This window comes from Cajanus cajan, chromosome 10 (assembly GCF_000230855.2).
Source record: "Cajanus cajan strain Asha chromosome 10, NIPB_CcT2T_4, whole genome shotgun sequence".
Lineage (NCBI taxonomy): Eukaryota > Viridiplantae > Streptophyta > Magnoliopsida > Fabales > Fabaceae > Cajanus > Cajanus cajan.
In genome coordinates, this window is record NC_138526.1 from 13,341,015 (window position 1) to 13,404,357 (window position 63,343).

At 33.1% G+C, this 63,343-nt stretch overlaps 1 protein-coding gene across 2 annotated transcripts; it reads left to right on the forward strand.

Annotated features, from left to right (window-relative positions):
* The first annotated feature begins 16,584 nt into the window (after positions 1 to 16,584).
* LOC109788236 (protein ZINC INDUCED FACILITATOR-LIKE 1) lies at positions 16,585 to 34,098 on the forward strand. Of its 2 annotated transcripts, none has more exons than XM_020346915.3 (18): positions 16,585 to 16,739; positions 16,876 to 17,056; positions 17,342 to 17,382; positions 19,655 to 19,715; positions 19,806 to 19,908; positions 20,236 to 20,338; positions 20,427 to 20,480; positions 20,566 to 20,628; positions 21,646 to 21,695; positions 22,180 to 22,255; positions 28,148 to 28,330; positions 28,639 to 28,726; positions 31,632 to 31,717; positions 31,811 to 31,918; positions 32,081 to 32,125; positions 32,229 to 32,317; positions 33,333 to 33,376; positions 33,797 to 34,098. In XM_020346915.3, the coding sequence occupies exons 2-18, from the start codon at positions 16,906 to 16,908 to the stop codon at positions 33,904 to 33,906; spliced, it is 1,455 nt and encodes a 484-aa protein (XP_020202504.1). In that variant the 5' UTR covers positions 16,585 to 16,739; positions 16,876 to 16,905; the 3' UTR covers positions 33,907 to 34,098. The 2 variants fall into 2 exon arrangements, with proteins under 2 accessions (XP_020202504.1, XP_020202505.1); XM_020346916.3 differs by having other exon boundaries at positions 16,606 to 16,739; positions 16,879 to 17,056.
* The last annotated feature ends 29,245 nt before the right edge of the window (positions 34,099 to 63,343 follow it).

The window sequence follows — 63,343 nt, forward strand, 5'->3', positions numbered from 1 at the left end:
AAACAATACAACTAAAATAGGACAACGATCAAGCAAATCCACTTTAGTTTTAAAAGTCCCCACAATTTAAAACACTACTTCATCATAAATCCAAAAGATCATAGTAGCACAAAAAAAAAATGCTTTTCTCCATTACAGATCTTGACTAAAATTGACATAGTTCATAGAGACAATCTAGCAAACAAACCATTAAAAATTAATTGCAGAAAAAAAATCCCAAACCTAAAAAGTAAATGTAAATTAAAATTAAAATTGAATTAAAACAATAACAAGCACAACTTTAAGAAACACACGATTTCTATTTGAAAGATCTAATCAAGAATATATCAAATTCCCAAACAAAAAGTAAGATATAGAAAAAAAACTCAGGAGAGAAAATTGAGTGAAATGTAGATCGTTGGTGATAAAGCATAAACGAAACGTAGGACATAGACACACATCTTAAACTTGTGGCATTACAGTCTTTGAATGCTCGACTAATTTTAATTTTTATTTATGTTTCATTTTCTCTCCACAGGATCCACCATCATGCACCTACTATAAACCCTTTCACATACCCAAATGGAACCCATAACCCATAACTGCACTGAACCCATAACCCATATAACCCATACATCCATAGATCCATAATCGTACATGTACACATACACTTGTCAACCCCATAACCCACACACCCAATGCACAACATCACATAATCTACAACCTCACGCAATGAGAGAGATAACAATAACAGTGATCACGCACAAAGAGAAAAAGATAAGAAGGTGAGAATCATACCTGTGAGGTGCCCACTAATAGCAACAACAGTTGCGTGTGATGAAAAAGATGTAGAGAGGAATGATGAGGAATTCCTAGAGAATTATTGGGATGCAAGCAAAGTTCCACATCGTTCAAACCAGAGGATGGATGTGGGTTTATATACACACAATTGTCCTCATTGGTTAAAAGGCCTTTTGGGTGGTATCCAAAAGCAAAACCGTGAGGGCTAGACCCAAAGCGAACAATATTTTACCAATGTGGAGACATGTGTAAGTGTGTGGTAACTCTCGGTGCACAACTAGTAGTATCAAAGCCAATGGTCTGATTAGCATGACTGACTCGATGAGTATGTTGTTTGGCAAGTGGATCCAAGTTTGGGATCCCTTGTGTCGAAAGTCTTCCTAACGGTGGGTCCATATGGAAGAGATTCTTCTTGGTAACTTGGAGGGTTAATTAGGAGGCGTGTCTCGTTCACGATGGAGCAACGATGCAAATACTTAGAGCATGACTGAGCTCTATGGGCCACCATCGAATATACTCGTGAACTGATAGCTTTCGTTGGAAAAGGGATAGAACCATGATCCTTTGTTTGAGGGGAGAATTATTGGGATGCAAGCAAAGTTCCACATCATTCAAACTAGAGAGTGGACATGGGTTTATATACACACAATTATCTTCATTGGTTAATAGGCCTTTTGGGTGGTATCCAAAAGCAAAACCGTGAGGGTTGGACCATAAGCAGACAATATCTTAGTAATGTGGAGACATGTGTATATGTGTGGTAACCCCCGGTGCACAACAATAATGAATATCACAAGCGGACGTGATGAGAAAATTTTAGGGATTCTAATTTTTGTTTTAAGGAGATGAGAAGTCTTTTGTTTTAGTAATTTTGCGAATTAAAGATAGAGAGAAGTTTAAAAAAAATTTATTTAATATTTCCCGCGAATATAAAAGGGCAGGTATAATCATTAAGCCGCGTTTATAAGTGTTTCCGATTAACTTTAAAGAAATAAACTTCCCATTTTAATAATAACATGGTTAATAATAAATTTTGGGAACATTTTTTTATTGTGTTGCATGATATAAAATAAACAATAATTTATAAATTGTTGCCTAATATCAGTTTTAAGAACGATTTTTAAACAGTTGGGTAGAGAAGTGGCCATGATTAGAAATTTGTTACCTGTTTCATATTTTAGGAAGAGTTTTGTAAATGTTGAAAAGAGAATAGTGCACGCTTTGATCAAGTGTTTCCTATATGTGCTTTTAGGAACGATTTTATGATTATTGTCAAACAAAGTGTCAACAGTTTTAAAAAATGTTGCCTATTTCATATTTCGAGAACATTTTTTAGGCGTTGCCTAATATAAAAAATGTTGTAGTATATGACAAACAAACATCCTCTAGAGGAATGGTTCCTCCCAAATATCAAGGTAACTGACAACATCCATCAGCCTATAGTGGCTGCTAGGACTTTTGAGCTGAAGTTGACCCTCATATCCATGGTCTAGAGTAGTTGTCAATTTCAAGGGCAAACTACTGAAGACCCTCTATGACACCTCAAGAGATTCCTGAGGATTACTAAACCTATACTTATGAATACCTGTCCAACCCCGACCTTGACTCGATTTTGACAGGAAAAATCTATTTTGGTTGGCTACAAGTTTTTCCCGACTTGAAAATTCATATTTGGATATATAAGCCCTCGCTTCACCTCGTCCTTGTACCTATTCATCTATTTCTTTTTTTTGTTACAAAAAAGAAAAAAATATAACGATAATTAAGTAACAACCTTAGAATTATATATTTAATATTTATATTTTTTCTTATTTATTCTTTTTTTAATATTATTTATTCCTTATTATAACAATAAAAATGTTTATTTATAAATTTGTTCTTATTATATTTTTATATATTATTTACATATAATATAATTATTAAAAGTAATAAAATTATATTAAAAAAGTGATAGATTTTCCATAAGTTTACTCAAACCTGATAAAACTCGATGGGAATGGAATTGAGTTTTAAAAATATGAATATGCCTCTTTATAACACCTAAACCTACCACGCCTTTTACAACAACGAGGATGGGGAGAACAAAACTCATCCCGTTGCCATCCCTACTTTAATCTTTGTCTAGCATGATCACAAAATTTGCACTTGCACATAAATGAAATTCTAGGGTTCTAAAGTTCACCGAACCATTATTAACACTTTTAATCCAAATTTAATTAGTAGAAGTAGAACAATCCCAATTCAGTCTTAGTACACTTATTTATCATTAATTTATGCTTATAACACTAAAATCATACAAACCTCTAAATCATCTCATGATGCCTAATCTCCGATAGAGGCAAATACACCATAGCATACAAATCAACATCATTATCTATGAAATAACAACATTGCACAATATTGTAATCTATAATCAATCAATAACACTTATAATATCGTCAAATGCTATTTAACAAAAACATAAAGAGTCTTAAGGATTTTCTCACTACCCATAGTCCTTATATATGCCCACAAGGAGAGACAATCTCACTCCCCATTTTACCTCTAACAACGATCTTTATTGCACTTGATGTGATCTCCTGCCTCCGAACGTCGCTCCTCAAGGTTCTCCTCTATAGGTTCTATTTGAGTGTTAAAAACTCTAAAACCTCAAAACTAACTTGTGTGACCTAACTTTTCCTCCCCTCTAAATTAATAAGACAAACACTAAGTTGGGCTTTGTCGTAACCGGAATCACGACAGGATGACACAAACATATCTTTCAATGGAGCCGCCACCAATATTTTATTTTAAAGGAAAAACATTGTGATGGGGTTATGTTATGATATTTGTCTAAGGGGATATTTTATGAAGGTTATTTTTATCAGAGGAGCATAGTATAATTTTATTCATGAGTCTCTATTTATAGAGAAGATTTGTTATACAAAATCAAATATTGATATTATCCTATTCTAAAAGTAAGGAAACAAATCCTAAAATAATCAAAACAGATTAAATCTAAATACTTGAAATATAAATAAAATATTCTTATCAAAAATCTAATTTATTCTCCTAAAGATATTTAGGCATATTCCCAACATTCCTCCTTGAATGAATATCTTTATCACCTAATTTGAATTTCAAGATCTGCCTTTTCTCTTTTTGAACAGTTTCTTCTTTTTGTGATTTTTGTTGCAATCCTTCTTGAGTGGGACCACTTTAGCATTTGTCTTGAACTTCTCTTTTGAAGGTGGTTTTTCATCATCTTCATTCTCCTCTTGATCATCAAACTTCTTTTGAAGATATGCATCTTTGTGTTCTTCACTTGTATCTTCATTTATAATTGGCTCCTCCTTCACCAAATTTAAAGCAAAAATCTTGCCTTTCATATGAAAATTGAACACTTCTTTGTTGTGTATATCTTTAATCACACAATTTTTATCTTCAAATAACACTTTATAGCCTTTTCCCAACAACTGAGCAACACTCAACAAATTTTGATTAATATCAGGAACATATAAAACATTAGATATTAATTTCAAACCTGAATGACTTTTAATAACCACTTTTCCTTTGCCTTTTACTATAAGGTGTGCCCCATTCCCTGTTCGGACTTTAGAAATATTAGTTTTGTTGAGTTCTTTAAAGAGTTCTCGGTCATAAGTCATATGGTTTGTACAACTACTATCAATAATCCAAGCTTTCGAGGGTTTTTCAGTCATAAATCATGACATTGAAAGTAGTTGTTCTTCTTCCTCTTGTTGATCTTCAACAATGTTGGCTTCTTCTTGTTGCTCATGAGATTTGCACACATATTTTAGGTGTCCTAATTGTCCGCACTTATCACATTTTAAATCAGGTCTCCACCAACATCTCTGTTGTGGATGATTAGTCTTTTTGCAATAAGGACATGGTGGAAAAATTTGAGGGCTATTATTTTGACTATTCTCTTGGAACAATCCCTTCTTCTTATTTTTGCCACCATTGTTGCTCTTCCATTTGGCTAAATATACACCCTCCATAGATCCTTTTTCTCTCATGAGCCTCCTTTGTTCTAATACTTGTAATGCATGTAACACGTCTGCCAAAGTGATCTTACTCAGATCCTTTGTGTTCTCCAAGTCCGCTATTGAAGCTTCATATCTTTCAGGTATAGTTACTAGAATTTTTTCAACAATTCTAGAATCAAGAAATTGCGTTCCTAGTAATCGTACCTTATTAGCAATGCCAAGCAATTTGTCAGAGTATTGTTTGATTGTCTCAGTTTCCTTCGTTCTTTGTATTTCAAATTCTCTCATTAAATTTAATACTTTCATGCTTCAAATCCTTTCATCTCCAGCATATTTTTCCTTTAGATAATCCCAAATTGCTTTTGCCGATTTAAGAGTCATAATCCTGCTGAAAACATTTTGTGAAACACAGACAAAGAGACAACTTTTTGCCTTTACCTTCTTGATTTTCTTTTCCTTGTGAATTTTCATTTGGGCTATGGTAGGATTGTCTAGCAATGCAGAAACATCATAATCTTCTTCTACGGCTTCCCAGAGATCTAAAGCTTCTAAGTATGCTTCCATTCTCACCGCCTAAAGATCGTAACTTTCTCCATCAAAAATAGGTGGGGAAATTTGTGAAAAGTTTGTTTCTGCTTCCATCTCCAAGATCGTAACCTTAGCTCTAGATACCAATGATGGGGTTATGTTATGGTATTTGTCTGAGGGGATATTTTATGAAGGTTATTTTTATCAAAGGAGCATAGAATAATTTTATTCATGAGTCTCTATTTATAGAGAAAATTTGTTATACAAAATCAAATATTGATATTATCCTATTCTAAAAATAAGGAAACAAATCCTAAAATAATCAAAACAGATTAAATCTAAATATTTGAAATATAAATAAAATATTCTTATCAAAAAACTAATTTATTCTCCTAAATATATTTAGGCATATTCCCAACACATTGGAAAATCCTTTTTAAAAAAATAATCTTTAAAGTCAAAATTGGGTTCGAAGGTCAATTACATGTAAGGAAAGTATTAGCACCCTACGACGCCTGTATAAACACAATACCTTTAATTAATTGTGCAAAATTACGTAAATTTATAAATATTTAATTTACCCTAAAATATATATATACAAGAATAAACCTCTTTTATTTATTTCTTTTTTTTAAAAGGAACTTGTATAAGAATTTAAGTTAGAAAATGGCTAATCATTAAACCCTTAAAATCAAGTAACGTCGAAAATAAAAATGTTATTCAATCGAAGTTGTTATTTATTGTATATTAAATACTTTCTAAACAATGACTTTGAAGATAACAAATCATATTCACTATGTACATGCAATAATTTTCAACAAGTCAAAAAACAAATAGAGTCAAGAAAAGAATATGATACCAAATGAGAGGCTTGAACTTGTTATCGCGTTGAATCTTCAAAGATGAGGATCTATTAGGTGCTTTTTGGCTACCTTTCACACTACACAAATGTCTCACAGATCTCAAGAAATACAAAGAGAGAAGAAGAGAGGGAAATTTCGAGTTATAAGGAGTTCTCGATGAAATTTTTTTCCTCCCTGAAAATAGTGCCCGAGTCGGCTATTTATAAACGTCAGACCTGACCAGAACGGCTCGTTCCGGATTCGGAATGGCACATTCTGGATCATTCAGTTATGAGTTACATTTAAATCTGGAACATCCCGTTCTAAAGGTGGAATGCCTCGTTCTAAAGGAAGAATGGCCCGTTCGCCATTTGAACATTTCCCATAGCGAACTGCACTAAAACGGCCCATTCAAGATGGAGAATGGCCCGTTCTAAAGGCGGTACAGGCCGTTCCGAATTTGAACGTTTCTCATAGTGAACTGCACTAGAACGGCCCGTTCTTAATAAGGGTTTTAGGTGTTTTTAGTAACTTGGAACGGCTCGTTCCAATTTAAGAACGGCCCGTTCTAACTTGGGAAAGGCACGTTCCGATTTTGGAACAGCCCGTTCTGGACTACTAAAACCAACCTGTTTGGGCTTCAAGCCTCCGTGTTGTCATATGGTATTGCCTCCATACTTTGGGAGCTCCTCCGCTTCATAGTAGACGTCCATTTCATTATTTTGTTGGTCTGGATAAAATTGGTTATTCACAGACTTCTTATTAAAGTTCAAAAATCCAACAATTAGAATCAAGTAAAGAGACCTATACATATCGTTTGGGATAAACTAAGGGCAAGTAACATACCTAAACTCTTAGCTAACTTCTTGAGAACATTAGAGCATTGAAAAGGCCATACGAGAAAATTATGACCTTTTTGAATGGCTAGCCTTTGACATGCATGGTATTAACCCCATTTTAAATGTGATTGTCTAGAAATATGCCAATATACCAAATCAATAGAACAAACTAAGAGTAAGACAAGGGAAGAACGATGTTGAGTAATAGAGAAGGAGGTGGTAAAGTTGTTGAATTATTGATTTATACGTAGCTTCCCAATGAGGTAATGGTGAGAAAGCCAAATGGAAAGTGGAGGGAATGTATCAACTATACAGATCTAAATAGAGCATGCCATTAGGATGCTTATCCCTACCAAGCATTGATCGGTTGGTAGAATGCATCACCAGCCATGGCATCCTTAGCTTTTTGGGTGCCTACTATGAATTTATCCAGATTAGGATGTACTATTGAGATGAGGAAAATACGACATTAATCAACGAATCTATCAACTTTTATTACCAAGTTATGACATTTGTTGTAGAGAATGTCAAAGCCACATATCAGGGATTAATAAACAAAATATTTTGATGAAAATTGGCAAGAACATGGAGGTTTATATTGATGGCATGGTGGTTAAGTTTAGTGGATCAACCGAACATGTCCATGACCTTAGAGAGATATTTGTCAAACTAAGAAAACACAATAAGAGACTTAATCCTAAAAATTGTGTATTTAAAGTAAGAAGGGGAAAGCTCCTCAGTTTCATGTTAGGGATCTCAAACGCACTCACACGCACAATGTTGTAAGGGATTCGCAAATGCGCTCACATGCACAATTACAGGAGAGAAAGTAAATTCACAACACACAGAGATTTACATGGTTTAGCCAGAATAACCTAAGTCCATGGCCTCACTAGATGGTATTTTCTATTTCTTTGATTAGGTTTACAATTACATGAGTATTTATAAAAGAAAAAAGCAAGCAAATGGGCCAATTCGAATAAACCCTTCAGACTCGACATACTCAACAATCTCCCACTTGGAGGCTGATCACATCAACTGCACTCCAAAGTAAATCTAGTAAACCTCAAAACCGTAACACCTCCAAGCTAGTGAGTTGCCGTCTCAACAATTAATCATGAAGGCCAGTTGAAGCTATGCAAAGTTTCAACTTCTCAGTAGTAACCAACTTGGTCAACATATCTGCATGATTCTCTGACCTAGGGGTCTTCTTCAAGAACAAAGTACTATCATTGCTTAGTCCTCTAATGAAGTGGTATTTCAACTAAATGTGCTTTGTTTTCGCATGGAACATAGGATTCTTTGCAAGATGAATGACACTCTGATTATCGCTATAAAGAGCACTGTCACACTACTTCTTGCCCAACTCTTCAAGAAAATTCTTTAACCAAATCATTTCCTTACCGACTTCTCAAATAGCCATGTACTTTACTTTTGTGGTTGAAAGTGCAACGCTTTTCTGAAGTCGAGACATCCAACTAACTATTGTGCCACATATTGTGAAAACAAATCATGTTGTACTATTCCTTGTCTCTGAATAGCCTCCCAAATTTGCATAAGAATATCCTTCCAAAACAACATCATTCTTACTGAAACATAATGCAATCTTAGAAGTACCTTTCAAGTAGCGTAGCAATCACTTAACAGCTTCTCAATGCTTCCTTCCTAGATTAGACATGAATCTGCTAACAACTCCCACTACATGAGTAATGTCTGGTCTAGTGCATACCATTGCATACATTAAGCTATGAACTACAGATGCATAAGGAACCTTAGCCATTGTTGCCTTGTCTTCATTCATCTTAGGTGAATGTTCCTTTGTGAGATTAAAGTGAACCCCCCAAAGGTGTACTTATGATCTTGGCATCCTACATGCTAAATTTCTCTAACAATTTCCCAATATACTTCTCTTAAGATAATATTAAGGAACCTTTAGATTTGTTCCTACTGATGTTCATGCCCAAAGTCTACTTTGCAACACCCAAATCCTTTATTTCAAACTCTTTAGGCAATTGTGCCTTCAATTTACTGATTTCATCCATATTAGAACTTGCAACTAACATGTCATCAACATATAAGAGTAATATGATATAAGATGGACCAAAATTTTTCAAATAATAACACTAATCCATGGCACATTTCTTGTACCCTTTCCCACTCATAAAATTGTCAAACTTCAAGTACCACTACCTTGGTGCTTACTTTAGCCTATACAAACTCTTGGTCAACTTACAGATCAAGTTCTCCTTCCCTATTATTTGGAAACCCTCTAGTTGCACCATGTAGATGTTCTCATCAAGGTCACCATGTAAGAATGTTGTCTTAACACCTAGCTGTTCTAGATATAGATCTTCTATAGATATAATGGTCAACACGAGTCTAATGGTAGTTATTTTACCTACAAGAGAAATTTTTTTATTATAGTCAATACCTATTTTCTGCTAAAAGCCTTCTCAAGTGAGTTTATCTCCTCCCGCATGGCTAATCCCTGCTAGGCTACATCATCCATCTACAATGCCTCATGATAACATAGAGGTTATCCATTGTCAATTAATAAAAAGTAATTTGCTAAAGGAGAGAATCTATGAGGAGACCTAATAACTCTACTAAATCTCCTCACTTTAGTTATTGGAGTGACTAGAGTGGTTTCCTCAACTGTCTTGTTTCCTAAGCTCTCACCTTTTCCTACAAATCATCGTCTATAATGTCATCTAACATTGCCTTTTGCTTCTTTGTTGGTTTCTTTTCAACTTCAGCATTTGTCTCAAGTCTATCCTTGTACACTGCATTTTCATTGAAAGTAACATCTCTGCTTCTAATGACCTTTTTGTTTTGATCATCCAAAAGCAATATCCCATATCATTCGTTCCATAGCCAATAAAAATGCACTTTCATACTTTTGGATCAAGCTTGTCCCTATCAACATCTCTAACATGAACATAAGAAACACAACCAAATAATTTCAAATGAGAAACACTTACATCTTTGCTTTTCCATTCCTACTCAAGAATCTTGAACCTTGTGGGAACTAAGGGTCCTCAATTAATGAGGTATGTTGTTGTGCTCACTGCATCTTCCCAGAATGTCTTTCGTAACCATGCATGAATTCTCATACTTTTTGCCCTCTTATTTAAGGTTCTATTCATTCTTTTAGCAATACCATTCTGTTAAGGTATCTTAGGAATAGTTTTAAGCATTCTAATTCCATTCTCAGCACAGTAATTAACAAATTTAGTACTACTATATTCACCACCATTATCAGACTTTAAACATTTAATTTTTTATCCTGTCTCATTCTCAACAGGAGCTTTCCATTTCTTAAAGGTATTAAATACGTCTAATTTTTTTTTCAAAAAATAAATTCATACCTTTTTGGTGGAATCATTAATGAAGGTGACATATTATCATGATCCTCCCAATGATGAGACTGATGTTATTCCATACACATCTATATGAACAAGCTCTAACTTCTCAATCTTGGGCATCCTCCCTGACTTGGCAAAAGTAACTCTATTGTACTTTCCAAACACACATGGTTCACATAAACCAACTTCTACCCCTTTTAGTTCTGGATTTTCCCCTTTAAGACTAGTATCTTCATACCCTTCTTACTCATATGACCAGGTCTTTGTTGCCACAGAGTCAAAGAGTGACCAATATCATCACTAATTGAATTTACTTCTTCTGTAGGTAATTCTACCATGTAAAGGGTTCATTTCTTCCAATCGCGAGCAAAAACTAGATTACCCTTCACCACCTTCCACTGACCATCTTTGAATATAACTCAATATCCCTGGACATCTTGCATAACCACAGAAATTAACATTCTCTTGAGTCTTGGAATATATCTAACGTCCTTCAGTATCCATATTGTACCAGTAGAAGTTCTAAGATTTATATCTCCCATGCCTACGATGTCTAAAGCTTCATCATCTACTAGACGAACTTTGCCAATATTCCCAGTTTTGAAATTTTTCATTAAGTTCTTGCAAGGAAAAACATGGAACGATGCACCAGAATCCATTATCTAGGATTCAAACTTACTATCAATGCAACATATCAATGCATCATGAATGTCTTCTTGTGCTACATTCATTGTGTTGTCATGCCTCTTTTCTTTAAGAGCAACAGGAGCAGTACAATGGTTTCTGAAGTGGCCATTCTGTTGACAATTCCAACAGGTAATATCCTTACGAAGTTTAGGTTGTCCTCGCTTCTTGGACTTTGATCTATCATGCATAGAATCTTGCCCCCTTTTAGGCCTTCTGCCTCAACCTTTTGTGCTCAATAAGAAACCTGTTGATTCTCCAACATTTCTCCTATGAACATCCTCACCAAAGATTAAATCCCTAATTCCTTTGAATGTCAATTTTGTAGTCCCAAATATATTGGCGACTATTGTGACAGTTCCTAACCAACTATTAGGCAACGAAGATAACAACAATAAGGCTTGTACTTCACCATCAAATTTAATATCCACTGATACTAATCTTGATAGTAATGAATTAAATTCGTTCACATGATCTGTAACACTAGCACCTTCTCGTATCTTTGTATTAACTAGTTGGCGAATCAAAAATACCTTGTTTGATGTTAATGGCTTCTTGTACATGTTGGATAACGACTTTATCAAACCATATGTTGTCTTCTCGTTCACGATGTTGTAAACGACGTTCTTTACCAACGACAATCTGATGACACCCAGATCCTGTCGTCTAGCAACTCCCAATCTGCTTGAGACATCATTTCTAGTTTATTCTTGGACAGAGGTTGGTACAACTTCTTCTAATACAAATAATCTTCAATCTACATCTTATGAAATTCGAAATCACTCCCAACAAACTTTTCAATCTTCACTTTCCCATTTTTTGTCATTGCTCTCATTCGTGTGAAACCCTAGGCTCTTGATACCAGTTGTTGGGAATCACAAATGAACTCACACGCACAATGTTGTAAGGGGGTCGCAAACACGCTCACATGTATAATTACAAGAGAAAAAGTAAATTCACGAGGCACAGAGATTTACGTGATTTAGTTTAAATAACCTACGCCCACGATCTTACTAGATGTTATTTTCTATTTCTTTGATTAAGTTTACAATTACATGAGTATTTACAAAAGAAAAGCAAGCAAATGGGCCAAGACGTACTAATAAACCCTTCAGACTCCACACACTCAACATTTCATGCTATCCACTAGGGAAATATAAGCCAATCTTGAGAAATGTCAAGCTATCTTGAAAATGAAAAGCTCCAAAAGCTTAAAATAAGTTTATAAATCAGTAGGATTAATGGCCTCCTACCCCAAATTGAGATCATAGGTAATATTTAAATAATTGCAAAGATATTAACTTTTAATTTCAGTTTGTCTAGGAACTAAAAAAAACTCAATATTGGCCTAGAATCATGCAATTAGAATTGAGTAAATTATATTTTCTCTCCAAAGAGATACAAATATTACAACGTCCTCCCTTCTTATGTTAAAAAATTACGCTCATTTTCCTCAATATAGAACAATATATGAAGAGTTATCTATTTTTAATATTTTTCAAAGTTTCACTAATTTCTATTAAAAAATTATTTATCAAAACATCATTTTCAATAACATTTCTTCAAAGATGTGAAAATTTCACCACCCAATTTCTTATTTTATAATAAACATTTTCATCCCTTAACAAACAAGTTATCTCTTAATTTATATATTTAATTATTTTTTTTAAATTATTATGAATTTTACTAAAGTTTTTTATATATTCAAGAGAAATATTTTTAATTATATTGTTGTTTTTACAATTTTTTTAGAGCTATCAAAATAAAAATAATATATATATATATATATATATATAATTATAATAAAGTCAAACACAAGTATTAAGATAGTATTTAATTGATTTATTATATTTTTATAAATATTAAAAAAAAGGTAATTTTATTATATAATATTAATTATATGTGTATATCTATATATGTATTAGGCTAATATTTAATTGATGTTATAAATAAAATAATTTATTAATATCTAAAAATTTGATGATTGATGATAAAGTATTATTTATTATATTTAATAAATATAATTTTTTATTTATTAAAATTACAATAACGATATTATAATTTAAACATAAAAATCTTCTATATACTATTTTAATTCTCTTAATAAATATAAACATAAAACTAAAACATGTATAATATTAGGTATATAATTTTAAAGGAATATATTTATATTAAAATATATTATTAGATAAAATATGATTATACTAAAATTTAACAATCATATATATATATATATATATATATATATATATATATATATTCATATATATTATAATTTATAATTTTTTATTTTATTTATTTTTTTAATAGATAATTTTTAATCTAATTATATCTTTATTAGTTTTTATCAAGTGAATGAATATCAATCAATTAAATTTATATTTTAATTGAAAATATATTTAATTTTATGATGAATATTCTTTATGATGTTAAGTTAAATATTTTAAATTATATATTTTAATAAAAACGTGTGGCATGAAAGAATATATATATATATAAAAGAGAAAAAGTGAGTGTAATATTCATATCTTTAAGCAATAAAATTGTAAATTATTTTATATTTTAACATATCAAGAAAGAATAATATAATACTTGTATTTAACAAAAGATGGAAGTGTGATTTTTATTAAGATTTAAATATATTTTTAATCTCTTAAAATTAAAACTGATTTTTTTAATCTCTATAATTTCAAGAAAATTTATTATAATTATTATACTCAAATTTTTTTAAAGAATCTATCAAATAATATTATATAAAATCTACTTACTATGTTCATGTTATATAAAACATCACATTAAACTTATTCGATGTTACATAATATTGTCTTAATATGTGACTTTAGATATATTAGTGACTTGAGAGACTAAATTTTAAAAAATACATAAACTAAAAATAATAATTATAAATTTGAGGAACTAAAAATAAATAATTTTAATAATTTTAAAACATATTTAACTCTTTACAATAATAACAATAACTTAATTAAATAATTTAAATTATAGCTTTTTTTCTACATAAAAGATATTAATGTTGTTGTATCTCAAGAGACAGTAACAAAATATACTTATCACTATTTGGACAAAATTGTATATTTGATTGCAGTGTTTTAAAACCTGGACCGACCCGGCCGGTCGGACCAGTTGGACCGGGAACCGGTGGTCCAGTTGATTCAAATCTGAAGTTGGATCGGTTATGCAGTCGACCCGTTTCAAACCGGATTGAATCGGTCAATTTTCCGGTTCAACCGGTGAACCGGTGGGTCAAACCGGTTCAACCACTTTTTTTTCTTATTTTTTTTTTAATTTTTTTAAGGGACTATAAATCACAAAAATAATAATGAAAATTGAATCTCTTAATGAAAAAGCAAGGAGTCTTATTAAATATAACAATGACTACTTGTTCTAATATATTTGTTTGCAATATATACAACTTAAATAACTTTTATAGTATATTATTAATTTTAAATTATATATTTAATAATGCAATATTTATATAAATATTACATATATTATTTTATGATATTAATTGCAAGCATATTATATATGTACGTATTATTTATATTTTTAATTTGTATTAATATACCGTTTAACATGTAATTTTTTTATGTATTTTTTTACAAAATAAAAATAAAAATAATTTTAAATAAGATAGAAAAATTGAAATTTAAAATAAGATATGAATTTATTAAAATTTATAAGTATAAAATTTAATATAAATATTTTTTAATAAAAATCGAGTTATATGGTTCAACTAGTGACCCACCGATTCAACCTTTGACCCACTGACCCAGTATCTTAACCGGTTCGATGACCGATCCGATTTTTAAAACTATTTGATTGTGTTAAGACTAAAAAATGTATTCAATTCTATAAATCATTTATTATTTACTGGTTTAACAATTAAAAGCGATGTATTGCATACATGTCATTCTTAATGAGTACAGTTAGAACGGTCGTGATTAAGATCCGCAATTTATTTATCTCACATGACATGATGACACGGATACTACTCGCAGGGCATATAACACGTTTATTGCGATATTTTATAATTTATTTGATCAGAAAAATATTATATTACAATAAGTTGATGTGAAGTTAAGACTTTTAGAATACATTATTGCTGACAATCTGAATCAGCATTCAAATTTCGTCGACCTAATTAATCTTTGTGTTAGATTTGAACATTGAATCAACTGGTCGGCAAAATATTTGGTGCATGCAACTGATGGCTAATTCAATATATATTTTTTTTAATATTCTTTATAAAAATTAAAAAAAAATACAAAATTAATAGCAATAGAATTAAACTGGGACTCATCCTCTAACTATCTTAACTCTTTCTTGCTAACTATTAAATAAACTTTAATGCTGTTGATCATATTTAAATATAAATATTGGATCTATTTGTTAAAATAATCATTTTTTATGTGTTTCTCTAAACTTTTTAAAAATGAAAAATTTTATATTTTTTAAGAAACAACTCTTATCTACTTAAAAAAAATATTTTTTTAAGAAAAACACTTATTTTAAAAACATTTCTTCTTAAATTTAAAGCTACAAAATAATTTTGCTATTATTGAATATTTTAATGGATGACTGTACCTATAATAAATTTGTACAGCTGTTCCTAATGGTGATAATGTAGTATGTTTTTTTCCTAAACTTTTTAGACAGCTGTGCCGTCATTATGGGGTATTTCCCTCGTGGTCAGTAAAATATGATTGTCATTTGATTTTGACGTGTTGTGATCCAGAAAAGTTAGGGATGTAAGGATAATTCGTGAATCCGAATCCATTCAAATTAATTTAATGAATTTAATTTTTTTTTTTAATATTTAGATCAAATTCAATTTAACTTGATGAAAACTCAATATTATATAATATGAGTAATGAATTTTATATTTTCAAGTCATTATTCGATCTAACCTAATCATATATATTATTATTATTATTATTATTATTATATATTATAATAATAATAATAATATTTGAATAATTATTTATTTAAAATAATATTTACAGTCAATTTTACTTAATAATAAATTTTATATTTTAGATTGATATAACATTATAATAATATAGTATATTTATTTAAAATTTTATTTATATTATTATTTATTTTATAGGTTGATAATATAGAATTTATACTAATATATCAAATGATTTATATTTATTTTAAAATATTTAAATTTTTATAAAAATAAATAAATAAATATAATTATATTAAACTAATTAATCTAATTTTTAGGTTAAATTAAATTTTTTTAAAAATTGCATAAATTTAACCTAACTTATTCTATTAAATTTTAATTGGATCAAGTAACTAGTTTATTCATTAGATCTATCATTACAATTGGAAATTGATATTTTTATTAAAATTTCTTACCCGGGTGAGAGATATATGTAATAAACACATAAGTTTATAGTCTATCATCGATCTCTGCGTGATATATATATATAATTAATCTTAATTAAATCTTTGACTTTATAGTTGAGGAAGAGTAGTGATCTAAATCATACAATAATTTATTCTAGACATGATATTTGATAGTATATATATATATCACGTTTACGTATTGGTTTCAAAGATATACTTTCCAAAGACGGAAACTTCTTTGTTCACACATACCATATGCACTGATTAATTATTCTATAAATATTCTCATGTTCCTTCACATGGAGAGGAGAGCTGCAATTAGTGGGATCCAGAACTGTATGCTTCTGTGCTCCAACTTCGATTTATTTTTCTCACATTTCTTGCAACTATCAAAAGCATAGTATATGACATAACTTTCTCATTAGGCTTTATTTTTTGTTTTGTTTTTCTGTTGAATGTGGCACATATTAAGAAGGATTTTGAGAGGATATTGTGTGGAAACATGGAGGAGGACAATAACCTTGGACAGCCATTGTTGAAGAAAGTGTACCATGAGAACTGCCCAGGTTGTAAGGTGGATCAAGCCAAAGCCCTCAAAAAGGATGTTACCTTTAGAAATATCTTCAATATATGGATTGTGGTGTTATGCAGTGGTAAGTATTCAACTCTTATTATTTTCTTTTTTGTACAAATCCAACTTTTTTCTTTCACATTAATATTAAGACATCGCTTTAAACTAATTTGATCTAATGAATGGTAAATAAAATCTGATTAAATTTTTTTATTAAAATTTAAATTTTAATATTATATAAATTCGACCTTGAACTATATTAATTATTTTTGTCTTATTCTAAGATTTCAAAATCTTTTTCTTTGAATTCTCTTTTGTCAATATCTGATGAGAATGAGACTAATACTTTGTTTTTTGTTTTGTGCAGGTCTGCCAATATCATCTCTCTATCCTTTTCTTTATCTAATGGTGAGTTTCGTACATTACACATTTACATGATAACGCATATATACTCTGATATTTTTGTTTTATATTTGTGATTGCTTTGTATAAGTAAAATTATTTGTTTCAACTTTTAGGTTTTATTTTTTATTTATAATAATTGAAAATGCAGGCAAGAGTTTCATACCCCATTTGTTTGTGTTGTGTATCATTAATAGATTTTTAGCTATAATGAGATCCCATAAAATTGTAGGCCTGCAATATTATATGGGTGTTTGGTAAAATTAATTATCTTACAAGTTTAACGATTTAAGAGCCAAAAAAACAAAATTGGAAGCTTATAATTAGAAGTATTCAATAAAAATTTTAATATAAAATGACATAAAATAATTTTTATAATAAAATAATGAGAAGATAGACAAAAATATAAGTTTATTTTCATGGTAACGCGAATGATTGCCTTATTCGCACCGTGAATTGTGCATGCACTGTAGCATTATGTTTACTATATATAATTATATTATATATATATATATATATATATATATATATATATATAAATAAATAAAGGGATTCACTTTATATATATTTACTTTACTCAATAATTCATATTCTATATTAAATTTTAACAATTCAACCATTAAATTAGAAATTTTTAATACATAGTTCAAATTTAAAAATTTTAAAAGATTTGAAAATAATTTGATATTTCTTTTTATTAATTCAAATTAATTGACGGATATAATAAAAATATTTATATATTTATTTGAATTTATATAATAAAATATTATTTATTTTAAAAATTTTAAAAAATTTGTAAATTGATTTGATCTATATATTAAGAACTTTTAATTTAATGGTTAGATTATTGAAATTTAACAAATATCATGAATTATTAAGAAAAAGTAACTTTATCAAGAATTACTCTCATAGGAATTTGATCTCTCTTATTGTATAATTCCAAAATTCATATACTCTATTTTAGTAGATAATTGAAGAAGTTGATACCAACTTTTAATTGTTTTACTTGTCATGAAATATTAATCACTAAATTAAATAAAATGTGTTTATAGATATATTAGAAAAATGTTGCTAAAATATGATTAAATAATATTTGTAATATACTTTTGTGATATTTTATCAAATATAAGATAAGACTTATTTTACTTAAAAAAAATTAGCAACATTTTACATATTAATAACAACATTCTTAAAGATATTATTAAAGTGATATTTTGTAACATTTTAATAATGGGCTAAGTTTTGTAAACTTTATAAAATAATAAGTAATACTAATAAAAAAATATACTATCACTTATACATTAATTATGACTTTTTGTCCACAATTCTATTAAGGTTGAAGACTTTTTAAAATAAAAGGTGAGTCATGCAAAAACATCACTTAGGTATAAACAATGGTGATATCCCAAAGACTATTAATCATTTGTAGTATGCACAATAAAATTTAATCAGAAAATAAAAAAGGACAAAAGTAGGGGACTAGACTAAGACCCATAAGAGAAATTAGCAAAAATGAAAGAAAGGTGAATTACAACGATTCTTTAAAAAAAAAAAAAAAAAAAAACACCCCTTGAACAAATAGGAAGAATACCCAGACAAAATAAACTCTAAAAGAAAAGGCTAAGGGCATCCAGCTGATTAGCACATTGATTACCTTCCCTATAAATGTGTAAAAAAAAAAAAAACATATGGATGTCAACAACTAAAGACATTTATGCTATCTTTCTCTTAGAGGCCAAGGAATAATTTTTGCATTAGACAAAATCATATATATATATATGACAGTTTTTTTTTTTTACAATAAAATATCCTAAATAAGTCATTATTAAATATATATCACATATTAAAGTTTATTTATCTTAAATTTCATTCTATGGTTATATATACTTTTTATATGTTATTATTTTATTCGATGTGAGAATTTAATTTTAAAAAATAATTAGATATTAGAAAATATGTTCTTCATATATCATTTTTTTACTTGATATGAAATTTAATTTTTTTAAAAATAATTATAAAGAATAATATTTAAATAAAAAAAATTACTCTAAGTGATATTTATGAGAAAAAAAATCATAATAACTTATTAACTTAATTTATCTATAATAATATTTTAATAAATGTATGTATATATAAATGTGATTAAAAATATTAAACATAGTAGTGTAAAGAAATATTGGCTCATGATTTCCCTCTATTTCTGTTCCACCGAATATGCATCAAATACTCATGATGCAAAATTTAAGGTCAACATATATAATGAATAATCACTTTTCAGGTGAAGGATTTTAATATTGCAGAAAGTGAGGAAGATATCAGTTCCTATGCTGGTTATGTGGGTAAGATTATTTTGCGTATTTCTACTCTTTAGTGTGTTTTATCATCACCATTACTCCATATATATATTAATGACTGCAAAAATGTTGCAGGATCTGCATTCATGCTTGGTAGATGTGTGACATCTATATTCTGGGGAATAGTAGCTGATCGTTATGGTAGGAAACCAGTTGTGATTATAGGGACTTTCTCTGTGTAAGTATTATGTCAATGAGATAGATGCTTTCTTTTATGCTATATATTTCTTCCCACTAATTCACCAGACCTTTAACATTGAAAAAATAGTATAAAATAATTTATATTTTCACTTTTTAAATGTTATATTAATTATATTTTTATTTATTTTTTTTATAAATTATTCAAACACAACAATTAAAAATGATGTATTTATTAAAAGAATAAAATTGTATGAAAAAAATAATATATTTATTACTATTTTTAATCTGTATACAATCATTATTAGAAGGAAAAAGTATTCTACTGTATTTCCTAATAACAACAATGATGCTTATTTGATTTCAGCATCATTTTCAACGCACTGTTTGGCCTTAGCACTAATTTTTGGATGGCTGTTATTACAAGATTTCTTCTTGGAATTTTTAATGGTATACTGGGACCAATAAAGGTAGGTACCAATAAAAGATGCAAGTTCCAATTGGTGAACTTTAGGTAAGGGTATGCCATGATTTTCTTTATTAATTAATATTTAACAGGCCTATGCTTCTGAAATATTTCGAGAAGAATATCAAGCTCTAGGACTCTCAACCGTAAGTTTAACTTCATCACTATCATCTCTTGAAAGGACACACCTATATTCATCAAAATAATTTGTAGACTTATATATGATTTCAGGTTTGTGCTGCATGGGGAGTAGGATTAGTCTTTGGCCCAGCACTGGGAGGTTATTTGGCTCAGGTACTTTTGTTTTCTATTTGTTCCTTCCCAAGGTGAAATATATTAAAAAAAAAACAAGAATTTTTACAAAGGACAAAATGATTTATTAGTTACCATGCATATGTCCCCGAAAATATATAGTTTGAGATACAAAATTAGAAAAAGAAAAGGATAAATTTTAGAAACATTTATCCTATACTACTAGATTTTAATCCTTTAACAACATTTTCTTATTTATATTTGTTAAAATATTACTATATATTATATAAATGTTATTTTGTAATACTTTTTAAAAAAATGTCATTATAGATAGAGTAACATTTTTTATTTCAATATTATTCTTTCCAATTGTTTTCAAAATCAAAGTCCCATATCGAGTAAAAAAAATTTACATAAGTTATTTTGCAACATTTTTTTTAAAAATGTTACTATAATTGCTTCTAAAATTAAAGTCTCACACCGAGTCAAAAAAAAATATTTCTCTTATATCTAATTATAACCCATAATTAAAGTTTCACATCAAATAGATTAATGACTCATAAAGAGTATATATACTCGTATAGTTATATTTAAGATAAATGAAATTTGATATTCTATATATAATTAGTGGTGACTAGCTAAAAATTTCTTTCCCTAAAAACTTAAGAAATTCTTAGAAGTTTAAGAGACATATTAATATAATAATTGATAGTAATATTTAAATTAAAATTAATTATTATTTTATAAGATTAACAAAATCTTGACAACATCATTAAAATGTTACAAAAAATTATTAAAATATTATAAAAATACTACTTTGATAACATTTAAAAAATGTTACTTAATTATGCAAAAAATGTTACTAAAAGTCTTTAATAATATTGACTATATACAACATTTGATAATATGTTTTTAAAACAAATTAGCAGTATTTATACATAATTAAATAACATTGTTTAAATGTTGCTAAATATCATTAGTGTTGTAGTGCTACTATGTATATATATTCAACATATCATCTAACTTGTTTCTCTAATATTTTATGAATTTCTTTTTCAGCCAGTAGAAAAATACCCATATTTATTTTCAAAGGGCTCCTTTTGGGAAAGGTAAGTATATATTTTTGTGATATTATCTATCTGTAGGTATCAAACTTTTACAATTATAGATCTTAGTAATTTCTTTTTTACAAATGTCGAAACTAATCAATTGAAATACTGAATAATTTGATATTATTTTTATGATGATATATAGCAAAATTTACATTTGTTAGTTGATTATCTAGTAATATATATATATATATATATATATATATATATATATATATATATATATATATATATATATATATATATATATATATATCAAAATAGATGAAGTATCAATTAATAATGTTGTATTTGCATGAAATTTAATAAAGTTCGTATACTTTATAAAAACTTACAATTCAACTATTGATATTTTTAGAAAATTATTAAGTTATATAACTGTGAATTCTTGTAACAAATCTTTTGAATTATAGTAACAAATCTTTAATGTTCATCTTTGTTCATAATTAATTTCATTTGTCAACATATATAAATATCCTTGTAGGTTTCCCTATTTCTTGCCCTGTTTCGCAATATCAGCTGTTGCAATTTTAGTAGCCATCGCCTGCATTTGGCTTCCGGTATGTATGTTCAGCTAAACTATCTATTCAGTTTATAAAAATTTTCTTTCAAATTATTTATTTATTGAGACTTCTGTTAATTTCATAATTATGGTGGCATGACATAGTACCATTTTTTTTTTATGAGAAATAATAGAATATATTTTGGTTTGCTACTTGTTTCATCCATGATAATTAATTGTACAAACTTTATTTTTTCAAGTCTTTAAGTTCTTTTTAGTACTATTACTGTTAAAAAATTAGCATTGTTCCAGATGATGTTAGCATACTGCTGACATAACACTGACATATGTTACGGTTTATGTTTTGATCTCTAAATTTTAATATTTTTATATTGTAGACCTATATTAATTTAACTTTTATCTTTCGGCCCCTATTTAAAAACTACTCATTTTAATTTCTATATGAGCAATTTTTTTTAGGTTTTCCATATTTCTATCAATTCCTTCTCCTTTTTCTTCCTCCTCCTTCTTATCTCTCTTTTGTTTCCTTATTTTCTTAATTTATCCAACACTTTTTACCTCTTTTATTTTGTGAGGTTTAGGATTTAAAGTTTTGATATGCTTTTTTAGTCAAGATGAGATAACCTCCAAGTAACAATTTATGTTGAAAATCCTTGCAATGCAAGGACTTCTAAATCATGTTAATCTTATTATATATTATATCTAAAAATGTGAAAGCTTTCATTTAATTTGCTTTCTATATCATATAATGTATCTGCCACACATTGGAACCAAAGATCTCATCAAGTAGTAATGTGTAGCAAAACCATTTTTGTTTTCAAATTTCTAGTGCTTTAATAGTTAAAAATATTATTTATTTATTTATTAGTAGTTTTACCTTGTTCATATTAGTTTAGTGTAACACCCCACAAATATAATGTTTTAGTGACTACACTCTATGACACTTTACACAACTTCTGATTAATCAAAACCTTTTGTCAATCGAAACTCTCCATGTGTGGCCCTTTCTAAGATGTCCAACTATCTTTAGGATCAATAATTATTCCTACAAATTAACATAAGATTTTTCAATGTACTTTGTCCTTACTCACACACTTTTTGAAATTTCTCAAAAGGTCACGCATTTCTAAATTACTCCGAGTCAAGCATGTTTATCTATGAAATTCTTAAGTGATGAACTACCGAAAAGTAGATGCATCTTGTTAGTATATGTAGTACTAATTAATTCAAGTCATCATCAACAGCATAGTCTCACTACTATAAATATCTTGGACCCTTCTTGTTCTGGTGTGCCCGGGCTACAAGCCCACCACCTTTTGCTTAGTTCATTCACGAACCACATTGTATTAGGAGAGAGGATTTGCTCCAATCCCATTTGTAACACTCGTGAAGTCTCAACAAATGGATTCCACGATACTTCATATGACGATATTTCGCACAATTCCTTGTTAAATATTAGAATCCTTCATCATTCATAACCATTCATGAGTAGTTTTTTCTAAGATGTCCAACTGCTTATAAAACCAACAACTGCTCACAAACCAATACAAGACTTTTCAACGTGTTTGGTCTCCATCCAAACGTTTTCTTGAAAACTTTCCAAAATGTCACATATCCCTAAATTCCTTCATGTCAAACACACTTAATTATGGTGTTCTTAATTATGGTTTTTTGAGTTGATAATAATAATGTAACAAATTAATAAATTTATTTTAAAATTTAATTTGCATCATTGTTTGCTTTATAAGTTGATAACATAGAATTTGCAATAATGTATCAAATGATTTACATCTATTTTAAAATATTTAAATTTTTACAAAAATAAATAAATATAATTATGCTAACCTGATTAATCCAATCCAACCCAACCCGTTCGTCATTGGGTTGGGTTGAATTGGGTTTTAAAAAAAATTGCATAAATCCAACCCAACTCAACTCATTAAATTTTGATCGGGTCGGGTAATGAGTTTATCCAAACAAAATCCAACCCAACTCACTTACACCCCTAAGTGCATCTACACCCTATATTATCTTAAGGTCAAATTGAATTAGCTAATGTAATAAAAGGAGAACCCACAAAATAAAATGAAAATATGTTAATATGGACTAAACATAAAAATAAAAAGGGTTTGTCTATCTTGTGCTGCTTTTCACATGCTAAGAAGCATTAAATACTTATTTTTACCAACTTTTCAATTAAAAGACCTTGAAAAATACCAAAATTCTCTCTAATATTTAATCTCTCCTCCCATAAAAATTTGTTTTTCCTTAATATAAAACTATTTAATATCTCTTCCCACTATAAACTTTCTCCTTTTCTAAACTACTTCCTTATGTGATACCTTTCTACTCAAAAACATTTATTAGAAACATCATTAAGAAAATATGTTTAATTAGAAAAGATTATGCAAAAAAACTTTGTTATTACATAAAGAAAAATGGTAAATATGTTTTAATTAAAATCCTCCAAACAAAAAAGGAAATAAAAACAAATAAAAGCTCATAAACAAAGGCACAAATCGACCTTTTACAAAACATCAAAATAACAAAGAACATCATGAAATTATTCTAAGTCTAACCCATAAATAAAGAAAATGCTATAATGTCCCCTAACCTTGATGTCACACTATTATTAGAGTAAGACCCATGAATCGAACAAAAGCATCAAGCTTCATCTCCCGTATGTTCAACCTCATATACATGATCTACTCTTGCATGACATTTATCCCAAACAAGAAAAGCAACAAAACAAACACAAGAGGAGTGAGAATATATCTCACTCACATGTACAACACACATAACGTATAAAGGAAACATTTAACACATCATACTATCAGAATTTATATCTATACAAGTCATCTAGTCTTCAACATTCATCCCATTTCATTCAATGAATTAAGCTCAAAAATCATACACATCGTTATTTAAAGACTCATGCAACTCATGCTCCTAACTTTATATGAATGTGATACCAATCTCCAACATCTTCAAAATCCATTCCAATAAAATGTAGCGCCAAGAGCACATGGATTGGATCACCACATATTAGGTGACCCTTTCAATCTGCTCTCAACTAGGGCAGATCTATTAGGATCCAATTGAAGCATTACAACTAATCATGGTTACCCTTATACTTGTTAGGAGCTCCCTACCATAACACCCTCATGGTATAAGTAAAGGGCTAAAAATATTAATACATGAACTCTCACACAACATTATCAACACAACAACAATTCAATTATAGTGCCACACAATCAACTTGCCAGACCTCTCTGTCTGGATTTCTAGCGTTTGCCAGAATTTCAACCACCTCTACCTGGACTTAGTCATCTCATCATGATCATCATCCACCTCTACCTGGACTTAGTCATCTCATCATGATCATCATGATCATCATCATCATCATCATCATCATCATCATCATCATCATCATCATCATCATCTCTTATTCTTTTGTAAAAAGTATGACTTCTTTCATCATACTCTCTTCCTTTCCATCATTTTCCCTTATTATCACTCCATTTCTTTTATTCCTTTTAATTAATTACTCGTGGTTATTTTCTTTCTTTGTCATTTATTTCAATTTCTAATAATATCACTATCTCACAAGCTCTTTATATAATTGTTACTCTTATTTCTCATTAATAACGTGGCACCCAACAAGGATGGCTTGCACCTAACTCGGAGAGTTTAGGGCCTCTTTGTTGCGTTCACGCCCAAGGTGGCTATTTCCATGCCCAATGCTAAGTGATCAAGAAACTCTCTATCTTTTTCATGTCCAACATGGCTACTCCTATGCCCAACGATAAGGGAATAAGGACCCCTTTGATGTTCTTATAGTAAGTGTGATCCTAGTCACGCTTGAAACCATCCCTTTAAAAGTCTATGTTAAATCACGCTAGGTGAGCTCCCAATATAAAGAGGTTAGGAATAACTTCCTTATCTCTCTCATGTTCAATGTGACCCTCTCTATGCCTAGTGTGAAGAATTGTACTCACCATTCCCAACACTTTGAACGTGTGAACGACACCGTCGCAAATCTTGAACTTTGCAAAATATTGAACCTTGGGATTTAAGGTCTCCAAACCCATTTGAATTTGTCTTAAACATACAAAATGTGTCATTAAATCTCATTTAAAATCAACACTCAAATTGTGTGGGTATATGTCAAATAAATTTATACCACATATATTATATCTATAGTGACACTTTTTGTATGTCATTTTATGTAACATTTTTTGTAGTACTCCCAATATATGTAACATAGTAATCAACACTATGATTCATGAATTTCATGGCATCTATACTCATACATCAACAATCAACTCCAAGCAATATCAATCACATCAAAACGAATACAATTATTAATCTTACGAAGGTTTAGGGGTCGCCTCAATGCTCATGCCTCTTGTACATGCCCATAAGTGAGACATTTTCACTCCTCTTCTTACTATAGGTTACAACCTTTAAGGCACGGGCACACTCCCCTATCAATTTCTTAACTACTTTAGGCACTCTTTGGAGTTTTCCTTTATGTTTTCCTTTGTAGTATTTTATGGTTCACAACGGACGTGCAAACTAACTTTACCTCCTTTTTTTCGCTTATTTTTAATAAGCCTCTAAGTTGGACTCAAGAGTCCAACCCAAGGACTCCTCTAACCCACCACCTATTCTCTTATACTTTATTAAAAAAACTCTTTTATTTATATTATAAATTCAACTAAATAAGTTGATTAAGTTAAAAATATTATTTTCATTTAAACAACTTTATCAATGTTACACCTTATGCTTTTGTCATGGATTTTCTTTTAACTACTTTATTTGTTTTTAATTTTTAATTTATGTTCAGAACAAATACATGTGGTATCATAATATTTTATTTATACAACAATACATCTAAATTTTATGTATGATAATTGATTACATTCTTGTCTCACACAAGTTCATGAAATATTTGTTATCTGCTACAATTTTACCCAATATTATTATTGTTTAGGAGGAAAAATATAAATGATGACACTAAAATCTACACTAGCATATAAAAATTTAAGTTACGACTCTAAAATAAAAACAGGAAGAATCAAATGTCAGGTACGTTAACTTAATAGATAAAAGTAAGATTAAACTAAAAAATAACTAAACTTTAACACATAAAAAAATGATTTAAAAAAATATAGTTAAAGAAAAAAAAAAGAAAAGAAAAAACAGAAGAGAATGTGATAGGGGCGTGAGGAAGTGCAAAAAGAACAAAAATTTTCAAAAATAGAGAATGAACGATTAAGAAAAGGGGATGAGTTTTATATTAAGGAAAAATAACATTTTAGTAGGAAGAGAGATTAAATATATGAGTGAAAAATTGTGTTTTTGAATGCCCCTTAATTAAAAAGGTGGTAAAAGTGAGTATTAATTTAATGTTTGTTAACTTGTATAAAGTTGCAAAAGATAGAAAAACTCAAATAAAAAAATAAAATTACTCGTATAAGGACTGCAATGAGTAGTTTTTGAGTGTATAGACTTTAAGGTAAAATTGTGGGAGTATAGAGGTCAAAATATAAAATAATAAAAGTATAAGGACTTAAATTTAAAGTGCAACACATGTAAATGTACATCATCCACCATTAGTTAACTTTCTTTTAACAACAAATTAGTAGTTAAACTATATACTTTCTACCACATATATTTTATCTAACATTATATTGAATATACCGTAAATTTCATGTGATACAAACTAAATAAGTCGTGCTTCTTATTTAGTAAATTTTAATAATTATTTGCATCAATTTCAACTAAATAATAAGAAATATTAATAAAGAATGAGTTTTTAACAATTGTAGATCAACTTAGGTTTCTATCTCGTTACTTTATTTATTTTATTGTCTCTCTTGTCAACGAAATTAATTGTCTTTTAATATATGCAACAACATTGCAGGAGACACTGCATAACCACGATGTGGTAATTGACAACAACATTGAAGTTTTAGAAAATGGAAGTAGTTGGACTGACAAGGACAAGACGATCCAAAAAAATGAAAGTGTCTTTCTCAATTGGCCGTTAATGTCCTCGATCATTATTTATTGTATTTTTGCACTTCATGACATTGCTTATTCAGAGGTATTATTTCTATTTAAAGATGCTACTACTTTGACTTTCTCACATTTTTCTATATCTATTCGTCCAAATGTGCATCCATTTATCTTATCTTGCAAGGATTAATAATGTTTTATACTTCTTTTATTGCATTTGAGTGACACTTAGGTTGGGGACTTAAACTAACATGATATGTAATCGAAATTAGGGAGAGAGAACTGTGCGAATGAACATCGAAAAATATTGTGAAAAATCATGACTTATTTTAAAGCTTGATATCCATCCATTTGCCTATATATATAAAGCAAACACCATTGTACAATTTTTGTTAGGTTTTCTCATTATGGGCTGTGAGTCCTCAACGATTAGGAGGTTTAAACTTTACAACTAATCAAGTTGGTAATGTTCTCGCGATTTCAGGTATGTTTTTGATATTTGTGAAACTCTAGCACATAATTATGCATTAACGTGAGACTAGATGATAACTTTTACTAGACGTACCTTTCCTCTAAATTGGTCTTTGTTGAAACATGAAGTATATATAAAGTGCATACAGGAATATAAATAATAAAACTAGAATACATTCTATTAAAAAATATTGAGGAAAGTTCTAACTATCAACAAAATTAGCACAATATATATTTTTATTCAAATAAAAGGCCGTGATATAATAACAAAATAATAAGAGACCAAATTAAAAAAATGAATTTAAAACTAGATAAAATTTAATAGAGTTCAAGCAATGGAAGACAATCTACATTGATTCATTTCTTTCATAGACCATTTCACTTGATCTCGGATGTTTCTAGTTAATTTTATCGATCATTTAGTATGTTTGTCAAAATTTTAAGATAATAGAAGATTTGGTTATATCTTTTTATCCCTATAAAACACCTATTTTCATTTTGATTTTCATATAAAATATCAATTTATTTTTTAATCATTCATTTTTTTAATTAAATGCTACTTTTTCTTCATATCATTACTCTTATGATTAATATGAAGTGTTTTTTTTTTTACAACAACGACAAACTACTCAAATTCTTAATCACTAAGTTGAGTTAGTGGTGTAATATGAAATTATTATGATGTATAGATATAGAATAAAAAAATTACTATAACATTTATTTAATTTTTATATGTGATACTTGTTTTAGATTTGACTTTTACAATTACAAAAAATTATAATTAAATTATAATAATACAATAAAATATTTCTTTTAAGCTAGGATAAACAATTTATGATTACAAGTAATCCTTTGATGTCTATTTCATTTTAGGGATCATGCTTGTATAATGTACATAGTTTCTAAAATAAGGACATAAGGCTATGCCTTGATGTAATCCTATGACTTTAGTGAATTACTTAATCTCTTGTCTTGAAGTTTTCACACTAATAGTTATCCTACCAAAACCTTTCTTGTATGACCTAAATAATTCATGCAAACACCTTTATTTTTCAAAGTTTTCTACAACACTTCTCTTGACATTTGGTCATAAGAATTTTTTAAGTCAATAAAAATCATATATAAGTCTATTTGTTTTCTTAAGTACCTTTACATCGGCCCATGTAAAAGATAAAAGGCTTTTGTAGTATACCTTCCTAGCACTAAACCAATTTGATTGTTCACAATCTTCATTTATTTTTTTAATCTATGTTTAATCTCATTTTGTCATAATTTCACAATGTTACTAACTAGTTGTGTATCTATGTAGTTTGTGTAACTCTGAATACCTCCATTGTTTACAAGATACCTTGTTTTTCTACACACTTTCAAACTTCAATATGAATACCATCTAGACCGACATCTTTACCATCTTTGTCCATTAAATGATTTATTTACATCTTAAATTTGAATTCTATAGTGGATTGAGCAAAATTAACAACACTAAACTGAATTGGTAGTTAACTAAACTAAATTAAATTGAAAAACACTGAACTATTTTCGATTGAAAACTAAACTGAACCATCTTATAGTTCAGTTTTAACAAACCAAACTTATAAAATTACAGTTCAATGCATAGAACTAATTGTAATTATTTTTTCAATTTTGCTTGTGGAGGCTCTTAAAAAACTAAACTGAACCATCTATAGTTCAGTTTTAACAAACCAAACTTATAAAATTACAGTTCAATGCATAGAACTAATTGTAATTATTTTTACAACAACGACAAACTACTCGAAATGAGATTGAAACCCCAACAAGTGACAATGAACATGAGAATGAACAAATAAAATTGTTCAGCACAATTAGGATAGTGCAGTTTAATTAAAGGAATGAAAAAAGTTCAATTCAAAGCAACAAAACAATTTAGCTAGTTAACATTACAATTTAGTTCAAACTTTTATAGTAAAATTTAGTTAATTCACATTACAATTTAGTTTAAACTTTTCTAGTGCAATACAGTTTAGTTCAATCAAATAAAAAATAATTCAATATGCTTAAATTGATTTTCAATTTACTTCAACTTTCCTAAACACTTTTTCAATTTAATTTTTATAAGTTCCCTTCAATACAGTCTGCTTTGTACACCCTTAATTCTATAGTAGTATGCCAAAATTTAGATTGTGTTTCACTCATAGATTTCCTTATCTGATTTCCTACATTCATATACTTTTCAACATTATTACTCCCTATGTAAGACTTTAAAGTACTTTTGTGTGTGTTTTTTCCTTGTCTTAAACTCTTTCATTCCACTGCCAATTTGTGTTACTTATTTATTAGCACAAATCATTTTGATTTACTTAAGACTACTTTAGGAACCTTCATAATCTTCTTAGACATCTCATTTTAAAAGAGGTTAACCTTGTTGTATTAGCTTTGTCCCATAATTATTCTTAAAAGTCAAACATTTATCTCCTTTAAACTGCCACCACTTGATTCTTGGATTCATAACTTTTCATTTTAAATTTAAAATATATCTATGGTTCATGAAAATATAATAGTTTTTAAATTACATATTTAAATTTTATTCATATATAGTTCTTAAAATATTATAAATTCATGTACTATTAATATCTTGTACGGGTTATTAGTAGTCTTGAGCAAAAGACTAAACACGCATTATTTTGGTTAAACAAATGGACTAAAAAATGAATGAATTTTTAATAGGGGTTAAAACTAAAACATGACATAAATTTAAGACCACAAGAATATTTCAACAATGATTTTGATTATTTTAGGGCATTAGTTATTGATAAAATATGATTACACTTTAGCTGTATAAAATTTATTCTCATGATTTGCATCACAATGAAGACATACAATTTTTGTGACTTAATTAATATATATGGTACTTAATTATTATCTTTTCAACTTATTAGGTTTTGCTATTATAATCTTTCAACTTGGACTATACCAATCGATACAAAAAGTTTGTAGTCCTGTTAACCTTACTCGCATCACAGCGGTTAGTTCTCACTTTTTCTAACAATAATTTCAATTAATCCAATATTTTATTATTTATTTTCAAATATGTATTAATTTGACATCATATAAATAGGTGTTATCCATACCCGTCTTGCAAAGCTACCCCTTCATGACAATGTTGTCAGGCTTCTCACTGTACATAGCAATATGTATTGCTTCCATTTTAAACAACGTGATGATTGTAAGTAAATCTCTTTCTGTCTCTTCACACATAATCAATCATATTAAGAGCATAACATAATTAAGTTTGCTTCATTAAATCTCGATTGATCGATTTAATTCACTAAATAAAATGTTATCTTCGTTAAAATTTTCTGATCATATTTTTTTGCTTGACATATAGGAGATAGTTTCAACTGGTTTGTTGCTTTTACAAAATAGAGCGGTGGTAAGGTTTTGGGTTCTATTTTTAATTTTAAATTTCCCCATATTCTTTTAATTTTATAATTTGATTGTAACATTTATGGTATAATTATATGGAAATTAAATAGGAGCAACATCAAAGGGGAATAGCCAATGGCATTTCTATGACTGCTATGTCAGCATTCAAAGTAATTGGTCCAACTGCAGGTGGTGCAATGTGAGTATCTCTTCAATATTATTTGACCTTTAATTTGACTTATAAGTTAGGTTCTAAATAAGATTATGAATCTTCATAGCAAATCGATATTAAAATGAGACTTTCTAAAATTTTGTATTATACACTTTGATTTCTTTTATATTTCTAGGAATAATTAGTACATAATATTGGTAGTTAACACTTTACTTAAGTCTTTAAGGTTTTATTACTAGCAAATTATTCACAAACCATGTATATCAGTTTGAAAATAATCTCTATGAATTAATAAAATTAATTTGTAGTGATTATTCTTCAAACACATCTTCCCTCGATCTCAAATAACATGGTGGCTAAAGTAATAAGATGTAGGAGAATAGGACTTAATTTTAGAAAAATTTCAATGCAAAAACACCACATATCAATATATCATTGATTCTTTTACGAATCTTCAAACAACTTAGTTGTCCATTAAGTTGAACGACAAAAACTACCTATTATGGAATCAACAAGTTGAAGTAGCAAAAGTAGCAATTATTAAGCATAAATTGCACCAAGACCTTCCAAACTTTCTAGGGTGGGGAATAATGTTCACTCACACAACACTTTTCTACTCTTAGTTTTGTTAATAGACTCATGCTTCAATACATCTCATTAGATCGACTCTATCAAAGGTAAATAAATAAATAAATAAATAAATATATATATATATATATATTTATTTATTTATATCTATATATATTCCATGTGTCTATGCCTTACTAGTTTGGGGACTATTCTTTACGATTATATGCTTGCCAAACCCCATTAACTATTGCTATATTATTAACTATTTCTGGTAAGTTCATTGGCTCATTTAAAAATTTAGTATTGTAAGAATAAGATATGTCAATTAAAGGAAATTATGTTCTATAATTTCTATTCAACTTACTAAAATATTTTGTTCAAAGGAAAATACATTAATTACAAATGCTTTACAAATATAATGATGTGTTATAAATTATAGTCAATTTTCTTATTTTGCTCATGGCCAATGCAGATTAACATTGTCACAAAAACGGTTAAATGCTTCTTTCCTCCCAGGTACAATTAATGTTCAACTAATTTATGCATATTCATTTTTATTTTGTAATTTGAAGTTTGACATTTTAAGTCAATGTTAGTTACACTTAAATTTTGAGCAATTGTATCCTTTCAAGAAAAAATTTCTTAAGAAAATGATTATTAACTTTTTCAAAACAAGTTGATCAGTCTAGTATATATTTAATATAATTGGTAATGTTTTGACTCAAGTCTTGTCTTTTAATGGCATAAATATTTGTTGCCCTGAATTGAGTAAACGAATTAAGATAATAAAACTTTTGCATGACATGCAAACTCGCTTGTTCAACACATTTTATAGTTATGCTTTTATTTTGGTGGAGAGGATGATTATGTTTTTCAAACATGTTTTTTAATTATTAGTTGTAATTAAACTGATCACTATTATGCATTCATATGCAGGCACCCATTTGGTCTTCTCTTTTCTTAATGTTGTTGAAGGACTTGGAGTGTTGTTGATGTTCAAACCATTCCTAAGTATAAAGAAATCACCCTTAGAACTATTAAAATGATATTAATAAATTTTGCATGAAGGGTGAGACATCTCAAGTTCAATTCAATGCATATAGATGTTGAGATTACAATAATGATGGTTGTTTTCAATGAAAATTAGGGAAGTAAACAATGTACCGAAGTTGGTAAACTTACTAGGTAAGCCAACTATCAATACTTACATCTTTATCAAGTGGAGTATATTTGGCCAATCCTTTTTACAATTATGAACGAATGCTTGGCATGCTTGTTGGTTATTTATTACATTCGTGCTTAACCTTAAATATTATATACAAAAAAAAACATATACCAAAAAAATTCATGAATAATAATAATAATAATAATAATAATAATAATAATTATTATTATTATTATTATTATTATTATTATTATTATTATTTTACCAATATAAGGCCTAATGCCAAAATAGACGACAACTAACACCTAAAAGCAGTCATGAGATCATTCATTTATCAACAAGGGAAGACTAATGAAGTTGGTAGGATCAGGAGTCATCAAAATAATCAGTTATAAAAAGAGATTATAATTATAATTAATCGGTTTTAAAATAATTAGTTATTTAAAAATTGTTTATAAAAATTAATTATATATTAAGTGGTTATTACCTATAACTATTTTTTTATAACTGATTTTTGTACTCGATTTGGTCCCTACATTATACGGCATAGTTACTAGTAGTGAAAAATACCTCACTTAAGAATATAGACATACAAATACTAGACCATGTATTATACTACGTGCATATAAAGGAAATCAACTAAATAAATAAGTGTAATATAAAATACATTAATTCAGTAAATGTAAAATATACATTTTAAGTTGTCGGTTAAGCAACTACAATGGTCTATACAAATCTATCACTATCGAGTAGTCAACAAAATATCCTCCAAGTCATACACCTCTAAGTGGCCTCCACAACAACATTCCAATTTTATCCTTGCCATGCTCTCATACCACACGTATGATCATCGCATTCCACACTATATGGAAACACATAAGGGTAAGTTAGAGTAAAAGGGAAACAACATATATGCAACATAACAACATCACATCATCATTTCATCTTCAGCAACACAACAACAGTGCATCACAATATACAACATAGATCAAAACAACAACTTTATATTCAACATAGCAACACATTTCATCACAATTAAACATAACATATGAACAACATAATCGACTCAGCACATCATATGTTCAACACAACAACTATATGCGTCATCATACATTTTAACTAGGAGATCTCCTATAACACAAGGTAAGTAATTTAAGTGGTTTGGCCCTATCGAACAGACAATACAAGGTAATCTTTTTATGTTTGTTAAATCAATAGCAAATTGGATAAAAATCTACAACACAACAACTCCATTTCTCGGATGTCACCACTTAAACAAGGAAGTATAGTACTACTGTCAGGATAGAACAGTTAGGTACAGACTTAGTACAACATTAGCTAACGTAACTAAGCCTCCTATGGGATTAGCTCACCGACTATTCTCCAAATACTAGAGTCTTTTGATACTCGATTAGAAACTAAGTTCATGACATCGTATTTTACTCGGTTGGTCACTTATAATTAGTGTAGCTCGATCTGCCGCTATAGTCGCTTCATACATGTGTGCCTCAACCTTACACACACATGACACCAATACAAAGTCCTTTCTAGGATTTATCTATTAAGCTCAGGCACACTAGGAATGCACAACCTATGCTTAAATCTCAACACTCCATCCACTCCAACTCTAAACACACTTTGCACACCTTGATTCAACCTCTCTACTTGACTCGATTAGAAAGGACTTTGTATCCATCCAAGAGCCACTAAGATGTACCAAGACCTTAAGAAGATGTTTTGGTGGCCTAAGATGAAGAGGGAAGTAGAGAAATTTGTGTATGCTTGCCTAGTATGTCAGAAAGCTAAGGTAGAACACCAAAGAGCTTCCGGTTTGTTACAACCTTTAGACGTGCCTGTGTGGAAATGGGATAACATCTCTATAGATTTTGTAGTTGGGTTACTTAGGACAGTGAAGAACTTGGATGCCGTATGGGTCATTGTGGATAACTTGACTAAATCTGCCCATTTTATTCCCATTAATATTAGCTACCCTTTAAAGAGATTAACTAAGTTGTACATAGAGGAGATTGTGAGATTGCATGGTGTCCTTACTAGTATAGTGTCTGATAGAGATTATAGGTTCACCTCTAGATTTTAGGAGAGCTTGCATGCGGCTTTAGGCACTAATTAAGCTTAGATTGACCTCAGCCTACCATCCCCAAACAGATGGCTAAACTGAAAGAACCATACAATCTTTGGAAGACTTGTTGAGGGCTTGCATCTTAGAGCATGGGGGTAGTTGGGATAGTTTCCTACCTTTGATAGAGTTTACCTACAATAATAGCTACCATTCTAGTTTTGGGATGGCACCCTATGAGGCTTTGTATGGTAGAAGATGTAGGACCCCCATATGTTGGGTAGAGCCTAGAGAGAATGTCATATTAGGACCTGAGATCGTTCAACAGACCACTAAACAGGTCAGGATGATCCAAGAAAGGATGAGAGCAACCCAGAGTAGACAAAAGAGCTATAGTGAAAAGAGAAGGAAAGACCTTGAGTTTAAAGAAGGTGGTCATGTATTCCTTAAAGTCACTCCTTGAACTGGAGTAGGTAGAGTACTGAAATCTCATAAGCTTACTTCACGTTTCATCGGTCTTTACCAAATTCTTAAGAAAATTGGTAATGTAGCCTATCAGATTGCTTTACCTCCATCTCTTTCAAACCTCTATAGTGTCTTCTATGTTTCCCAACTCAGAAAGTATGTTCATGATCCTTCCCACATCATTCAGTCTAACAACATTCAGTTGAAGGATAATCTCACCTATGAAACGGTCCCTCTGAGGATTGATGACAAGAGGGTAAAACAGTTGAGAAGAAAGGAAATCCCTTTAGTTAAGGTCTTTTGGGGAGGAAATATTGAAGAAAGTGCTACATGGGAATTAGAAAGCAAGATGTGAGGAGTCTACCCTTTTCTATTTTCAGGTAAATTTCGGGGACGAAATTTCAAAAAGGGGGGAGAGTTGTAACACCCTGATTTTTCATAAATTATATGAAAGTATTTTAGAAATTATTTTGACATTTAGTAGCCCAGAACGGGCCGTTCCTAAACTGGAATGGGCCGTTCTAAACTACTAAAATGGCCTATAACCCTAGTTGGGAACAGACCATTCTGGTTTAAGAATAGGTCGTTCCAAACATAGCCATTATGTGTTAAAACTCAACCCTAGAATGGGTCATTCTGGTTTAAGAACGGCCGTTCTAGATGTGAATTTTACACATGACGAATGAGTCCAGAACAGGCTTTTCTGGCCACTCCTGAGGTCTATAAATAGCACACTCTAGCACTACCAAATGCACATTTTTCACTTTTGACTTCTTTTTCTTCTACACTCTCTAAAGACCAAGGGAAACCCAGAGGAGGAGACTAGCAAGATCCTGCTTTAGCTTTATCTTCTACTTATCTGGGTAAGGGGGGAGTGAGAAACCTCGCTCAGAGGATGGGAATAATTGTTGGGTAGTAGGATTGGCCCCCAATCCCTTACCTAATGCATGCTTCTAGCAATAGGAAAAATATGAATGTTTTTTGTTTTACTTTCTGAATGTCTCGTTGTGTTTCTTGTGTGATGTTGAGTGTAAAGATGTGTTTAATTTCAAAAATAGATAAGTTTTGATATGAATTAGAGTTCTATATGAGTTCTTGAGAGAATCCTATGAGAAATAGTAAAAATATGAATGTTTTCTATTTTGCTTTCTGAATGTCTCATTGTGTCCCTTGTGTGATGTTGAGTGTAAAGATGTGTTTAATTTCAAAAAATAGATAAGTTTTGATATGAATTAGAGTGCTCTGTGGGTTCGTGATAGAACCCTGTGAGAAACAGAAAAAATGTGAATGTTTTCTGTTTTGCTTTCTGATTCTTTTGTTGTGTTCCTTGTTGAGAGATGTATGAATATGTGATTAATTTTGAAAATAGACAAGTTTTGATATGAATTAGAGTGCTATGTGGGTTCTTGTGGGAAACCCTGTGAAGTAAAATTAGGAATATGATCTTTGGATGATTTTGAGGCAATATATGTAAAATTGATGATGGCTTCATGTTTTGGATAATTACTTGGTATGATTTATGTACTATTTTGACGTATATAACTACGAGAAGTTTCTTGTATGAGTCTATGTGAATATGATGTGAGAATGTAAAAGGTGAACATATGATCTGTATGATATTGTTAAATAATGCAACATGAAATATGATGAGACGTGACAAGTGAAGTGTTGAGTCAATGAAATCGTGAATGTGTGACAAGCATCATGTGCATATATGAGCTAACAAGGTGTACCTTGGGTCACCAAGTGATGTAACAAGCTAACAAGGTGTACCTTATGTCACCAATGATGTAACAAGCTAACAAGGTGTACCTTGGGTCACCAGTGATGTAACAAGCTAACAAGATGTACATTGGGTCACCAAGTGATGTAACAACCTAACAAGGTGTACCTTGGGTCACCAGTGATGTATCAAGCTAACAAGGTGTACCTTGGGTCACCAAGTGATGTAACAAGCTAACAAGGTGTACCTTGAGTCACCAGTGATGAAATATGAGAAATGTAATTATGAGACATGTGACTGGCACCACATGCATTTATGAGTCGAGTCCATGACACCATTGCATGATGAATAATTGTGCATGTGTTACTATTGTATGTACAATTTGAATTTGTACCTGAATAATGTGTAGCTATGGCTGTGATTGTTATGATTTGTGTGTCTGTTGCCTAACTATTATTTTTACACCTGAAAATCGAGTGAGATGTTTCTCACTCCCTTGTTGTTCTTTGTATTTGTTTAAATTGTATTGCAGGTGATCATCATCATGAGGATGTTAGTGATGAGGCTTAAGCTTCAGTTGGGCACACTATGATAGGATATGTGACATCGGGGTGTAGTTAGGACTAGTTTAGGATCTTGTTTCCATTGAACTATTTGAAAACTCAATTTTATTCCTTTGTAATTTCAGTGACATGTTATTTGGATTAAGTTTATGAATGTGAACTCTTTACCCTTATGTGGTTAGAGATTTGGTTTTTAATGATGAAGAATTTTATTTTTATAATTATTGTATATGTATGTTGGGGTAGAGGGTGTCACACACGCAACTTTGCATCTCACAACTCAATCATCATAACTCATATTCAACTCTATAACCAACAAACATCACAACAACATATTTTATATTCGACTCAACTACACAACAAACATACAACTTAGTTAACACAAATTTCATAACTCATCTACTTCTCAACTATCAACTCACAATAAGATCATCACATACTATTTCATCAATACAACTTATTCAACATATATTCATGCAACAACTTAAACATCAAGCATCCGACACTTCATCAATCTCAACATCATCTTCAACAACTAACGCCCGACACTACACAACCAATGGCTGGTGTTATCCAGGTAGGGAGCTCACTGCCTCACCTACGCTCAATGCTACATAATCTGTGATTAATGTGGCTAAGGAAGAAGCTCCTAAGACCTTACGCCTGACGTGGTAAAACACCATGCCCAACCCCATCTTAGGCGGAGAGTCTCTACTTGACTCTCGCCAAATGTCATCACCTCAACACCTGAAGAAATCTAGACAAAGAGCTTTGGCATGAGCTCATTGGGCGCCACTCAACTTTAGGTCTAGCATCACCAAGTCAAAGAGCTCTTAGGACTCCCGTGCCTAATGCCATTCAACCATGCCTAACGCCTTTCTAACTTGACATGAGTGTTTGGTGTAGAAAGCCTCAAGTTAGAACAACATCCAACACTCTGAAGGTGTTCTTGGCACAACATCATAATTCTCTCTCAAATTAACTCATCTCGCTTGCTTAGATTCTCTCGTGGCGCACCCCACCACCACCGTTCAAGTCGACGTTGTTCACATCGGCATGCCCCACCATCGTTGCATTTTCGCCTCCAAGGCCAGCAAGAACAAACCACGCAATCTCAACAAGAACGAACCTCTTGCGACGTGCCCCACCACCATCTTTGAGACTGACATTGTTCAAGTCGGCACGCTCCACCACCGTTTAGTTCTAGCATCTAAAGTTGGCACACCCCACCACCATTAACATTAACTCTATTCACTCTACGAAAGGTACTTAATTTTTTTCCTCTCTTGCTCTCATGGTACCACAAACAATTTGATTTTTTAATTTTTTTGTGTTCTTCAAATGTTTATTTTTTATTAGGTTTTTCAACAAATAATTTGAGATTTTCTGTTCATTATTGATTTTCGTGGTTGATTAAAATCCTTTTATGTTTATTTTTACTTATTATTTGGATTGGATGTTGAGTTTGATGAGTGTTTTAGTTGGTTTATGAAGTTAATTTGGTTTTTGAACCACTTATTTGAATTGGAGGCTTGTTGTGAAATAAGGTAAACTTTGATATGAACTATGCAGAGTTAGACTTTTAAGATCGGTTGTAGCATAATTGATCTTAAAAGTTATAAGATCGATTATTCCATAACCGATCTTAAAAGTCTCACTTTAAAGATCGTCTCTTTTAAGAAATCGATTTAAAAGTTAAAAATAATCGATTTTAAAAAAAATTCCATTAGCAATCACAGATTTAAAAAATTCTTTAAATTTTTTATAATCAATAGTATTAAAAAATTAAAATTTACATATAACATATAATTGATTAAGTCCGTTCACTCTTAATAGTTAGAAACAAGATAGAGTTCAATTTTTATTGTATATTCTTTATTCTTTCTTGCGAATTCACACCATAAATGAGATAAGCGATTATAAATCTAAACTTTTTGTAAAATAAAAAAATTAAATACCTCTAATTTCACTCTTCTTGTAACTATTTATGGTAACTTAATTTTAAAATTTTATTCACTTTATTTCCCACAATTTTTTATTTTGTTATCATCAGGACGATGTAGAGTATGATTGTAGCTTACTATTTTAAATATATATATTTTGCTGTCTCCATAGCTCGGGAAATTGATCAACTATCCATGCTTACTGATATATACGATTCTACATTATTTTGTAGGTTGGGGTCGTCATAACACGTTAGGTTTGTACAATTATTACACGATGATAAACTTGACAGAAGAGAGTGACTACGACTGATGAGAGACACGTGTTCAAATGACTGAACTTCATTCCAGTTTTTATATAGACTGCAATTGCAAGTAATTACCCATAAAATAAAATATAATAAAAATGTTTCCTTCTATATTAAAATAAATTTCACAAATATATCACCACCAACGGATGAAAAGCAGCTTTGTCATGCAAATTTTTAACACTCTAGAGCAAATCCACATAAATTTGAATCTAGTAACAGCTTATTTATTTTCTTTTATTTTTCATCTTTAATAACCAATTTTAAAATATTACGTGTAATATTCTTTAAATTTAACGTTTCAATAATTTTATTTCACAATATTTAACATTATGATAATTTATACAACTTTTTATGATCAAAATCTTTCATGAATTAAAACTATTTTTGAACAATATCCTTCTACAACCGACTTCTCTGAAAACTTCCCACCCATGCCTAAATTGTTATAAGTGAAGCATATTTAATTATAGAAATTTTTATCTAATGAATTATCAAAAAAAAATTGTTAAAATAAATGATATAAATTAATTTATTTAAATTACTCTTAATTATACAGTTTCACACTATTTGAATCTCTCATTCTAGTATATTCGTGTTGTTACAATGTAACTAAATTTATAAATTAAAAAACATATATCACTTCAAGTATTACATTATTTTAAGAGTATAATATGATCGACATGTATCTTTTTTACCTTAATAAATTAAAAACTGTTAAGATTTACTTTTTATAAGTTTTTTTTTTAAGTACACGAATTTGTAGTTAATTTTATAATAAGAGAAATGAAAAATTAAATAATTGTTAAAACCCTATATATATATATATATAATTATTTAAATAAATAAATAAATAAATAAAAACTCCTTAATTTCCTAAGGATAAAAGATAAAGCAGTCCCTCTTGGATCGGTTACAGCCTGAGCCTCCCCCAGATATATCCACTCGAATTAAATGCATGGTCTCTGTCTCCACATAACCTTTTCTGTTCCTCACATATGCATGTTCATTCCCCCTTCCACGTCAACCTTCTACCTGCATGTAACATCTCATCTTAATTACCACCCTACCATATTCCTTTTTTTTATTTTATATATCTATGAGGCATCAATAATATATATATTTCTACAATTTTTGTCCATTGATTTATGTGTTTAATTAATATTTCACCTCTTCAATTTGTGTATATTCATCCCACACCTTTTTCTATTTATCTATTTACAATATTTTTTAATACAAGTGTCACCTTTTGGATCATACTTTTCATTTTCCAACTAAAAAAATCTCAAAGGATGTCAATATATATCTTAAAAGTGTAAAATATGAAATACTTAACATGCTTAGCATTTGGCTAAGACAGAATAAAACTAAAATTAAAGTTCTTGATATATGTTGATGATAAGAGCTGATCCGATAAATCCAATAAGTGTTTGGAACGGATGACATATAGAATAGAAATACTAATTAAGTTCCACAAGTCAAATATAAGTTTTCATAATATATGAGTTATGCAATATTTCTTCAATACTCTAATTATTAGGAACTTTCGTAATATATTTTATAAAATGAGTTAATCCAGTGTAAAAAAATTTTATACTGGCAACCAATCAAATTTTTTAATAGTGTCTTTTTTATTTTAATTTGATTAAATAAGCAAATGATATGATACTATTAAAAGATCTGATTGATTGTCAGTATAAAAAAACTTTACACTGGTAATATATATATAGGTAATTAACTCTTATAAAATATGCAAACTTCATTTTCTATATCACGTACTTCTTTTTAATTTTGAATTTATATCCCAAGGATAAATGTTTTAGTATTGAAAAAAAAATTCTTATGCTTTTATACGAAATATTAATCAAAATAAATAATCATTATAACAAATGGACTTTTAGTGATATTTAATATATTTTTTAGTGAATAAAAATTGTTACAAGATCTTTTACCAACATTTCTACATTAGTCATTGTATGCGGTGTCGTTAAAATATTTATTAATAATTATTCTGCATGCTAATAAAGACCCTTATAATGGTCGAAAAAAGTGTATATATTTTTGTGGCATTCTTTTACTAGCATTTAATATTTTTTGCTATTGTCACTAAAAGTTTAAGAAATGATTCATAATACTCTTTAATTACCTTATTTCTAGTCGTTGTGGTACTTGTAAGATGAGTACAAATATTCTTTAATTATCTTTAATTTCCTAATTTTTTTAATTGTCTTATCTCCTAATTAATTATTTTATCTATAGTCAAGTTTGGTAATAGTGAATAATTTGATATTAACCTAGAATAGTAAGTTCTAAATATCTAACTCAACCTTACAAAACAAACTTGTAAAGTGAGAGATGTCATCCACTTATATACTCTTTAATTATCTTATCTTTAATTGATGTGGGACTTAAGTTTTTTCAATAAATAATTATCACTAATAGTAAATTTTGGTATGATGTAAATATATTTTTAGTGGTTATTATATATTAATCATTAATATTTTTATTAGATAATAAAATAGAGATAATTAATTTATTATCATTCAATAATTATCGATAATAATAAATTTTATTGTAGTGAACACGACTTATTTTCATAATAACATTAATTTAGTTTATAAACAAATAGATAGTCATAAATTACTTGTAAATTTATTATTTTATTTATATTATCTTAATACATGTGTAAAACAAATTTGACCACGCGATATCATGCGCAGGGATAGTAACGGAACGAGACAGATACAGATTCTTCTATATTTGTCTCCATTCTCGGATCCTATACAGACATTTATGTTTCCATACTTGACGAGTATGAAATTTGCGTTCTTATTCATATATCTATTGGGTATCGAGTACATCCATACCTACTCCATACTAATCTAAAAATTAAGTAAATATTATTTTTTACAAAAAAAATATAAAAATAAGAATTTTAACAAAATAATAATTATAAATTACATTAATTAAACTTTATTTGACAAATTAAAATAGAGTAAAAAATTACATAAATTTTAAGTAAATTTTAAAAAATTAAATATTTATAAATTTTAAATAAAAATAGATATGAGTACGGATAAGAGTATAAGATATATATTGTTGGGTATCAGAAAGAATGAGCGGAATGCGGAAGCACCGGATCAAGTTAATTAGAGATAGAGAGAAGTAAGTAGAGAGACAAGAAAAATAAATACACACCAAGTTTACGTGGAAACTCCAAAGACGGAGAAAAAACCACGGGCGATCAAGAGCAAGATAATTCCACTATGTAGAAATAGGAGAGTACAAGAAGTTCTCTAATATCATGAGAACAAAGATAATCTCTCAAATATAGACTAAGAATACTCTCTTGAATCTTTCCTCTCTATGTATGATTTTTCTCAAGTGTGTAGATTGCTGAATCAATTGCAATTTGCTCCAAATGCTTGATGCCTTATATAGGCATTGAGAAGAAGCGTATGCACCCAGAATAAGGAAACCTGGAACAAAACAAGGAGCAAAAAAGAGGAAACCATGCATAGAATCATGGCCTAAAATCAAGGAAACGTGTTTTCCTTAAAACAGGAAATATGGAAGAAATTTGTGCCATAACTTTACAATCTCCACCTTGGCTCAAATTTAATAAGTTGCTCATCGCCAGATAAAGCCCCAGAGGGGCAATCATTTGTTGTAGAGACCAACCAAGCCCAAACAATGCTGAAACTTGGCATTCGGAAGTGGCTTAGTAAGCATATCTGCTGGATTCTCAGATGTATGTACCTTTTGTAGTAGAACTTCACCAATAGTAACAATATCTCGGATAAAGTGATGTTTAACATCTATGTGTTTGGTCTTGTCGTGGTAACGACTATTCTTAGTCAAATGAATGGCACTCTGACTATCACAAAATACAGTAAGAACATCTTGTGTGAGACCAAGTTCTTTGACCAAACCTCGGATCCAGAGAGCCTCTTTCACACCCTCTGTTGCTGAAACATATTCTGCTTCTGTTGTAGATAATGCTGCAATAGATTGAAGTGAAGCTTTCCAACTGATAGCAGAATTACAGAGAGTAAAAATGTAGCCAGAAAGAGATCTTCTTCTATCAAGATCACCACCATAATCCGAATCAACAAAACCTGCAACATTATTAGTTGTAGCTTTGTTTCTGTCAAACACCAAGCCAATATTACTAGTACCTTTAAGATACCGAAAAATCCATTTTACAGCACTCCAGTGATCCTTTCCAGGATTATGCATGTATCGGCTCACCATGCTAACAGCATATGCTAAATCAGGTCTAGTGCACACCATAGCATACATTAAACTGCCAACTGCACTAGCATATGGAACGTGTGACATACGCTCCATCTCTTCTTTTGTTTGTGGGCAAAGGTCTGAAGATAACTTGAAATGTGCAGCAAGTGGAGTAGAAACAAGTTTACAATTATTCATATTAAATCTGTCAAGTAATCTCTCAATATATTTTTGTTGAGATAAGAATAATTTACCAACTTGTCGATCTCTATGAATCTCCATGCCAAGAATTTTCTTAGCTGCACCTAATTCCTTCATCTCAAACTCATTATTGAGTTGAGCTTTCAATTTGCTGATCAAAGACTTGTCACGTGATGCAATCAACATATCATCAACATAAAGTAACAAGTATATGAAAGTTCCATCAGGAAATTGTTGAAAATAAATACAATCATCATATTTACTCCTGGAATAACCTTGCCCAATCATAAAGGAATCAAATTTTTTATACCATTGTCTGGGTGCTTGCTTGAGGCCATATAAAGATTTCTTTAATTGACAAACAAGATGCTCCTTACTAGGAACAACAAATCCCTCAGGCTGATCCATATAAATTTCTTCTTCCAGCTCTCCATGTAGAAAAGCTGTCTTTACATCAAGTTGCTCTAATTCTAAATCAAACAGAGCAACAAAAGCAAGCAAAATACGAATGGAAGTATGACGAACAACAGGTGAGAAAATCTCATTAAAGTCAATACCTTCCTTTTGATAAAAGCCTTTAACGACTAATCGCGCCTTGCATCTAGGATCTTCAACCCCTGGAATGCCATCTTTCTTCTTATAGATCCATTTACACCTTAGAGGTCGTTTGCCTTTGGGGAGCTTTGTCAAATTCCAAGTGTTGTTCTTGTGAAGACTTTCAATTTCTTCATTCATAGCCACTAGCCACTTAGCAGAATCAACACAAGAAACAGCTTCACTATAGCTGGCAGGTTCAACATCATCATTTACCTCTTGTGCAATTGACAATGCATAAGCAGTCAAATTGTCATCAGTGTATCTAGCTGGCAATTTTATCTGTCTTCTTGTCCTATCTCGTGCAATATTATATTCTTCCTGTTGCTGAATAGGATGATCATCACCATGATCATCAATGCTAGACTCAGTGGTAGAGGAAGATGGAACATCAACATTAGGAGCTACAGATTTTAACTCTAACTCCACCTTCTCGCTAGTACCTTGCAGATTATTAGTACTGGAAGAAGACACAGATGATTGTTTTCCAGAAGATAATAATGCATCCTCATTAAAAGTCACATCTCTACTAAGAATTAATTTTCGTGACTTAAACTCAGAACACCATAAACGATAACCTTTAGATTCAGATGCATAACCAAGAAATATGCACTTAATAGCTCTAGGAGCTAATTTTCCATCATTAACATGTGCATATTGATGGACTCCTTCCACCAAGGGGTTGATCATGGACGTCCAAGGTGGGAAGAATCTCCTTGCTAAGGCCAAAATGATGACCTTAAGGGTGGATGTTCCTTCAAGGGTGAGGCAAAAGGAAGGTGGGCGTAAATGGGTTGATTTAGGCGAATATGAGAGATGATGGGAGGATGGTGTTTTGGGTGCTTCTAGGTTGGCTCTCTTCACTAAGTGGAGGTGAAGGCCACTCAAGGAACCCTAAACTCACTCAAGGGAGGAGATAGGAGGGGTAGGCCGTGTAGACCTAGTGACTAAGGAGAGGATTTGAGGCACAAAAGGCTCACTCAAATTCATATATTCCAAAGTATTTACAAGGTGTGGGGTGTTGGGTATTTATAGGAGGGGAGGCATCTAGGGTTGCATTTGGAGTAGGCAAATGCATTCCAAATGAAATGCAAATGAACCCTAGATGCAACTTGGTGGCCAAGGATGGAATCTTTGGGTTTAGATTGGCTATATCTAGGTGCATGATAAGACCATGCAACCTTTGCCCTCCACTTGGGCCTAAGCCTTTCTAACACCAAAAATAGACCCAATAAGCACCAAAAATGCGTCACCCTCTAATTAACACCCTAGCCCAAAATTAAAAACCCTAATCATCTAGAGCACCCCATAATACAAGGGTAAAATGGGAAATACAAAAGAAAATAAATTCTAAGTCCTAAACACCCCAAAATACAAGGGTAAAATTGGAAATACAAGTAAAATAAATTCTATGACTAAAATACCCCAAAGTACAAGGGTAAATTTGGAATCAAAGATAAGGGCAAAATAGGAATAAAAATAAATGCTATAAAAACTTAGGAGCTAAGGCCCAAAAGTAGGCCTCACTCCTCCTATGGTTTTTCAACACTAACCCATTCCTTTTGCTTCCTTCAATACATCACCTCTTGGACTTCTTGGCCTTAGTGTTATTCCATCATTCCCTCCCTCTTGAAAAGGATTTGACCTCAAATCAAGAGGTTCCTCATGGTGGGAATCATGACCAACAAAAACATAAAAATAAGCATTAGAGGTAATAGTATATGATAGAAATGGAAAGTGTATCCTAAGAGGAGTTCTACTTAAAATGCTAAGAAGATTGTCTAAATTAAAAAGACTAGACTCTCTAATGTTAAGGATAGGATCCTCCCCACGGTGAAGTCTAGGTGTATAACTAAAACCTAAAAAGGTAAAAAGACTAAAACTATAGCACACAAATGCATTAGTCCTAAAAACTAAAATATCTTGTTGGAGGTACCCAATGTGGTGACCTAGATATGTACTAGAAAGTAAAGAAAACTTAACTAAAAAATTACCTAAACAACTTTGTATTGCATTATTTGTTAGATACATATGAGAAAAAGGTGTCAAGAGGAGTTTAGAAAACTCATATAATCTAAGTTTGTCTTGTAGGGAAGTAACCAAGTTAAGTTGAAATAAGTTTGAACTTCCCTCAAGATCAAAAATAGAAAATAGGACACCATGAGATGTATCCAACAAATCATACAAATCAAAAGTTGGGTGCTTTATGAGGAAAACTAAAGTAGAAAGAGGCTTAAAGAGAAAAGGCTTATCTTCCTTGGGCACCACCAAGGAAGTAGCACAAGAAGTGGGACTAAGTGAAGTCCACTTCTTCTTCACTAAATCTTGAAGTTGAGATTCTTTTTCTTTAAAAGGGATTTGTTTTTGAATCTCCACTTCATGACTAGTGGCAACGTGAGAGAAAGAGTTAAGGTCTTGATGAATGAAGAAAGTCTTTTTTAAATCATTTTCAATGGGACAGTGACTCTCCTCAAGCATAAGCCCTTTGGAAGAAACATTATCCTGCTTACTCTTCTCTAAGAGTGTTGGTTGTTGTTTTTCATTTTCTAACCACTCTTGAACTTTTTCTATACTTTTCTTTATTTTTTCTTTCTTTTCTATTTTCTTTTCTTTTTCTTTTCTTCTAAGTTCTACCTCTCTTGCTGTATTTTGTTCTTCATGCATACTCCTAGGGACTTTAACTTCGTTGCCTATTTTAGATCTAGTTGGAACAATCCTAGGTTTGGATCCACTAGTTTCTACCAACTTTGCAAGTAAATTTCTTATTTCCTCATTATTCTTTTCAAACTCTTTTTCTTTTCTTCTCATCTCTTCCTCTCTTTTTAAATTTTCCTCTTCTTTTTTTCTTAGGTACTTCTTTAGTTGCCTAAGTTCATCCCTAACACTAGACTTAGAACTACAAGAATTATGACCATGTACACTACAATGAGCACTCATCTTTGATCAAGAAAAGGTTTTCACAAATTTGTTTTAAAAAAAAGGTTTGAAAAAGGTTTTCACAAAGAATGAGTGATAAAAAGGTTTTCACAAAAAGGTTTTCAAGGTGCAAGATAGGTAGGAAAAGGCCTAAGTGTACAAAGTGAACTTTCAAAGGGAGGTGGACTACTAGGAATCACTTAATAACCAAGCCTTATCAAGTAAAAATTACTAAGCCTTTTCCACTTTTCTCACAAAACAATTTGGCACAAAAATAAAGTGTGTGTGCACGTTCCCCCTAGTAGGCAAAAGAAAGCCTTCTAAACGGAAATTGAGACAAAAATAAAGTCCTAAGCAATTATACTACTAAAAGCTTTAAAACATGCAAAAGAAAAACACTTAAAGCATATACTAGTCGAAGTCCTAGGTGAAGGTTTTCAAATCACCTTCAACTACACAAACTAAAACCAAAATGAAGAGGTTTAAAAATGGCCAATTACAAACCAAGATAAAGAAATAAGGCCCAAATACAAGTGGCCAAAATTGAGCAAAATGAGCAAGTAAGAAAGAAAAGAAATTAAAGGTCTTCAACTCCTCCAATTTGGCTCCCCTTCACAAGGAACAAACAAAGTTAGTCCTCTCCTTTGGTGTTTGCACTCTTTGAGATATGATATCCTTCTCCAAAGCACTTGGGACCTCACGGATTTAGTCTCCACTCAATCCCCCAAAGAAGTTTTGCTAAGGGTTTCTTGGAGGTAGTACTTCACCTACACCCAAAGATAACAAACCAACCAAGAACAAGAAGGAGGCCAAAGGAATAAAACTGAAAATGCTCAATTAAAAGGCTAAACTCAAAGAGAGATTAATGAGACAAACATAAGAATTCCAAAGAAGACAAGAAAAAAATTAAGACACATTAAAAAGGCTAGCACACAAAGGAAAAGTCCTAGAATGGCACTAGAATGGAGTTAAAACTTTAATGGTTTTCACTTGTGAATTTTTAAGTCCATTTTGCTAGAGGTCCAGCCACGGTTTTGTGTCTCAAAATGGTCCAATAAGGTCCAAAAATTCAGTCCATGTCTAACTCCAATGTGCAAGGGTAATTAGGTCAATGTCCACAAGTCTAGCAACAAGTCCTTTTTGTTTTTCTTTCTTTTTCTTTTAGCCTTTTTGGTCACGTTTTTTTTTAATATTTTTGTCCAGATTTTGTTTCTATTTTTCTTTTTAAATGTTGCTTGGTTTTTACACTTGTGGGTGATTAAAAATTCAGCACATATAAGGAGTCAAAAATAGAGAGACAAGTGGCAACACATGAGTGGGTATAGAAGCATTTTGTGAGTGGAGTGTGTCTTGTACTATTTTCTTTTTGGTGCAGATTTTTTTTCAAAGATTCCAGCACTCACACACAAAACTTATCACTCACACATGTGCATAAAAGGACAAAAGAATAATCATGTAATGATGTGCATGGAAAGGTGGCCAATCATGTATGTGTAGGAAGGAAATAACACATAGATTTCAACACAAATTTGGAGCATGCCAAGGACTAGTTAACATGCATGAATGACCTCTAAATGGTGCAGCAAAATTTAGGCCACCTCATGGAAAAACACATACATTTCATATTTTCATGGTTTCATACATCAAATGGGTGCATCATACATATATTTTTTTTTGTCTTTCTGAGAAAGGTGAGATAAACACAACTTTTGACAAAACTTTAAAGGTAAAAAGATCAAAAATAGATGAAAGACATGTTCTCGATGTTCATAATATATTTTTCCAGCAACAAGAGTAAAAAACAAAAATGGCACACAAGAACCTAAAACTCAAGAAAAACCCTAAAGCACAAAAGGAGGCTCATGAATAAGCAATGAACCATGGAACAACATGAGATGACATTTTTAATAAGGTTTTCATGGATGACAATGAACTCAAAGATGACACAAAACAAGACTAAAAAAAAGAAAAGACTCAAAGAAATGGAAAGGAAGCTAGTTACCCTTGAAGATAACCTAAGCTCTGATACCAAATGATGGACTCCTTCCACCAAGGGGTTGATCATGGACGTCCAAGGTGGGAAGAATCTCCTTGCTAAGGCCAAAATGATGACCTTAAGGGTGGATGTTCCTTCAAGGGTGAGGCAAAAGGAAGGTGGGCGTAAATGGGTTGATTTAGGCGAATATGAGAGATGATGGGAGGATGGTGTTTTGGGTGCTTCTAGGTTGGCTCTCTTCACTAAGTGGAGGTGAAGGCCACTCAAGGAACCCTAAACTCACTCAAGGGAGGAGATAGGAGGGGTAGGCCGTGTAGACCTAGTGACTAAGGAGAGGATTTGAGGCACAAAAGGCTCACTCAAATTCATATATTCCAAAGTATTTACAAGGTGTGGGGTGTTGGGTATTTATAGGAGGGGAGGCATCTAGGGTTGCATTTGGAGTAGGCAAATGCATTCCAAATGAAATGCAAATGAACCCTAGATGCAACTTGGTGGCCAAGGATGGAATCTTTGGGTTTAGATTGGCTATATCTAGGTGCATGATAAGACCATGCAACCTTTGCCCTCCACTTGGGCCTAAGCCTTTCTAACACCAAAAATAGACCCAATAAGCACCAAAAATGCGTCACCCTCTAATTAACACCCTAGCCCAAAATTAAAAACCCTAATCATCTAGAGCACCCCATAATACAAGGGTAAAATGGGAAATACAAAAGAAAATAAATTCTAAGTCCTAAACACCCCAAAATACAAGGGTAAAATTGGAAATACAAGTAAAATAAATTCTATGACTAAAATACCCCAAAGTACAAGGGTAAATTTGGAATCAAAGATAAGGGCAAAATAGGAATAAAAATAAATGCTATAAAAACTTAGGAGCTAAGGCCCAAAAGTAGGCCTCACTCCTCCTATGGTTTTTCAACACTAACCCATTCCTTTTGCTTCCTTCAATACATCACCTCTTGGACTTCTTGGCCTTAGTGTTATTCCATCACATATGCAGGACATCCAAAAATTCTTAAATTAGAATAATCAATAGGATTACCTGACCAAATTTCTTCTGGAATCTTGAAATTAAGTGAAGAGTGTGGAGATCGGTTGATCAAGTAGCAAGCTGTAGATGCTGCCTCGACCCACAACTCACGTTGATGCCATAACCCAGCATTTGAGAGCATACAACGAGCTCTCTCAAGGATAGTTCTGTTTAAACGTTCTGCAACACCATTCTGCTGGGGTTTACCTGGAATGGTTTTGTGTCTAGCAATACCATGATTTGCGCAGAACTCATTAAAGTCACCTTCACAGAACTCCAATCCATTATCCGTTCTGAGCTTCTTGACTTTCTTTCCTGTCTGAGTTTCAACAAGAATTTTCCACTTCTTAAAAGTGGGGAATGTTTCATTTTTGTGCCTTAGAAAATAGACCCAGACTTTACGAGAAAAATCATCAATAATAGTCATCATATAACGGCATCCTCCATAAGATGGAACTTTAGAAGGACCCCAAAGATCAGAATGAATGTAATCAAGGGTACCTTTTGTGCGGTGAGTTGCAGTGGAGAAGCTAACTCTTTTCTGCTTCCGAAAGACACAATGTTCACAAAACTCCAACTTACCGATGCCTTGATTACCAAGGAGACCTTGCTTGCTCAGAAGGTGCATGCCTTTTTCACTCATATGGCCCAGGCGCATGTGCCATAATTTGGTGGCATCTTTATCAGACATAGAAGATGAGACAGCTGCTGATCCTGTCACTATAGATCCTTGCAAGATATACAAACTACCAATACGGTTAGCTTTTAATAAAACAATAGCACCTTTTGATACCTTTAGAACTCCACCTTCAGCTGAATACTTGCACCCAAGAGACTCTAGGGTGCCAAGAGAAATTAGATTTCGCTTCAAGTCAGGAATAAAGCGAACATTGGAAAGAGTCTTGATAGTGCCATCATGAGTCTTGATCTGAATAGTACCTATTCCTGCAATCTTGCATTGGGTGTCATTACCCATCAAGACAACACCACTATCAACAGGTTCAAGAGTGGTGAATAAGTCCTTATAAGGACACATATGAAATGTACATCCAGAATCAAGAATCCATTCAGTTTTGCTCCTCTTATCAGAAGAGACAGATATCATAACATCACCATCAGAATCAGTTTCAACATTAGCAGCTTCAGCAGGATTTTTACCTTTTTCTTGCCTTTCTTGTTTCTTTTTCAAGATAAAGCAGTCGGAGATATCATGCCCAAATTTCTTGCAATAACGACAGGTTTTGTTGGATTTACGCCCTCTGGATTTGGATCTACTTTTCTTGTTACTGGTACTCCCTTTTTCTTGAGTTCTACCCCTAACACTTAAACCCTCACCCTTGTCCTCAAAGTGGATATCAAGATCAAACTTTTCTTTGGACAACAAATTAGATTTAACATCTTCAAAGGATAAGGTATCATTGTTGCTATACAACATAATTTCTTTAAAGTGTTTATAGGTAGAAGGTAATGAGACAATCAACAAAACAGCTTTATCTTCATCATCAATTTTAATTTCAATATTTTCCAAATCCATGATAATAGAATTAAACTCATTAAGATGAGATTGAATAGGAGTACCTTCGACCATACGAATCGTATATAGTCTTTCTTTGAGACGAAGCTTGTTTGCGAGACTTTTGGTCATATAAAGAGATTCCAATTTCAGCCACAAAGCAGCAGCGGTTGTTTCATTTGCTACTTCACGAAGAACCTCCTTGGACAAGCATAGTTGGATTGCTGAAAGCGCCTTTTCATCCAACTCGTCCCATTGCTCATCAGTCATGTTGACCGGCCTTTTGGCTTTTCCATCTAAAGCTTTCTTCAATCCATTCTGTGTAAGAACGGCTTTCATTTGGACTTTCCAAATAGAAAAACAAATCTTGCCATCAAACTTCTCAATGTCAAATTTAGTGACGGTAGACATATTGAATCTCTAATTAAACAAGTAGCTCTGATACCACTTGTTGGGTATCAGAAAGAATGAGCGGAATGCGGAAGCACCGGATCAAGTTAATTAGAGATAGAGAGAAGTAAGTAGAGAGACAAGAAAAATAAATACACACCAAGTTTACGTGGAAACTCCAAAGACGGAGAAAAAACCACGGGCGATCAAGAGCAAGATAATTCCACTATGTAGAAATAGGAGAGTACAAGAAGTTCTCTAATATCATGAGAACAAAGATAATCTCTCAAATATAGACTAAAAATACTCTCTTGAATCTTTCCTCTCTATGTATGATTTTTCTCAAGTGTGTAGATTGCTGAATCAATTGCAATTTGCTCCAAATGCTTGATGCCTTATATAGGCATTGAGAAGAAGCGTATGCACCCAGAATAAGGAAACCTGGAACAAAACAAGGAGCAAAAAAGAGGAAACCATGCATAGAATCATGGCCTAAAATCAAGGAAACGTGTTTTCCTTAAAACAGGAAATATGGAAGAAATTTGTGCCATAACTTTACATATATGTATATACTCCTCTCCATCTCTATATCCAATTTAATAAATCGAATATTATCCATATCTATAAAATTGAGTATTTTTGTCAATACAAATTCAAATATTACCTTTGCACATATGAATTTACTTATCATCATAGTGTTTTGTAAGTTTTTCGTTTTTCTATGTTTTTTCTCTTTCTTCTCATTCAGCGGACTGAGCTAATCATGTGAGTTTTTATTTGGCACATAAAATTTTTATTAGGCACAGAAGGTATTGCTAGATTATAAATACAAATTTTTTTTCTTTGAAAGCACCTACGTAAGTTGCTGTTTGTTTTCTTCTTTATTTGTTGAAAATTAAATAAAAAAACAGAAAAGAAAGGAATTTGGCAGAAAACATACGAGATACATGGATTTGTCGTTTAAAGTTAAAGAATTTCTTTTGATAAGAACTGAAATCAAAATTTATCCATTTAAAATAAACATTCAATATTTCAATTTATAACTGCACCTATAATGCATACAATAGTTCATATCATGATAATTAAATTAATTAGACAGTTGAGTGTCATTTCCTTCCGGCATCCTCCTTTAAGTATTTGATTTGAGATACATCGTTGTGATTGTTTAATTTGGATTGTGACATGCTATACCGAGCCAATTTATCGATATTTTTCTATTATTTTCTTCAAATTGTTTAACTTATGTAAAAATTAGTTTTAACTTGTATATGAAAAAAAAATTATTTTTTTCTCTGTTTCTCGTAAAAATGTTATAAACGAATTAATCTATCTAAATCATGTGTCGTGTATTTATAAATTTTTAAAATTTACACATGATCTTGATTGTTCTTCAATGGAGGGGAGAGTTTCGATTATTGGGGGTACGCATGCAATTGTGTGGTCCAGCTTTGATTCTTTTTCTTACCCCTTCTACCAAGTAAAATGCCTTGTCTTTGACTTATCATTTTGATCGTCCATTTTAGGTTGGTTATTTTGTTTTTTCTGCTAGGTCTTGCATAAAAAATAATAATAATGTTCTTATCGGAGATCGGTTGTAGGGAACGATCTGCTGGGCAAGATTGATGAGCCTCTTTCACTGAGTATGCTTGCTGTTCCAAGGAGGGGGTGGTACCTGCAAAAGAGACTCTGATGCTAAAGTTAGTGTTTGTAAGTGTATGGGTCTCGTATAAGTAATGCACGTACCTTAGTGTGAATTAGGGTTTATCTGGGCCTTGGGCCTGAGATCAGTTGTGACCTATTCAAATAGTGGGCCTTATCTTGACCAATATCGCATAGCGCGTGTCTGATGTCAATCTGTGCTGTGATTTCGAGCTCGAGCTCGGCTTCGCGGTATGGATATTACACTAGCCCCCCGAGCTCTGAAGACCGTGGGTCGAAGAGTTAATACCGAGCTCGGTGAAGGGTCGTGACTCTTCGCGTACGCTTCTCTATCGTGATGCCATGTGTCATAAGTGTCACCTCGCTTCCCGAAACGCATGGGCGGCGTGTTAATGGGTACTGACGGTTTTGTAATGATGGTTGTACCCATCATAATGGGCTTCATTTAATGCCCATTACTTTTTTCGTTTCTCTGCCCTCGCATCACGTCCATCCACGTTCCTATTTTGAAAGCATTTTTCCCTCTCCTCTACGCGCGCACTTCCTTTTCATCTCTTTGGCTTCCCTCGCACGCTTTTCTCTCCGTCTCTTACCTCCCTTGTTTCCGTTCTTCTTCGTCGTCGTTGTTACTGGTAATCAGGTCCCCGTCGGCAATCAGGTCCCTGTCCTTCGTCACTGTTCTATCATTATCAAAGGAGTACCAGGTACTTCGTCTCCTCCGTCTTCTCCTCCTTTTCTCCCCTTTTCTAGTCTTTTCATCTTCTTGATGGCTGGAGAGAGTGGTGCCGCACCTTCTGCGCTGGCCAAGGGCAAAGGCAAGGCACGCGACAAGGCGATGGTCGACGAGACGACCATTGCTGAAAACAAGAGGGGTGGGAATAACCCTAAAGATTCTCACCCCGCCATTACCGCTCCTGGCTATGAGTGGGTCAGAGGGGATGTCAGAGAATTCTAGAGCGTCTTCAAATCATTTATTGAGATCAATTTGATGTGGAAATCGCATAGGATCTGCCAAGCGTCCATTTCCAAGCTCATCCGGGTTGAGCCTTGTCAACCCGACGAGCGTGTGTATATGGGGGGTACCCCTAATACCCCTTTTTTCTATGTGTACCAGTGTTTTTTTAGGGATTTAGGTGTATGTCTGCCCTTCACACAATTCGAGTGTAATTTTTTGAATTTCATCAACGTGGCTCCCTGCCAGCTGCACCCCAATAGTTGGGGTTTTTTTAGGGCTTTCCAAGTCCTGTGCTCGGCCTTGGGAATAGGGTTGTCACTGCCTGTTTTCCTCCACTTCTACCAACTCAAGTTGGGTGAGCCTCCCTTGGTTTGGGTCTCCTTGAATGGGAGTAAGGCTGGGGGGTTGTTTTCTCTTTACTCCCAGTCATACAAGAGCTTCAAGAAGAAGTTCTTCCAGGTTCTGCCTAAAGAGACCAACCCTTTAGTCGACGAGGTCTTCCACTTCGGTGGGTTGCCAAGGTTCCCTTTTTTCTAGCACTAGAATCCGATCAAGTTCAACGGGTCAAGTGGTCTTCAACTGACAGATTCGGATACTGCTGCCATTTTCGACCTAGCTGCGCTCCCTCGTTCCTTAGATTGCAAGCTCGTTCTGTCGCTTGCTAACATGGCGAACAATGAGAGGGATCTAGAGAGTGAGTACCTCGTCATCTTTAATTGTGAGGCTCTTTATCTTTTTTCTCTTTCTTATGTGTTGGGTTTCTGTACTTGCAGGTATAATGGGAAAGAGCAAGTGGCACGAGCTGAAAGCTCGCTACAACACCGAGGAGATTGAGATCCTCGAATCCAGGGAGGAGTAGGTTGCTCCCCTGGATACTCGCCGAAAAAGAAAGAGGGCGAGAAGAGGGTCGGCGAGACCTCGGCCTCTCACGATGGTGAAGAGGTGACCTCGATGGCCGCCGACACCAACCCGGTCCACCTCACTAGAAGTCCTCCGCCTGAGGGATCTTCCAAAGTGGCCGCGTAAGAAGTCGCCCATGATGCTCAGGTTTGTGCTTTTCGCTTGTGAGTTTGCTTCCATATTGCATGATCTTCTACTTTGTAACTTAGAAAGTTTTGTGTGTTTTGTGTAGGTGGGACCAGCTCCGACTTCTGCCGAGGCTCGAGTGGAACCGAGCTCGGAGGCACCAGGGCCGAACGCCTCGGCTACTGCGCAGACGGTTCCTACTCCAACCCCTTCCGAGGTCCACGGAGAGGGGCTAACCTCTAGGGCTCCGACGCCAACTCCTGCAGTCGCTGCGCCGCCTCCTCCTCCGCTGGGGGCTCCAAGGGGGAAATTCATCGCACAACGCTTCGATGTTAATCGCCCCCTGGCGAGGTTGGACCATGTGAGCGTGTCATCGTATGTGGACTCGATGTGGAGTTCGAAGGTGACCGCCGAGACCTTCTACCCGAGAGGTGTGCTCTGCTCGGCTGACAAGGCGATGATTGAGAAGGTCGGTCTAGTGGAGGGCCTTGATTTTGCGGAGGTCTTCATGCAGAGGTCGATCACCATTGTGGATCATTGGAAGCGCAAGTGGTCGAAGCTGCAGGGGAGCTCGAGAGTGCTAGAAGCCGAGTCCAACCCCTGGAGGAGGAGAACTGGGCCTTGGGGGCCGCTCTGAGCGAGGCACTAAAGAAGAATGAGGCCGAGCTGCAAGCCACGAGGAGGGATCTCCCAAGGACTCAGAAGTTTTTGGAGATTGCTTTGAGGGCTTACGACGTCTACGCTGCCCAGGTCGGCGAGCTTCAAGAGATCACCAATTCTTCTCGAGGCCGGGCGCGCTCCCTAGAAGACGAGGTCTCATCGTTGAAGGCTGAGTTGGCGGAAGCGGCCAAGAGGCATCTCTGTGATGAGGTGCTTTTGGCCGGTAAAGAGGAAGAGGTAGGTGCCTTGAAGGCCGACCTTGATTGGGTGACAGCGGCAAGGGCGAGCTTGGAGGGGAAACTCGTCGAAACCAAGAAGGCCGTCTTGAGGGAGCACAAGAAGGGGTTTGCCAAAGCGGCTCATCAAGCTAGGGTGTTGGCACCAGGGGTCGACTTCTCCGCCATGCACGTAGAGAAAGATGTGTTAGGTGGACGGCTGGTGAATGAAGACGACCTCCCTGATAGCTCGAGCGAGAATACCACTGCTTAGGCTGTTGTCCTGTAATGACTTAGTTTATTTTTCTTACTTTCTGAACTCATGTTTTATGTTGATGAACTTGTTATGTAAATAATTTGCCTTTTCCATTTGCGGTTCTTGTCTCATTCTTTTGATGATTCTCGTTTTGCTAAGGTTCGAATTTGACCTTCGACTTTAGTCTAGGAATTGAATCTGGGATTTTGGGCTGCTTTGGAGGTTTGAAACTTGTCCTACATTATGCGTTCTGAGGCTCAAACTTGGCCTGTGAAGGTTTAATCTTGACCTTTGTTTGTTAATTGTGATCGTGTCAAGGTTCGAACTTGACCATAATTTTCGCCGAGGTTTGAATTCGACCTTGGCGTAACGTGATATAATTCGTGTCGAGGTTCAAACTCGACCTTGGCTTATCGTAACATAATTAGTACCAAGGTTCGAATTCGACCTTGGTTTATCGTGATATAATTCGTACCAAGGTTTGAATTTGACCTTGGTTTAACGTGATATAATTCGTACCAAGGTTCGAATTCGACCTTGGTTTAACATAGTGTGATTTGCGCCAAAGTTCGGATTCGACCTTGGCTTAACATAATGCAATTCACGCCGAGGTTCGAACTCGACCTTGGCTTATCGTAACATAATTCGTACCAAGGTTCGAATTCGACCTTGGCTTATCGTAACATAATTCGTACCAAGGTTCAAATTTGACCATGGTTTAACAAAGTGTAATCCGCGCCAATGCGGTGTAAAATTAATAAGGAGATATGAGTGGAATGAGTCATTTTATTGATGTTAAAGTTATGCCTCGTTAAAAACCCTCTCAGTCAAAACCCATTTTTCTGTTTTTTGGGACAAAAGACTGAGTCGGGAAAAGAATGCATAACCCGTTTGTACATTTCAACTGAAGTAAAACTTGAGATACGTGGCATTCCAAGTTTAGGGGATAGGTTTTCTGTTGAGCTCTTCTAGTCGGTACGCCCCATTTTTAAGGTTTTCTGTGACTCGAAATGGGTCATCCCAGTTAGGTGCGAGTTTTCCTTCTGATGAGTCTCTTCGTGCTTCGCCTAGTAGTCGCCACACTAGGCCGCCAACCCGGAAAGAGCGAGGTCAAACTCGCGTGTTGTATCTTCTAGAGGCTCGAAGTTTGCAGGCTTCTTCATGGATCCGGGCTTCCTCTCTGACCTCATCCACCAGGTCGAGGCTGACTACCATTTCTTGAGCGTTTTTCTCACTGTCGAAGGTTTGACGTTGATGAGAAGTCTCTCTGACCTCCACTGGGATCATGGCATCGGCTCCATAGGTCAGCCTGTAAGGCGTTTCCTGCGTTGTTGATTGGGGGGTACAGTGGTACGCCTAGAGAATGCTGGGGAGTTCATCGACCCATTGACCTTTGGCACTTCCTAGTCGCTTCTTGAGTTCTCGGAGTATTATTTTGTTCGCGGCTTCGGCTTGGCCATTGGTTTGGCGATGCTCCACCGAGGTTGGAAGATGCTTGATTCCGAGCTCTCGGAGGAAGTCCTCGAAGCTCTGCGCGATGAACTGTCTATCATTATCAGTGACGAGAGAATGTGGGATGCCAAACCCGCAAATGATACTCTTCCAGATGAATTTCTGGACATTCTCGGCAGTGATCTTGGCAAGTGGGCATGCCTTGATCCACTTGGTGAAGTAGTCGATTGCCACTAGGAGGAATTTGAGTTGACCCTTCGCGGGGGGAAATGGTCCGAGGATGTCCATTCCCCACTGGGCGAAAGGCCACAATGACATCATCTGGTGGAGAACTTCAGGTGGTTGCCGATGTGCGTTGCCAAACTGTTGACATTCCTTACACCTTTGTACATAAGCTTGGCAATTCGACTTCAATGTGGGCTAGTAGTACCCAGCCTGGAATACCCTGGTCGCCATCGAGCGGGCCCCAGAGTGCATCCCACAGATCCCTCGGTGGATCTCTTTAATGACATAGGTGGCTTGGGATTCTGCTAAGCATTTCAACAGTGGGGTGGAGATGTCGCGTTTGAACAATTCATTTCTGACGATGACGAACTTAGCTGACCTTACCCTTATCTTCCGAGCTTCATCTTTATCCTCGGGTAGAGTTCCCTCCTTTAAGTAGTTCCAAATGCTTGCCATCCATCCTTGGTCTTCGTTGTCACTGGCGTTGATGACATTGTCGTCTAGGCTGGGTGAACTCAGGGTCTCTTGGATGATGGCCTGGTGTTGTCCAAAGCGATTGGTACTGGCGAGCTTGGATAGGAGGTCGGCTCTGGCATTCTGCTCTCAGGGCACATGGTGTATGGTGAACTCGTCAAAGGATGAGATCTTCTGAGATGCTGCATGGAAGTACCTCTGTAGAAGGGTGTCCTTAGTATGGTATGCCCCGCTAAGTCGCTCCACCATGAGCTTTGAGTCACTGTTGCAACTTACTCTTTGTGCTCCCAGGTCATGAGCCAACCTCAGCCCTGCCAGAAGCGCTACATATTCCACTTGGTTATTGGTGACTTTAAAACTGAACTTGAGGGATTGCTCTATTGTGACGTTGTTTGGTCCTTCTAAAATGACACCTACACCACCACCTTTAGAGTTGGAAGATCCGTCAACATGTAGAGTCTATACCTGTTTTTCTTCTGCCAAGGTGGGGGTGAGTTCGGCCATGAAATCTGCTAGGCACTGAGCTTTCAAGGGGCCTTGGCTTTCTTATTGGATGCCGAACTCGGATAGCTCCATTGACCATGCTGTCATACGCCCAGCGAGCCCCGGTTTTCTCAAGATTTGCTTAATTGGGTAGTCGATTTTGACGACCACCTGGTGACTTTGGAAGTAAGGTTGGAGACGTCGAGCTGCGGTGACGAGCGCTAATGCCAGCTTCTCGATCGTCTGGTATCGCTTTTTCGTGTCTTGAAGGACTCGACTGATGAAGTAAATCGGTGTTTGCACTTTGTGGTGCTCTTGTACTATGACTGCGCTGATCGTGCCCTCTGCCACAACCAGGTAGAGGAGGAGTTCGGCGTGGTGATCTGGCCTCTAAAGAATCGGTGGAGTCGCGAGGAAGACTTTGAAGCTCTTGAAAGGTTCTTCGCATTGCTTGGTCCACTCAAAGTTCTTTGGCTTCCGTAGCAAGGTGAAGATAGGCCCTGCCTTTTCTGCCAACCTGGGGATGAAACGGGAGAGAGAGACTAACCTTCCTTCCAAGCATTGGACATCCTTGACAGTCTGGGGGCTTTGTATCTGTATAATGGTTTTGCACTTCTCCGGGTTGGCTTCAATCCCCCTGCTGGTGATCATAAAGCCAAGAAATTTACCTCCCTGGACGCCAAAAACACACTTTTCTAGATTGAGACGCATATTGTGTTTTCGGATTTGGCTAAACACCTCGGCCAAGTCAATGGCATGAGCCTCGGCTGACAATGTCTTGACGACCATGTCGTCCACGTACACCTCCATGTTCCTTCCAATTTGGTGTTGGAAGACCTTGTCCATCAGGCGTTGGTAAGTGGCTCCTGTGTTTTTGAGGCCGAAGGGCATCACGCGATAGTAGAAATTTTCATGGTCGGTGATGAAGGTTGTGTGCTCCTCGTCTGGTGGGTACATCATGATCTGATTGTACCCCGAGTATGCGTCGAGGAAGCTGAGGAGGGTATGGCCAGAAGCGCCGTCAACCAACCTGTCAATGCTCGGTAGGGGGTATGAGTCTTTGGGACACGCCTTGTTGAGGTCGGTATAGTCTACACACATGCGCCACTTCCCTGAGTTCTTCTTGACCAGTACCACGTTCTCCAGCCACGTGGTGTATCTGACTTCGCGGATGAAGCTCGCGTTCATCAACTTCCATTTTTCAACGACGATGGCGTCGCATCGTTCTCCTCCGACTTTCCTCTTTCTCTAAGCGATTGGCTTAGCTTCCATATGGATGGCTAACCTGTGACAGATGAGGTTAGGGTCGATACCTAGCATGTCTGCGCTTGACCATGCGAAAAGGTCGGTATTCTTGGAGATTTCCTCAACGAGCCGTTGTCCCAGCTCTGGGTTTAACTACCGACTTATCTTCGTACACTATCCGGGGAGTTCACCGACTTGAAGGTCGTCAAGCTCGTCGATGGGACTTGGCTATTCGTCATGGGATTCCAACCTTGGGTCCAGGTCAGTGATGTCAACCTGGGCAATGTGAGCTACCATAGGGGGTCACCTTTGTGGCGTTCCTCGGATGGCGAGACCTTCAAGCTTTCGGCATAGCATTGCCGAGCTGTCTTCTGATTTTCTCTTACTGAGATGATCTTGCCATTGCTCCCTGGGAACTTCATCGTCATTTGTGGGGTGGACACCACAACTCCGAGTTGGTTCAGGATAGGCTTGCCGATGATGATGTTGTACAACGTATTGGCCTCAACGAGGAGGTATCTGACCATGATTTTCCTTGAGTTAGGAGGTGTCCAAAAGGTTGTCAGCAGTATAGGACGTTAGAAACGTCGGCCAGTATAGGACGTTAGCCGAGCTTCCTTGGTCGATCAACGTCTTGTGGACTTCCCAATTGGCGACTTTCACGACGATGACCATGGGATCATCCTGGTTTGGACAGATGCCAGTGT

Coding starts and splice junctions, on each gene's coding strand:
- LOC109788236 (XM_020346915.3), top strand. CDS start 16,906: ATGGAGGAGGACAATAACCTTGGACAGCCATTGTTGAAGAAAGTGTAC. Junction 28,727..31,631: donor TAATGTTCTCGCGATTTCAG/GTATGTTTTTGA, acceptor TCAACTTATTAG/GTTTTGCTATTATAATCTTT. Junction 32,126..32,228: donor TTTTACAAAATAGAGCGGTG/GTAAGGTTTTGG, acceptor GAAATTAAATAG/GAGCAACATCAAAGGGGAAT.